The following is a 55,769-nucleotide window of genomic DNA, read 5'->3' on the forward strand; positions in this document are numbered from 1 at the left end:
AACTGACATACTTGGCACATCAGCTTCCTTATTCTCGAGGTAGGAAGAAAGACTTTGTCCTGCCTGGTGTTGAACCGGACTCCCAGGTACTCTAACGACTGGGAGGGCTTGAGGCTGCTCTTGTCCATGTTCAGGACCCAACCAAGTTCCTGAAGCAGGGACATAACTCTACTGGTCACCTGGAGGCTCTCTTTCAATGACTTTGCCCAGATCAGCCAGTCGTCTAAGTAAGGGTGAACCAGGATTCCTTCTTTCTTCAGTGCTGCTGCCACGACCACCATAATTTTGGAGAATGATCGGGGAGGTTGCCAGGCCGAAGGGCAGCACCTGGAACTGATAATGGCGGCCCAGTACCGCAAAGCATAGGAAACGCTGGTGGTCTTGATGGATTGGAATGTGAAGGTAGGCCTCAGAGAGGTCCAGGGAAGTTGAGAACTCTCCAGGTTGTAAGCCATTATGACGGAGCACAGAGTTTCCATGCGGAAGTGAATTATCTGCAGATGACTATTGATGCTCTTGAGGTCCAGGATGTGGTGAAATGAACCCTCCTTGGGTACGATAAAATAGATGGAATAAAGCCCCATATTTTCCTGGGGTGTAGGTAATGGAGTTATAGCCCTCAGACTGAGGAGCCTTAACACAGATCCCACTGCCAGTTTCTTGTGCTGGGCGTGGCAAGGTGATGATATGAATATGTCCAGAGGGATGCTGTGGAATTCCAGAGCGTATCTTTTTTATATGATGTCCAGTACCCATTTGTCTGATGTGATCTTGACCCACCGTTGATAGGGGGCCCGAATATCCCTCTTCTATCTCCTCGTTCTGTGGATGGGTCAGCCAAACTTCGTTGGGAAATTCGGGCCGAACCTGAGCCTGAACTAGTTCATCGTTTTGGTTGTCTGCTCCGAAAGGACTGAGACCTTCCCGAGGGTCGAGATTGTCTGTAATGACGAGTTTGTGTAGGGCCAAAAGTGCTGGGAGCCCCTGGCTCAACCCCTCATGGGCGAGGGGCTCTAAGACCTCTTTTTCTTATCTTCCGGTTGCTGCGGCACTGGAGATTAACCCCACTTACTGGTCAACCTTTCCAATTCGCTTCCGAATAAGAGGGATCCCTTAAAGGGCATCTTTGTGAGGTTTGCCTTACAGGTCGTGTCCACTGACTAATATTGCAGCCATAGTAGTCTTTTTTTCTGCCACCAAGGCCACCACTCTGGCTGAGGTACAAACTAGGTCACAGTTTGCATCCACTAGAAAGGCAGGGGTGGGCTCCATCGCCTCTATGGAATATGCCCCTGGGCCATCTGCCTCTCTCGAGAGAAGCAAGCACGAACGAGCCACCAGCACGCAAAAGGAAGCGATCTGAAATGCGATTGCTGTCGCGTCAAAGGCTTGCTTAAGGATGGACTCCAACTGCCTATCATGTGCATCCTTCAAGGCCGCTCCTCCTTCCACTGGGTTGGTTATTTGCTTCGAGACGGCGCAGACCAGGGCGTCCACTTTGGGGAAACGCAGGTGTTCTCTGGCCATTGAGTCCAGAGGGTACAGAGCCTCCAATGCCTGACCTCCTTTAAAGCTGGCTTCTGGGGTGTCCCATTCCAGGTCAATCAACTCCTGGATGGCTTCCAGCATCAGAAAATAGCAAGAGGCTTTCCATAGAGACACCAGGATGGGATCCTTCTTTGGTTCCATCATAGGATCCATGCCAGGGACTCCCAGAGTTTTCAGGATCTGGGAAACTAGGTCCAGCAATTCGTCTCTGTGGAAAAACTGACATGGTCCGGTATGGCTCCAAGCTTGGAGGGATTTCCCCACCCTCCAATGAGTCCGCATTGCCTTCATCGTCCATGGGGTCCGGGACCCCATCAGGGATACCCTTAGTAAGACAAAGCATGTCTCGAGGCATGCTGATAGGGCTGGGAGGGCGAAGTCTTCCCGGCTGGGGCTTGTTCCAGGCAGGGGAAGGAGCTGACAGCACCTGTACGAAGGCTTGAAGACCTTGAAAAAAATTCCTCCCAAGAAAAGACCACAAGGTACATGCCTAGTCCAGGAAGAGCTGGGGTGAGTGTCGCAGAATTGCCCTTTCCCAAGGTGGACGCAGCCCCGGGATTATTCAGATCTGAGGTGCTCCGGATAAGATTGTGGCTGACACATCTTCCGGATGGGAGGGACCAGGCTTGGAGAAGTTCTGGTCCAATCCTCCCTGGGCCTCCTCACAATAGACACAGGAAGGATTCCAGGTCAGACTGTGTAGCCCTAATATGGCAGGCAGCACAAAGAGTGTCACTTCTGCTTCATTGCTGCCGGAGCCATGATAAAACGTAACTTGTGCATTCAGCCATCCAGCGCTTGATTCGGGTGCCCTGAAGCACGAACATATGTGTCCAGTTGTGCACGAGCGTATGCGCGCTTTAGGCATACAACAGGGTCGACCCGCACCGTGGGTACCAATGGTCTATGGGAGAAAATGGCGCTGCACAAAACTGCGCGGAAGATGGCACCGCCATGGCCTGCCACATGGTGTGCCCACCGAGCCTGAAGCGGGGCCTAGCCCACCAGGGGTACCCACTCAACCTGCTTGGAAACCCCCTTCCCTTGCCCTAATGGGATCGGAAACATCGTCTGTTCGGCGCGCCAAGCAAGGAGACCGGAGGAAAGACTTACCGAAGCCCTTCCATGTCTCTGAATGGGAACCGGCTACCGGACCAAGGTACACCTCTGAGGGATCTCGGAAATCACCTCAGGAATTCTCAACTGGGGGAGGCCCTTTAGGTATCACCACAGGACAGCGGAGTTCAAGGTTTCTTCAATTTAAAGGTAAATCATCTTCTAATTAGTACTGCAATCCCGCTGAGCCACCAATGCTGGTGTAGGGATAGCACATCCATATCTGCTGGGAGATGGAGAGAAACTGTAGGAGTTTATCTAAGGTGACGTCAGCTTTGAAACCTAACTCCGTCTCCATCTGCTAACAGGAGAGCACATAAACCATTGGTCCTGGGTCCATCTGGCTACATGCCAGGAAAATTGTAATTCTTGGTCTTCCTTGGTACAACTGTGAAGTTTTCTTTCCCAAAATGAGTTACATGCTTATTTATTTGTTTTATGCTTTGTGGTGGGGCTCTGCCTGCTTCCTTCTACTCTTTTGGATTTTCAGCTCAGCTGGAACCAGGAATGGAATCCAGTACCATGAGCCTTCATGCACAATTACCATGGATTCTAGTCTAGACATCACAGGGAGGGCTCAGTCAGGAGTTAAGCAGCAAGGCACATTTCAGAACTCTGCGATCATGGGCCCTACATAAGGCCATTAGTGGTGCCACTGAATGATGACAACAGCTTCCTCTCTCCAGGGGCTGTGACTGTTGCCTCCACAGCAAATATGCCACAAATTATAAAATTACATGGAGCAAAACTGATGAAAACCAGATTTATTATGAAAGGCTAACAATATCGGGATTAAAACAAAATACCCAAGTATATACTCTACAAGTAAACATGTATTGTGCAATTTCATTGTTTCATTAAACTGTTTTCCACCTGAAAAGAAAAGCAATAGGTTTTACAAAAGTTGCAAAATGACTGAGAAAATTAATACAAAAAGAAAAGATGAGTTGCCTAGTATATAAAAGGTTTGAGATTCACTGATTGCAAGTGAGGTGAGGAGTCCCTAACAGGACGACTTACATATGTGACCTTTGCTACACAATTTATCATAAACTTATAATAAAATCTGGTTTTAACTTCAAAATGTGTCCTTGTGCTTTTGATATCATCGACCTCTGTGAAAGCAGTTTCTTTAAGAACGATGGCGCACAGACTGTACTCCTATCATAACCGACAAATTGGAATGGAGCTGGTAGTACAGCCCATCTAGAGTCAGGCTTGCAAATTATAAAAAGAAAGACACTTGGTATCCTATGAATTAATTTAAAATTATTCAAACAAGAGGCTTTATAAGATGGATACTGAGCTCACACAGTATGATTTCTTTACACATAGCGGCTCTCCACACTACTGAGTGGGACACCTGGGTTTGATTCTTGACTTGGGCACCGTACCCAGAGCTGATAAGGATTTGCACTTTTACCAAAAAGTGCTTTGGTAGCTACATAGGCATTGGTCAATTTAATAGATGCACAAACCTATTAATGTCTAAGAAATACTGTCAGTCTTGGTAAGTGGCATAACTGAACTGCCACTTTATTTGTGAGTGGACCATGCTAGGCATGCAAGGAATATGTTAACAGCTTGTCAAGCAAGGCCACAAGTATCAAGTTTCCGAGCATTATACCAATTTATGTAAAATGTAGAGAAGACTGATTTCTTTCAGCATTCCAGCTATGTTCAACAAGTTGCAAAACAGCTGCACATTCTTTATTAGGGAAATCGGTACTTTTTCTGCTCGGGTAATGCAAGCTCCATCATGTCCACCTTCTGGGTAAGCTCTGCATCAATGGAATTCTAGAAAGAAGCAATAAAAATCAATTACAGATCCAGAGACTTAATCTACATCCCGACAACTAATGTACTATCTCAAGCCATGCTAGCAGCCAGACTACATTTTGCAGACGCCTTCGGGAATTCCTGCTACACACAGTTGCTATTTGTATCCTTACGAGGGAAAATAATTAACCGGGGATTGCAGGTGCACGTACTCAGGAGCTCATGAAAAGAGGCCCAATTTCTGAGTCAATGCATGAATAATAATTTTCTATTATTAGGGAAAGTAATCTAAACATGGTATAAAAATGATCACAAGAACTGTATTACTGCAACCCAGCTATGATTTTTCATTATAATTCAAATATTAAAGCTGCTCTGTACATGCAACAAAAGAGGTTGTAAAAATAATAAAATCTCAGTTCAAGTGCATCATCAGAGGTGAAAAGCGACAAGGTACAAGGACAGTAAAAAAAAAAAAAATCTACAATTACAAATAGAAAATGTTTTCAGCGACTGCAATAAAATGTTGGTTTAGAAAATGGAAAGGTCCTTAAATTGTTTCAGTTTTCAGCACCCCTTCCTCCTCTTTTTGTAAACTGCAGACTTGGACTATGTGCCCTAATGGAACATTTACCAGCTCCCTCTTTGCTTCTTCGATCTTCACTTGAGCAAGCGAAGGATTCTTTAAAAAAAAAAAAAAAAGTTACATATTTATTTATTTATTTAGAATTCTTATATACTGACATTCCTGTATGATATACAGATCACACCGGTTTACAGTACAACAGAACAGTCGCAGGTGGGCGTTACATTAAAACATTGAGTCTGAGCGAATACGAACATAAGAACATTCAATGGAAACAATTGGGAGAACCATTAAACATTAGAGCATTAAACATTAGAACATTAAAACTTTAGAGCATTAATCATTAAACCTTAAAAACATTAGCTTAACGGCATAACTACTTTAATGCGCTTGGGAAGACCAAAAGAACCATTGTAGACCAGCAGAAGCTTAAAGTAGGATGATTGTGAATAACAGAGCAGAGTAACTAAAGCGGAAGAAATGTAGACTTCAAAAATGAGTTAAGGAATGAAAACTTTTTCAATGAAAACATTAGATGTGAAACGTGGGGTGAAAACAGGGGGCAGGGGAAAAGGAGGTATTAATAAGAGAGGAATGAAGAGGGGGAGGCATGGGCAGGAGGTCATGAGATAAGGGGTGAAAAGAGCGGGCGGAAGTAACTGAGGAGGAAGAACTCCTTGAGCCTTGGTTATGTCCTTTGAATGGTATCAGAGTGATCTTAGGTTTCAGGGAAGGCTCGTCTGAAGAGCCACGTTTTTAGATGTTTCTTAAAGGTTTGATGGCAGAGTGTTCCAAAGAGTAGGCACTGCTGTCGATAATACTCGCTTTCTTAGAGTGGATTTGGCCGGAGGGGCATACAGGGAACCTTTGTACTTTCTTCTAACTGGTCTGTCTGAAGTCTGTGGACAGAATTGAGAACTAAGTTTAAGTGGGGCGATGTTATGTATATCCTTGTGGATCATCATGAAAACTTTAAAAGAGATCCTAAATTTGACGGGTAGCCAGTGAAGGGAGTGAAGGATGGGAGTAATATGGTCTCTTTTATTTGGGTTGGTAAGTATCCTAGCAGCAGCATCCTGGACCATCTGTAAGGGTTTGATAGTTATCGCAGGGAGACCTAGTAGGAGCGAATTGCAGTAGGAGCTTAGACAGAGGAAATTTACTGAGAAACAAATAGAGAGAGGAAAGGGCAAAGCAAGTTGTAAAACTACATTTGATAGTAATAATTACAGGAGACAGATCAAGGTAAGACTCCAGTTTCTTCTTCAAAGGTACAGCCTGTTCCTTTAATTTGGTCCTTTTCTGTGAATAAAAACATAACAGGTTACATTCTGCAAGTTTTGTAAATGCACTATATGATTCTTTAGTTTTCCATATGGGAAGGAAGGGCACGAGATGTTTGGTGAGGTACCCGCATACTGTATTGCAGTTTAAAAAAAATAAAATAAAATCTAAGTTTACCATTTTTAGCCTTTGTTCTACTAGAAGAGGGGTTTATTAGATCGGACTGATGGCAGCGTGGTGTACATCTCCCCTCGTAATGACTTGGAAACGGCAAGAAGAGATATTGCAACTTTGTGGAGTTGAAGGAACATGGAAGGAGATCATGCTATTCAACTTTCTCAAATTTCAAAGTCAGAGGAGGATAATTCCGGCCTAGAAAGTTATCTGTGGTACATTGAACACTACATAGTAAACTGTGACAGCAATGTTATGACCGAAACAGGGAAGTAGACAGAAGGCTTAGAATGTTGGACCTGCATACTAATACAATTGGTATAAGAGTAATCAACAGATAGGTTGGAGGTTTAGGCCTACCTGAAACAAAATCTTTATGACCTAATGGGAATTGTGTCTGCAGGGTGCGCACTACACTGATGCTCCTATACTCACGGTCCAAGACATAAAACAGGCACTTATCTTGCTCTCTTAGGGTTATACTTGTAAAACAGAGCCAAAGAGCTTAAATGTTTCAAAACAGTCAGCTGACTGTCTTCAACACAAGTTAACACAGGCTTCTAAGTACGGCACACCCACTAATGTAATGTAATTAATCCTGGTTTGCAAAGAAACCTGGGGAACATTTCCAAGTTACACACTAACAGGCCGATGCAACACAGTGCGCTCAGGCTAGCACACAGGTTAACCCATGATTGGACGCACATCCATTACCCCTGATCCAAAACGCACGTCCAAACCAGGGTATAGCTAATAGTGCTCATCACATGTAAATGCCAAGTTGGTGAGGCTATTACACCCCCCCCCCCAGCCGATGTGCACATTTTAACCCTCAAAAATTAATGCCAGGCCCAGAGCTGGCTTTAAGTTTTGAGGAGCCCCAAAAGTTGAACTAAAAAGCAGAAAATACTACTTTTCTGTGGTTCCTCTGATTTAATATTGTGGCGATATTCAGTCTGAGTAACTACAGAAAGCAGCAACGTGGAAATAAAAAATGTCTTGACAGCAATCAGGTTAGGAAAACTGATGCTCAATTTACCAGCATCCATTTTCCTAACCCATGGCTGTGCACGAGTTATGAAAACAGACGCTCATAAAATTGAGTGTCCATTTTCCTAAACTGCGCACAGCCACTTCTGGGCACCCGATGCTGAGGAGGCGCGAGGGACACACAATTTCTCCTAGTACCTCCTTTTAAACACAGCGGCTCATTTGTCTATTGGATCACGCGCCTGGGAGAGGTGGAGGGGTGTGCGTTAGGAAAGTGGGCGCTCAATTACGAACACCTATTTTTCCCGCATGGATATTGCATCAGCCTGTAAGCTTTTTGGGATCCTGCCTGGATGAAGTGTGCTATATAAAAATTCAAGCCAACTGCCTGGCAAGGTTACCTTGATATCTGTTTTAAAGCACTGGACCAAGAGATAAACCATTACTGAGCTAAGCTGTTGAGTCATAATGGCCTTCTGTCCAGTTAGATTCTATTTTAACTCTGACCTTTATTATTTAGGACATAGGGAGCTCTGAAGAAGAGGTGCATGGATCTTCATTTATGGCTGCAAGGGTTTTGTATCCTGTTTGTTTTAAATAGTCACTGCTTCTCTCCTTACCCCCAAATCAACCAAATGTTACATGTGTGACCCCTCTTTTTGAGAGATCAGATGGTTTCCAGTTGAAGCATGGTAGAAAACACACACTCTTAACCACATAGTAGGTTTGCTATAGAGTGAAATCTAGAGCTCCCTCCCTCCAGGGATTTGAGCAATGCACGTTAGCTAAGCCAATCCAGGATCTGCACCAAGGGAAAATGCTTAATCAAAATCGTACACACTCCAAGCTGTTTATATTAAAACCAAGACAATAACAAAACTTGAGGGAGGGGGGAGCTACCTTAAATGTAGCTTTGATTTGGTGGTGTCCTTGAATTTTGATGATATTCTGTAAAGTTGGTTTAAAGCATACCATAACTCGCAGGAAGTTAAATGTGAAAAGCAACAGCCAGGATCCTCAAGCATGTACCCAAAACACTCAAGACTGCACCCAAACAATGCATGGGCTTTTTGCATTTTGTACTGTACATGATACATATCTAAATTAGACTACCACAGCTGATAATAGCTTATGACAAACTACAGCTCAGCCTCATGTGGCTCTTCCAGCCAGGAGGAAAGCATTCCCTAGTGGTTAGAGCAGCAGGTGGCAAACCAGGGTTCAAATCCCACTGCCACTCCTTGTGACCTTGAGAAAGTCTCTTCACCTCCACTGCCTCTTCACCTCAGAATGCAAGCCCTCTGGAGACAGGGAAATATCTATGGCTCCTGAATGTAGCTCATCTTGAGCATGCTGTTTACTACCACTGTCTTGACTTTCTTTCATCTCAAGCCATTCTTGATCTACACCAGTCTGGTTTTCACCTTCTACATTCCAAGGAAATAAAGCCCTTGTGCCAAAATCTCCAGTGTCCTGCTTATGGCTAAAACCAAAGGCCTCTACTCAAGCTTTATCCTCCTTGACCCAATCTGCAACTTTTGACATGGTTGATCACCACCTACTCCTTGATACTCTGTCTTCGCTTGGATTTCGGGACTCTGTCCTGTTGTGGTTCTCTTCTTACCTCTCCCTTCGTACTTTTAGTGTGTCCTCTGGCAGATCCTCCTCTACTGCCATCCTACTATCAATTGGTGTGCCTCAGGGTTCTGTCTTGGGCCCTCTCCTCTTTTCTCTGTATATTAATTCTCTTGCTGCTCTTATCTCTTCTCGTGACTTTCAATACCATATTTGTACTGATAATTCCCAAATGTACCTCTCTGCACCAGAAATTTCATCAGGAACCCAGTTCCAAATCTCAGGCTGCTAGTTTGACATTGCTGCCTGGATATTCCACCGCCACCTTAAACTCAACATGTACCGCAGAGGAATTTACGATCAGCCAATAAAGGACTGTTAACAGTACCAACAATTAGATCGGCAAAACTTTGTCAAGTTCGCGAAAGGGCAATATCGACAGCAGGTCCAAAACTATGGAACTCTCTGCCTGAAGAAATTAGACTGCAAGCCGATATCAAGAAATTTAAGGCAGATCTCAAAACATGGTGTTTTAAATGTGCTTACTTGGAATCATAGTGACAACAGAACATGGCATTACTGCAGCATTTTTCTATTTTGTATCTTATTTTATCTTTCTTTTTTAATTGATTAACTTAAGCCTATTTTAGTATTTATGTTTTACTGATTATTAAGTCTATATGATTTGATTATGTATTGTATTTTCTTACTTTAAATTTATTGTTCACCGTTATGATGGTTCCACTGAAATGACGGTATAAAAATAAATAAACCTTAAACATGGTCAAGATAGAGTTTCTTATATTCCCCCCCGCCCCCCCAAGCCCATTTCTCCTCTTCCCCTTTCTCTATCTCTGTGGATAATAGTGTAATCTTCCCAGTCCCCTCTGTGTCATCTTCGACTCCTCTCTCTCCTTCTCTACATATATTCAAAACTACTAAAATGTTATACAGAAAGAAACAACACGTCATCAAAATCAATCCCTTCCTTTCTGAACACGCTATTGGAACCCTTAGCTCCTCTCACATCACCTACCATTTCTACTACCGCAACCTCTCTCAATGAGCCATCTCTCCAATACAATCTATCCAATACAATCTATCCAACATTCAGCTGGAAAACTTAACTTTCACCAAAATCGGTACACCCATATAATCCCTCTTCAAAAGTCACTACATTGGCTCTCAGTTTCTGTACAGAGTAAGTTCCTATGTCAAGGAAGGTGGCCCTGCCTCAGCCAATGATCTTGGACTTGGACTGGTGGCTAATACCTGAGTCCCTGCAGTCGGGAGCACCTTTCTGGAACCCGGCGCTTCAGGTTGCCCTGACAACGGACACATCCACAAAGGGATGGGGCGCACATATGCTACACTACAAGACACAAAGGGGTAGATTTTCAAAGGGTTACGCACGTAAGATATGCGCGCAACCCCCGAAAACCTACCCCTGCCTCCCCCTGCGTGCGCCAAGCCTATCTTGCATAGGCTCGGCGGCGCACACAAGCCTCGGGACGCGCATAAGTCCCGGGGCTTGAAAAAATGGGCGTTCCGGGGGCGGGACCGAGGTCTCCGGAACAGCCACTGGGCCAGGGGATGGAGAGCCGGCGCGTGCAAGCCACTGCTATTAATTGCATCAGTAGCATGGGATCTTCTTAGTTTTTGGGTACTTGCCAGGTTCTTATGGCCTGGTTTGGCCTCTGTTGGAAACAGGATGCTAGGCTTGATGGACCCTTGGTCTGACCCAGCATGGCAATTTCTTATGTTCTTATGTTCTATAAAATTGAAGCACTGCTCTTGTACCGTCCCCTCACATAATTTAATAAGGAGCATGGTTCTGGATATTCACTCTGGAGGATCGCTGAGCCGAAGTGGGCCGCTTGGCTGTCGTCGCAGTCTCCTGCCATCTGGGGGTGTCAGTGCGAAGTCTGCTGTTTGGGCCGGGGCCTGAGATATCTTCTGATGTTGGGAGAGGCATACTGGCTGCTTCCTCTGTAGTAGATATCCGGGAGGTTACTCCAGCAATGGTTAAGCTTAGTCCGAACGGGAATATCCATCGGTACTTAATATTATTGTTGTGTAGTGTAGTGGTAACGTTCCGAAGATCTCGTCTTCTGCGAATAGTGGTCGGAGCCAGATCTTGGTAAACTTCCACTTTGTGATTCTGCCACTGCATAGGTCCAGACTTGCGGGCTCACATAGCTATGTCCTCTTTTTGAGAGAAGTAGTGAAAGCATGCTATATCATCTCTGGTCCTGTCATTGCGAACTGCTCCCAGTGCTCGGTGAGCCCTCTCAGTTTGATAGTTGACACGTCCACAGCCGTAGACTCTGAGTTCAAAATCTGGGCACATATACTGGCCACCACGTGTTTGCAGTCGATGAATTCAGGGGACTCTGGTAAACCCCAGAACCTCAGATTAGCTTTTCTAGACCTGTTTTCCAGGTCTTCAATTCTGTTCAGGTGGTCTGCATTGGTCTGCACTAGCTTGTTCTGGGCCAGATTGCAACTTATAAGCTTAGAGGCTTGGTCCTCCAGGCAATTCTCTGTGTCCTCTACCCTGCTTCCCAATGCTGCTACCTCTCCCTTTATGCCAGCCCTGCAGTTCATTTTTTTTTTCCATGTCCCCTCAGAGATCCCCGAACCAGTTGACAAAGAGTGGCTCAGAGATGCATCCCCTGTCCCCGTATTGCCGCTGCCGCTCACCTCTTCAGCCACGTGTGCAGCCTGCGTCTCGCTGTCCGGGCCCGCCTCCATCTGTGCCGCGGCGGCAGTGAAAGAGAATTTTTGCAGGTCGGGTTTTTTTTCGTTGAGCTGCCATGGGGTTGTTACAGGCAGCCTTTTGCAGCGTTTTGGAGCGGGACTCTGCGCTGGGGTGAGCCGATGGAGAAGGATTGCTTTTGGTCGGGTCGGGAGCTCCGGGCTTAGGCAGCCATCGCGGAAGGTGAAGTCACTTCCTCCTTACCTGTGCTTTCTAACCAACTGAGGCAATGCAGGCAGCTGCACGGCTTTGAACATTCTAAGAGAAGTTCACGCTTCGGGCTGCCAGGGGACGTCCCAGACAGCATGGCTAATTCATCCTATCTACAGAAAACACCGTTTACTGTAAGCAACCTTGCTTATATAGAAGTGTAATAATATTTTCAGTTTTATTGTGAATACCTTTCCAATTAATTCCAAGCATTCCATAAGGGGGGGGGGGGGGGGAGGTGGGTGAATTTTCACAACACATCAAAACGGTTTAAAATTCATATTAGTTACCGATTCCCCCTCATATTTATGAATTTGACTGTTGCCTCCCTCCGAGCTCGAGATTTCTATGTACTGCCCACAATGACTCCAAGGTCCTTTTCCTGGGTGGTAACTCCTAATAAAGGATCCAGCATGGTGTACATATAACACAACTTTACTCCAGATTTAAAAAGGAGCGCACAAATTAACACTCCTCCTTGCAAATCAAGGTAGAAGGGTGTGCAGATGTGTTTTCTTAAAGCTGGAAATTTAACTCCCATTCAAAGGTAAACAGATTTCTGGGGCCAAATCTGGAGTTCATGATATGGGGATACTGCACTTGGGATTGATGCACATAAAAAAAAAAAAATGACGTGTGTGCAAATCATGTTTTATGCACATAAATCCCAACTACAGAATCCCTAATGCCACGCATTCCAGGTTCTGCCCCAGAGTCTACCACTAGCTCCAAAAACTTTATTCCATCTCTGACTAGCCGTTAAACTTCCAGTGTTATGAAAAAATGCGTTACGCCTGCAGAGACCATGCTTGGAGCACAGCTTGCGTTTTCAGCATGCAAGGGTTTTCTGTGCAGAAAACATGGTTTATACACATAAAAATCACTTTATGTGCACATTTTTAGGCTAGTGCAATTTTTTTTTTTAATGCTCAATGTATTTACCATTAACTTCTGCATTGGGAATTAACCTTTTTTAGGGTACAAGTGAAGAAAATGTGCACTGGAGTTCAGTGCACATTTTATTTTCACTTCTTTAAATCAGAGACTCAATTAGGATTATTTATCCTCTATGTGCATCACTTTGCACTTGTCCACATTCAATTTTATTTACCATTTAGAGGCCCAGGTCCCTAGTTTCTCAAGAACCTCAGTCTGCTTGTGTTTTAACTACTTTGAATAATTATGGCATCTCTTACATTGCTCCATTTTCTGGATCACTAATGAATAAGTTAGTTAAATACCGGTCCCTGTACAGATCTCTGGGGCACTCCACTATTTCTCTCTCTTTAGTGGGAAAACTCACCATTTATTTCTACTCTGTTTCCTATCTTTTAGCCAATCACCAATCCAAAATAGAATATTGCCCACTTTCCCATGCCTCTAGTTTTCTAAGGCAATGCTCATGAGGGACTTGTCAAATGATTTCTGAAAATCCAGATATTACATTCAACCGGCTTACTTTTATCCACATGCTTAATTCTACCTTCTAAAGAATTATATAATAAATTAGTAAGGCACAATTTCCCTTTGCTAAAAATGTTCTAGTTTTCCTCATTTTTCCTATTTATGCGATCGTAATTTTGTTTTTAACAATAGCATCCACCATTTTACCTGGCACCAGCATCAGGCCACTGGTTCTGTATCTCTTCCTGGATCACTCCCTGGGGCCTTTTTCAAAAACTGGGATTACAATAACTACCCTCCAATCCTCAGGTACAGCAGCAAATTTTAAGGCAGCAACGGATTACTAGTAGATTTGTTTTCATATTCAAGCTCCTTTAGAAGTCTGGGGCGAATACCATCAGAGCCTGATAATTTGCTACCATTAAGTTTGTCAATTTCCTTAATTTTTTCCCACTATTTCAAAACACACCAACCTCTGAGAGGGCCACCAATGACTGATGTGATAAAGAAGAATCCATCCCATTTGCAGAAAGCTGTTCCTAGATGAGATTAAGAAAAATAATTGTACAAGTTAACATGCAGCCAACATTCACAGTAAAAAGCAACAATATGTTACCATTTGGGCAAATATAAAAAATTAGATTTAATTCACTTGATACTGAAAAATGGTATTTTAACTTTTTAAAAGCATTTATTGAAATAGAATCTTTGAACCAGACTGATGTGTGTGCTGTAGTAAGTATTTCTTGTAGTCCTTGAAAATGTAATTCTAGAATAAAACTACCCTGGGGCATTATCCCTCATTCTAATATAGTAGATGAGAGTAGAAAAAGACCCATTGGCCCATTCAGTCTGTACAGTTAGCAATTATTCCTGTTAACACTGCAAAAAGATATATATCCCAGCTGCCAGCTACAGAAGCATGACAACTTGTAGGATATCACTCTTTATCCACATAGTGTTTATTTCCTCATTGGTTCTCTAGCATCCTGTATAGATAACTATACCAGATCCCATACTTATTCTATCACTCAGTGCCCCATTTAACCCTCCAAACCATGTCTTATCACCAAGCTACTAAAATTACTGCTGTCCTTTTAACATTTGGCCTCTCAGGGTCCCTGTAACCATGTTGGACAATACCCTGCCAAAACCAACCTGGTAGGCTTCTGATGAGTCACAACCTACTGGAACCAACACTACTACCCATAGCCTGCAATGCAGCAAGTTTACTTATTTGTAACAGGGTTCTCCGTAGGCAGGATGAATTTATCCATTACACGTAGGTGACGACATCCGAAGGTGCCATCGTGAATCCAAATTTCGGAGCTCAGTAAAAATTTTGAGTATGCACAGGAGTTCCCATGCACACTGCCTCATGAGCCCCAAAGTCTCTTTCAGAGCTTAAGCGAAGTAGTTGATTCTCCAGGGAGGCGAGCATATATTAAGCAGGGCCAATTCATCCTGCTGACTATGGAAAACTCTGTTTACAGATAAGCAAATTAGCCATTACTCATGGGGCGTCCCAAACTGAAGGTTGTACAACAGAAGCACTTATACTTAAAGACAATCTGGCCCCCAACAAGTGGAGAATGGACTACTAAGAGAACACATTGCATTCAACTACTTGCCCAGAGTAACTGTCATGTTGGGCTATTCTGTCCAAACAGTAATGGGACATGAAAGTATAAACAGTAAGTAGCTAGAAGTGGCCCTGAGATGAGCCACTGAAGTTGCCACGGCTTTCAATTGATGAGCCTTGATAAAGTCTATAAAGCCAACCAGCACATAGCAGTGCTCTAGACAGTCAGCTAGCCAATTGGTCAGAGTTCATTTGGCAACTGACATTCTCAATCTATTAGGATCAAAGGACATGAGAAGCTCAGTTGAGAGTTTGCATACTCTCTAGGAAATATGCCACAGTTCTCCTATAGACCAAGGAGGGAAGAGCCCATTCTCCTTTGTTCACATGTGGTCTTGGAAAAAATGTAGATAACACAATGGCTTGATTAACACACATATCAGTTTCAGAAGGAACTTGGAATGAGCTCATAGAACTACCATATTGTGAAAAAACTGCAGGTATGGTGAATATCAAAATACAATAAGAGAGGCCTATACCACAAAAATCAAGGGAAACCAGAAATAAGTGGTGTAAAATTAGAATACAGAACAATGCACCTATGACAGTGAAACATCTATATAAATAAGAATAATTGAACAATTATTAAATGTAAAACAAAAATTATAAAATAATATAAATAAAAACAGTAAAAATAAGTAAAATCGGGTAGAGGAGCTGGAGGTGCATGTTGAGGATCAAGTCTCATCTCTGAAGCAGCTGGGAAAAGCTAACAAAGATCTGGCAGATCTGGCAGAGTACTATAAATTAAAAGCCAGAAAAATAGACAAACTAAGAAAATAAAATAAAAAAAATAAAAGATTTAAAAATCTTCATCTGATCAGCTAGAAAAAGACAGACAGGATCTAGTCCTCAAGCATTTTATCAAATAGCCAGGTTTTGATAAACTTTTTAATCTGAAATGATTTTTCTCCATGCGGAGATCTAATGAGAGAAATTTCCAGTGAAATGGGCTTCTCTGGAATGCTCTACTTTTATTTATCAAGAAGACTGAAGTTTAAAAAGCTCTAGTTGTGAAGATCTTAGAACACTAGTCAGAGAATAGGGAGTCAAAAGGTTACTGAGGTAACCAGGAGCCCCTCTATTTGGTGCCCTGTGTATTACACAGAGAATCTTAAAACAATCCTGTCTTTAACAGGTAGCCAGTGAAGAATGTTTTTTGTTTTTAAACAGGGGAGAAATATGCTCATATTTTGAAACTCCAAAGAAAACTCAGGCTGTTGTGTTTTGTAATAGTTGTAGACTCCTTAGTGACCTCAGTGACACCCAAATAGTTACTGTAGTTGAGCTTCAAAAGTGCTAAAGCACATGATATAGTTGAAAGCTCAGGTTTCTCTAAGAAAGGCTTTAGTTTCCTAATCATGTGTAAAGAAAAAGACTGACGATTAATTTCAAGTTCTGGTGGGTCACAGATCAAAGTATTATCCAATATTACTCTTACGATTTTCACTTTATCCAATCGACCAACTATTTGACCGCTGGAAAACCAGAGAGCTTCTGATTTACCTTTAGTCTATGAGTTGACAACCAAATAGTAATCTCTCCCAGACAAGTATTAAACCTAGAAATTTCAATTTTGGGGTCTGAAAGAGACATAACTTGAATATCATATTCATAGAAATAGGCATTAAAACCAAAATCCTGAATCAATGTAGATAGAGGTGCTAAAAAGAAAATTAAAAAGCAGGGGCAGACTGGAGGGAAAAGTACAGAACCTTGGGGAAAAGAAAATTGGTTCTTACCTGCTAATTTTCATTTCTGAAGTACCACAGATCAGTCCAGACAAGTGGGTTTTGCATCCCTACCAGCAGATAGAGGCACAGAACTAAAAACTTTGAGGCATTGCTACATAACCAAGAGTGCCACTTGTATTCCCTCAGTATTGACCTGTACCCAAGCCAACTATAGAGTAACAACTCAACAACCCCCTAAATAAGAGCGAATGCCAAACCCAAAAGTTGGAGCCCCCCCAAACAGAAAAACCACAAATAACCCAAGGGGCTAACCACAACCTGGCAAACTTCTTTAAGTTCTTTCCAGTAAGCATGCCAGAATACGGACTTGCTGTAACGATCTTGAGAACATTAAGGGGCTGGGTCTCTGGACTGATCTGTGGTACTTCAAGAATGAAAATTGGCAGGTAAGAACCAATTTTCCTTTCCTGTTTGTACTCCAGATCAGTCCAGACTAGTGGGATGTACCAAAGCACTGGGCAGGCCTGTAAAAGACTCCCTCTAAACACACTTTCGCCAAAGGTCAGCTCTCCTGGAGCCTGAACATCTAAACCGCAACGGCAAGATAAAGTTTGAAGAGAAGACTACATCACCGCTCTACAAATCTCTGAGACGACACTAATTGAAATTCGGCCCATGATGCTGCCTGCACTCTAGTAGAGTGCACACGCAACCCTTCTTGAAATCTTATCCCCTTACAAAGGCAGGCCGAAACAATCGTGGCCTTCAGCCACCACACTATCGTGCACTTGAAGGCCTTGCATCCATTTCTAGCACCTCCAAACAATACAAACAAATGATCCAACCACCGAAAAATGTGTGACCTTTGCCTACGGCGACTCAGCAGATCAATTTGGGAAGGCAGGAGCTCCACAGTCTGATTCAGGTGAAACGAAGATACCACCTTAGATAGGAATGAAGGTACCATGCGCAAAGACACCCCTTCGTCCAAAATCTTCAAAAATGTTTCCCTACAAGTCAAAGCCTGCAGCTCTGAGATCCTTCTGAACAAAAAAATTGTCACCAAAAGTATCACCTTCAGTGCGAGGCCCTTTAACGAACATGTGAAGCAGCTATCTCCTGCAAATGATGCTCCGCCAGGGCAAAAAGATCCTGGACTCCTTGGGCAGCCACGCGACTCTTCGTTCCCCCTTGCTGATCGATATAAGCCACCACTGTTGCATTGTCCGAAAACACTCTGTTCATTCAACCTTGGATTTGTGGAAGAAATGCCACCAATGCCCTGCACACTTGTCGCTTGTTTCCAAGCGACTAATAGACCAGGATGCTTCCACTGGTGACCACAGTCCTTGTGCCAGCTGTTCTTGACAGACTGCCTCCCAACCCTTGAGGTTGGCATCTGTGATCCCTATAACCAGTCCAGAACCTCCAGGCCCATCCCTTTCTCCAATTTGGGCCGACACTGCCTCCATGAGAGACTGGACCTGGAAGTATCCTTGCAGCAGTAATGCCCGATGAAACTCCTCTGACAATGGATTTCAGTTTGACAGCAATGCCTCCTGTAGAGAGCGCATGTGGGCTAAAGCCCATGGCACCAAATTCAATGTAGATGCCATTGAAACCAGGACCTGAAGATAATCCCAAGCCCTGGGCACTGGCATCTGCAAAATCCGCACCACCTGTGATTATAACTTCCGAATCCTCTCCAAGGTGAAAAACACCCTGCTGAGCATCGAACAAGTATTCCAGCATCTCGGTAGGGCTCAGGTGACTTTACCAAATTTACCAACCAACTCAAGGACTGTAGCATATCCATCACCATGTGCATAGACTATCGGAATACCTCCTCCGCTTTCCCTCAGACAAACCAATCATCTGGATAAGTATGAACTAGGATACCCTCCCTGCGGAGAGCTGCTGCCACCACCACCACCACCATCACCTTTGTAAACATGCGAGGTGCAGTTGCCAAACCATACAGGAGAGCCCAAAACTAGAAAAGTTACCCCAGAACCATAACAGGAAGAAAAAAAACTTTGATGTTCTTCCCGAATGGGTATGTGCAGACAGTCTTCCAGCAAGGCCCGAAAAACTCCACGAGACAAACTACCACTATCACCATCTGCAATGTTTCCATATAGAAAAACGGGGAACTCGCAGTATCACATTTCACTTTTTGAAGACCGAGAATGGGACGAAAGGCTCCTTCTTTTTTTTGGCACAACACAGTAAATCGAGTACTTCCCATGACCGCACTCCCCGGCTGCTACCGATAATATCATGCCAGCAACTGAAGACAACTCAACATGTCCCAAATCGCCGCTTGCATCGGACACTGCAATGACACACCATGAAAGCTTCCATGATGAGGCAAAATAATTCTAAAGCACAGCCACCCATTGGTCTGGGGTAATCCTGGTCCACTCTTTGTAAGACTGTGATAGACAACCTTCCACCACCATCTCGAGAGAGTGGCCCAGCCTGGCTTCATTGTGAAACCATACTGCCACCAACCCCCTGGTCGGAGCCCTCTCAGGGAAGTCTACGGGCACCTCGAAAGGACTGCTGCCTATCGGAACCCTGGTTCTGCCCTGAAGACAGAGCAGAACCCTTATTGGGACAAAAACCGCTGCAACTCCCGAAACCTAGAGCGAGGCGGAAAAGACTTCCTGACTGTCATCTTATCCTCCAGCAGCTTATTCTCTTTAGACTCCCCGAAAACCTTCATCAATTGTTTCAGGTTCTCCCTGAAAAACAATTTTCTTTTTCCTTTAAAGGGAAGATTACAGAACTGAGACTTGGACCACATATTAGCTGACCGATTCTGCAACCACAGCAGATGTCACACCAAGACCACCGTGGCTATATTCCTGGCCAAAGTCCAGTTCAATTCATAAAGCGGGTCAGCCTCATATGTAATCCTGGCCTCCACCTGAGTTGCCTGGCTATTAACACCAGAGTCTGCTGAAAACTTTTCCTGAGACTTCTAGACCCAGCTTAAACAGGTCCTCTGTATCAGACTTCCACAGATCACTGTTCACAGGCTCAGCGCCAAGACTTCAAACATCCTCTCCCGATGAATCTCTAGCTTACAGTCCTTTGCATCCTTTAACGCTGCCATACCTGCAACCAGAATGTTCAACTTGTTAGTGATCGCAGAGACTGAAGAACGCACCTTCAGTAATAGCAGCAGCTGCAGGATATCCTCCGTGAGGGGATACAAATTTTCTTTGGCTCTAGCCACCTTGGGGATCACCTCTGGGAAGTTCCATTCCTGGTTCACCAGCTTCTTGATCCTTTTAGGGAGAAGAAAGGCTTTCGGTGGGCCCCGGAGTCCAAACACCGGATCCACCCCTTCATTGTCAGACCTCCTCCTGGACCACCTTAATATCCAGTTCCTTCCATACATGGGAAATAAGGGGCCTCAACTCCTCCTTAGGGAACAGATGAGCCACCTGCGGGTCATCTCCCTCCATTTTCAGGACCCATTCGAGATCAGCCTGATCGACAACCACCGTGAAATCTGCTGGGTCATCCTGATTCACCCCCGGACCAACCCCATGACCATCTTCCGGGTCATTCAGGTCCGAACCACCCTGAGGGGCCTGGTGGCTCAGATGATTCAGGCCCAGCCAGCAAAGGAGGTTCCCTGACCCCCAGCCAAGGAGCCCCTCCGCCTCTTTGCAGCAGGACGAGACAGCTGACAAAAAATGCCCTTTTATAGCCAGTGCTTTTCCTGGTTAAAAAGGCCTTCTGCATAAGCAAGACAAATTCTGAGGAAGATTCCACATCATCCTCCTCTCCCCTGTCCAGCCGAGCTTGCACACCCCCCCCCCCCCCGGACAGGATCACTGGAGACAATGGGGGAGGGGAGTCCCTGGGCTTCCAGGAGTCTGACACCTTCCGAGCTTTAGCCCTTCTCCTGCCTGACAGGCTGTTTAAGCTCCCAGTATTGCTCCTGACAGGCTGTTTAAGCTCCCAGTATTGCTCCTGACAGGCTGTTTAAGCTCCCAGTATTGCTCCTGACAGGCTGTTTAAGCTCCCAGTATTGCTCCTGACAGAGCCTTGGGAACCTGTGGCTCTCCTACCAGCCTTGTTCCCCCTGGAGGGCCCCCTCCCCCTCCAGAAATGAATCGCGGCATAGCGCCGCTGCATTCATCTGTCCCTGAGCCAGGCTGCCGGCCTGACAGGTTTTCCTGCACTGGGAAATCGCTGTCGGTGCCATCTTGTCTCCATGTGGCCAGGCCTGCTGCAGAGGAACAGAAGCCGAGTGATCATGGCTCACGGGAGAGGAGGGGAACGCTGCCCAACATGGCCTCCAGCTCCCCAAGCAGCCCGAAGCTTTCCCACGCTGGGAAATCACTGTCTGAGCCATCTTGTCTCCATGTGGCCGGGCCTACTGCAGGGGAACAGAAGCTGCGTGATAGTGGCACGCGGGAGAGGAGGGGGAAGGCTGCCCAACACGGCCTCTGGCTCCCCGAGCAGCCCGAAGCTTTCCCACGCTGGGAAAATCGCTGTCTGAGCCATCTTGTCTCCATGTGGCCGGGCCTACTGCAGGGGAACAGAAGCTGCGTGATAGTGGCTCACGGGAGAGGAGGGGAACGCTGCCCAACATGGCCTCCAGCTCCCCAAGCAGCCCGAAGCTTTCCCACGCTGGGAAATCACTGTCTGAGCCATCATGTCTCCATGCGGCCGGGCCTACTGCAGGGGAACAGAAGCTGCGTGATAGTGGCACGCGGGAGAGGAGGGGGAAGGCTGCCCAACACGGCCTCCGGCTCCCCGAGCAGCCTGAAGCTTTCCCACGCTGGGAAAATCACTGTCTGAGCCATCTTGTCTCCATGTGGCCGGGCCTACTGCAGGGGAACAGAAGCTGCGTGATAGTGGCACGCGGGAGAGGAGGGGGGAACGCTGCCCAACACGGCCTCTGGCTCCCCGAGCAGCCTGAAGCCACAAACAGAGGAGCTACACTGCTCCCTTACCCCAGGCCGGGCCTGCTCTTATGATCAAACCAGAAATAGCTGGAGCGTTTGCTGCTGAAAGAAAAATGTAACTTTTTTCTTTCCTTTAAAGAAACAGCAGCAACAGCAAAGGAAGAAATTCAAGCAAAAAAAAAAACAAAAGGAATACTTCCCTGCTGCTAGCAACACCTCTGGGAAGGAGCCTTCAGGGGAAGAGAGGGAGCCAGGACCCCTGGATCTGCTGTGGGCTAAAGCTGATCAGGGATTACCAACTCCCCACTCACCCAGCAAAACCTGAGGGATGGCCCACGAAGGAACCTAACGCCTCAGGGAGGGTCTTCTAACTTCTCTTTTCTGTCCCTCCTTTCTTTCTTTTTTCTTTACTGCAGGATTGCACCTCTACCATCTGCTGGAGACAGAGAAATACTGAGGGACTGCAGGTGGCACTCTCAGTTATATAGCAGTGCCTCAAAGTTTTTAGTTCTCTGCCTCCATCTGCTAGGTAGGGATGCAAAACCCACTTGTCTGGCCTGATCTGTGGTACGAACAGGAACTCCACATGCCATCTGCTTTGGGGGGGCGAATATTGACCATTCCACTTTATTTTAAAACCTTTTTCATGAGCTCTGAGAGCTGGATCTGTGTTGGCTCCACTGGATGATGTCACCCACACATAATGGCTAATGTGTGCCTACTTGCCAATGGAGAATGCCCTTTGCCCTTTGTTTCGTCTTCATCACCTCTCTCCTTGCTTCTGCTCTTGCGTGAGCAAAGGGTAGGTTATTTGCAATACTGCAATCTCCCAATCCTGTTCCTACTACTATCACAGAATAAAAGACTGCAATGTCCATTAGCCCCATCTAATCTACCCAACCTCACTTCCAGTTCAACACCACACATCTTAGTTGATCCTGGATTTACCCTCACTTCTTCGCAACCAGAGTTCCTCCTTGAATTATGTTACTGATTTTGCCTCCATCGCCTCCACTAAGAGTCCATTTTATACATCAATCAAAAAAAAAAAAATCAAACACAAACCCACAAATTTCCCAATGTTGCTCCTGAGTCTACCTCTCTGGAGCATTATACTACGACCTACTGTTTCTCGCCTCTGAAAAAGAAAGCGGAAGAAGAGCTAGGAGGTTGAAGGGCAATCCAGGAGTAGGCTGAGTGACTCAAGTGCTCTGCAGGAGATCTTTTACAGAATGAGGCCAAGTTGTGGCTCTTTAAAAAAAAAAAAACAAAAAAAAAACAGCTACATTTTTATTGTAAGCCATTCACGATTAGCAATGGTATAACAGAGGGCGACTTGCATTTAGTGTAGTTAGAGCACAAGCTAAAATACCCCACTACCTTTCCCTAAATGTGTGAACATCAAGTTCCTTAACCTTCCTGTGCCCTCATTCTCTGGGGCAGGAACCTCAGATACATACTGTATGTATCATATATAAAATATACCCATTTTATCTTGTTCAGTGCTGCATACATACCTATAAATGATCCATTAAAGACAAAATTTAGATAAAAAAGAAACTTAGAAATAGGACTGAAAGGATGAAGATCAAGAACCAGACGAGCATGTATTCGGAGGCTCACATGTGGCATGGCTTTACAAATGCACGAGGATCATTTAGGATTCTGGCCAGGAGAAGCCAACCCACCTCGGCTGCCTTGATTCGGACTCTGAATTCTTCCGATTTGGCCTTAAGAAATTCCATATTCTGCATCCTGCTGTCCACTTTGGCTTTTTCAACAGTACACTGCTCTTCTGCTTTTCTAAGGTCCCTTCCCAAAGTAAACCAGAAAAAAAAGTTCCCTTTATAAATCAAAGTTTCCTCAAGACAGGCTTATTTAAATTATTCACACACACAATTTACTGCACACAAAAACAGATTCCTAATCCTCAGTGGCATCTTACAGACAACCAAACAAAAAACATGTCACTTCAATTACTTGCATCTTTATTGAACATCTTAAATTCTATATAAAAAGTCACAACCCAATTTAACTTAAAACTGTAACACAAAATTCCACCCTACACATGCTAAAAAAAATTGCTGACACAGTACAGGGATTGGGTGTAAAAGAGTTTTAAGTTAAATTGGCTTGTGATTTTCAATAAAGATGCAAGTAATTGTAGTGTGACATGTTTTTTGTTTGGTTGTCTGTATGATATTTATGTCACATCTATTTACCTTCAGTGTTCATATTATCTTATAGACTTAACCAATTAATTAATTGAGGCATGAGCTTTCCAGGAGAGAGTCCACTTCGTCAGATGCATCTTATTTTATTTATTTAAAATATTTCTATGCCACTCTATCCAAAGTCCTATGTGGCTTATGATATTTCAGTACATTTTGTTTTCTTGGGAAAGATTAGAATTTCTTAACATATCACAATTTATCGTTGGCCACTATAATGTCTGTCCATGTTTAATATCCTGTACGGATATATCTTTATTTTTGATGATGTTCTCCATGGAGGCCTAGGCCTAAGTCCTGTAGATGCTCTATGACTGTGTTTCAGTTTCTCTCTTCAATGAAACTGGTATTTTGTGCTATGGGGGGGGTTTCAACACTTTTTTTTTTTTTTTTAAATGTACACACAAGATATACCAAAGAACATATTTAGTACATTAACACAACTCTCATATACGTGGTCTGGGGTAGTAAAAAATGGGACTGGCACAGCTTTACTGCCGCACTACAGATGTAAACCTGCAACAGGTCAAGTTACACGTGTATATTTAATCGACAGAACTCGATCTTCAAAGTCGTGCACGTTGTGTTTGAAAATCAGGTTGGTTTTGACTGTGCTTGAACCCATGGGCAGAACACTCCTGAACACTTCATCCCTTATGCTTCTGTAACAAGGCTCAAGAAGTCACATTTTAGAATATTTCCTGTGAAATACATTTGGTCATCCACTGCAAGCCAGCTGGGGGCTCTGCTCACTGAAAGACCCACAAGAACTTTCGGGACCTGTTCCCCCACCTTTGCTACAGAAAAATGCGTACATACTCTTGTAGAGTTTTCTCCAAGACTAACGCTGCTGTTAGTTTCTTCCTTAGGTTAGTCAACTCCAGCTCCATTTCCTGGTTCTTGGATTCAAGCACAAGAAGCTCAGAGGTCAAATCGATCACAGCAGGTATATAGCTTAAAAAGAAATATAGGATTTTTATAGTCAGCACTGTAGCCCAAGTTCAGATTTAATAAATCTTGAATTTTTGCTTTTAAAAAAAGGGAAGCTTACTTGCATGCTATTCCCTGATCCACTGATGCTGACATAGATATTGGGCTATACAGGTTATATAAAAAAAAAAAAAAAAAAAAAAAGAGCGTGCACGCAGATCCTGAGCGGACCAAGTCATTCAGGTTTTACCCCTGTAGTGCCTAAGCATGCTGCATCTCAAATGAGTTCTTAAACATCCAGGAGCAAGCATGCCACCCCGCACAGAAAGGAGATGCATGCCACAAAATCCAGAGGGTCGTTGCTGGGCTAGCTCCCTCTTCCATGAGGCCTGAAGCTGGAAACGCACCCTATTTTTCTTTCTACACTTCCCAGGCTCTTAAAAATGTTTCTCTTTCCTGCAACTTCTGCAGAGGTGTCTGAGAAAAGGAATTGTAAGGCACCAGAAGCTAGTGTACATCATCTATAGATTAAAACCTTTTGTTGATCCAAGAAACATCAGACCCCCGATAATTATTGTATTCCCACCCCCCCGTCACCACTAAGGCAACAAAGATTGTACCTCTGTTTTTGAAAGGTTTAAAGCCCCTTTCATATATAAGGCAACACTCTTGCAAAAAGAGGTCCGCAAAAGCAACACTACATACGTAGAATTAGTGACAATTTAAAATCTCTCGTTATAAAAATAGCACAGTCTTTACAACAAACTTCTCCTTCTAGAACACCAATGGAATGTCTCTACCTTTTCACCATGATTATGAATAAAGAAAGCAGAGGGAAATGGATGAGAATTACCTTGCCAGCGAAGAGTCCTTCACTTCCAGCACCAGAGTACTGTCTACCAATTCATTTAGATAGCTGCTGCCCATCCGTGAGAGACTTGTGAAGGAGGGCCCCATGCTCTCCAGCAGCAGATCTTGAAGAAAGCTGGCTAAAGGACACACGGAGAGCATAAACAAGTAAATGCATCGCTCAGAATTTTGTTTGTACTATGTGTGTGTTTCTTGACTATGTTATTAGCTCCAAGAAGTGTATCTGTACAGCGCTGACCTTTAAACATTATACTTTCTACTACTACTATTATGTATAAACAATGGTGTTTAAAACCAAAAAAATATCCTTCCCATTAATTCCATGAACAATGTGTACTCTGTCTGTCCTAAACCAGGAAACCCAAGTCTCACTTCTGATAAGACTTGGTCCTCAAGCAGCTCCTCCTTTTTCTGCCCACGGCCCTTCCCAACAATAGGAGTAACTTTTCATGTATTAGAAGCTGCAGAAATATCTGCAAGAACACGAGTTAAAGATTTACCCCAAAAAATGTCCTCTTTGCAATACTTTACATCAGTTGTATTACTTCTTGGTAGCTCCCGTACAGGAACATAACAGAGAAGCAGAATGGTTATCCCGCAGACAGGAAAATATAGAAAGGACAGATATCAAAACTTTTGTAACAACGAAAGAGCTGAAAGCCAGGTTAAAATAAAACTCTAACTGGAAAAGCCCTGGCCCTGATGGGGCTCCAATTTTGGCTACACCAAGATCTGGCAAACTGTAAAAATCAGTTGATAAGACACCCAGAATTAATACCACAATGGTTAACGGGATAAACATTGACTTTTGGTGATGCAATGTACCTGAGAAGTTATGAGGCAGCTGGAGTCTACTACATATATGCATTAAAACACATCTCGGCTAAGGGTTTTTTTTTTGGGTTTTTTTTAATTTAACATAAGGTTCCATGCAAGACTGCCAGCACCAAGATCCAGGCTCTAAGAAATAGCCTTCCAGTGGAGGTGGTAGAGACAAAAACAGTATCTGATTTCAAGAAAACATGGGATAAATATAGGGGATCTCTAAGGGAGTGATGGGAATTGTAAGGCTACAGATGGGCAGATTGGATGGGTCATATGGTCTTTTTTTTGCCATCATATTGCTATGTCTCTAAGGATGACTTGGTGAAGGAAATTTTCAGGAATATTTCTGCTGTGCAAGATAGGCAGTGTAAATGGCAGTCTTCTCTAGATGAGATAAAAGACAAGGTGAAAAAACATTTGGTGAAGATCGCGGATATTGATCATCAGGTGGCGGCACAGGAAACATCAAAACAATTTACCACCCAGTTAGCAGAACTGAACACACAGAACTCCATTCTCATGGATCGCATTGAGGACGAGGACAATCATGCATTGAACAATGTATGCATTATTGGGCTTCCCGAATAAGTCAAGGATATAGGTATAGTTACCAGAACCTTAAGCCTCTCCCTGGTAAGTGAGCCCATTGCGGGTATATCGGTTGGGCCTACTAAAAAATGGCGCTTATAGACCAAGAAACTATTTATATACGCGTGAGGTTTTTTCTCTCATAAAAATGGTCTCAAACATTTATTTATTTATTTAGAAAAGTGGTGTCATAAATCATCATTGTAACTCTCAATGTGAAAATACAGTTCCATTGAACATTTTTCAGGCTTTTTCCCAAGCTGGGTGGGACTCTGGACTGATCCGTGGTACTACAGGAACGAAAATTAGCAGGTAAGAACCAATTTTCCTTTCCCTGTACATACCCGGATCAGTCCAGACTCCTGGGATGTACCAAAGCTTCCCGTACCCAGGGTGGGACCTCGAGAGTCCTACTTGAAGCACACTTTCTCCAAAACCCCCAGAATCTGGGGCCTGGACATCCAAATGATAGTGACAGGCTAAAGTGTGCAAAGACTTCCCAAGTAGCCATTCTACAAATCTCCAGTGGCAAAACTTGCTGACACTCTGCCCATGAGGCCGCTTGCAACCAGGTAGAATGCGCCCAAAGACCGACCAGAACCGGATGACCCTGAGAAACTTATGCAGAGCCAATCGCCTCCTTCAACCAGCATGCGATAGTGGCCCTAGAGGCCTTTTGCCCCCTTCTGGGGCCACTCCACAACACTGTTCGTAAGCTTCCAGGTAATGCAACAGAGCCCATCTCATGTCCAATCTCCATAAGTCTTTAGCCTGAGGAGAGGGGGAATCCGAAGCCGGAAAGGATGAGAGCTCCATTGACTGATTCAAATCAAAGGAGGATACTCTCCAGATGCATTTCCTCCTAGCTGAGCAGCTCCCAGGCTTCTAAGGCTCTCGGTATCACCCTGACAGTTGATGTAAGCCACAGCTGTCGCATTGCCTGACAGGACTCTCACCAATCTCCCTCGCACCATGGGGAGAAGACCCTGAAGAGCAAGACAAACAGCTCTGGTCTCCAACTGGTTGATGGACCACGAGGACTCTTTCGTCGACCAATGACCCTGCTCCAATCTGTTCCAACAGACTGCAGCATCCGTGTTTACCACTGCCCAAGAGGGGACTTCCAGGTCTACCCATCAGCGAAGCTTGACCGGGATGAGCCACCAGGAGAGACTGGACCATGCAGACTCAGTAAGAGAAAGGGATAGCTGAAACTGTTTGGAGATCTGGTCCCATCGGGATAGTAAGGCTGATTGAAGAGGCCTCATATGAGCAAAGGCCCATGGAACCAGCTCCAGGGTGGAAGCTATTGACCCAAGGACTTGCAAGTAATCCCAGACCCTGGGCAGGTGCTTGGTCAACAACAAGCAAACTTGGGATTGCAACTCATGGATCCACTCCAGGATGAGGAAAATCTTGCCCAACCTGGGTCTGGAATGAAATCAGGTGACTTTTGGCCAAATTGACTATCCAATCCAAGGACCGCAAGAGACACAGGACCCAATCCACCACCTCCGAATAGAGAGACTCGGACTTCGCCTGGATCAACCAGTCATCCAGATAAGGATGCACCAGCACTCCCTCCCTCCGGAGGGCTGCCGCCACCACCACCACCTTGGTAAAGGTTCTGGGCGCTGACACTAGGCCAAAAGGCAGGGCACAAAACTGAAAATGTTCTCCTAGAATCATGAACCTCAGGAACTGTCATTGGTCAGGCCAATTCCTATGTGCAAGCAAGCCTCTCCCTTGTGGACGACTGCAATTACTGACTGCAAGGACTCCATGCGGAAACGCAGTACCCTGAGTGCCTTGTTCACTTCCTTCAAATTGAGAATGGGCCGGATGGTGCCCTCCTTCTCTGGCACTACGAAGTAGATGGCATATTGGCCTGCCTTTCGCTCTGCAGGAGGCACCAGCACGATGGCCCCCAACTCGCTGAGGAGATGGACAGTGTCTCACACTGCCCACTTCTTTTGCTTGTAAGAGCACAGGGAGACGGGATCCTGAAGGGCCGAGCAAATTCTAAAAAGTGTAGCCGTGCCTTATGTCTAAGACCCACTGGTCGGACATGATTTGGGCCCATTCCTCGAAAAAAGAACCAGCCGACCCCCTATCAACGGAACAGAGGAGTGGACTGGCCTCGCCTCATTGGGAAGATTTAGCTCCTCCCGTTTCTTGGGACGATTTGTCTCTGCCAGGCTGGCAGCCGCAAAAGGGCTGACCCCCACGACTGCTGTCTGCCCAAAGTTTGCCTTGAAGAAGAACCTGATGAACCGTATTCTCTCCAAGGGATTTGATCATTTCCTCCAAATCCTTGCCAAATAGCAATTTTCCCTTAAAGGGCAAAGAACCCAGCTGCACTTTGGAGGAGACGTCCGCTATCCAATTCCTCAACCAGGAGCCTGCGAGCAGAAACAGAAGACATCATGGTCCTAGCCGAGGTTTGAAGTAGATCGTACAATGCATCTGCACTGTAGGCTACCACAGCTTCCAGCCATTCTGCCTGAAGGGAGTCTGAAGCTGCCAAGGACTTATCCCCTTGCAATTGCTGCACCCAGCGAAGGCCTGCTCTAAACATAAAGCTGATACACATAGCTGCTCCAGCTCCCACAGCAGAAACCTCAAATATCTTCTTGAGATGACACTCAAGCTTCCTATCCTGAAGTTCATGAAGCGCTGCAGCACCAATCACTGGAAGTCTTCCTAGTAAGCACTGAGACTGCAGCATCACCTTAAGGACCCTGAGAAGATCAAGCGCCTCTACCAGGAGAGAGTATAACTTGTCCATCCCTGACGGACCTTGTGCCCTGTGTCTGGAATATCCCGCTCCCTATGGATCTATGGCCCCAACTAAGCGCCCTTCTGGGGAACCTCAATACCCAGGAATGGGGGGGGGGGGGTAATTCCTCCTTGCGGAACAAGCGGACCACTTTGGAGTCATCCACCTTTGACCATTGGCATCTCCATCAATGCCTGTACAGGATCCTGGTCTACATCCGAGTCCACTCCTTGAGGACCCTTGGTGAGTGGGTCATGCTGGGTTGAAGCCGCAGAAGAGGAATCTGCCACGGGCTGGGCTACAGAGGGTCACTGGAGACTTTTCAACTTCGGGACTCCCCCCCCTTGCTCTGAGGCCCTAGGTTTCTTGGCAGCCGAGGCCCCCGCCTTCTCAGGGGCTTTGGGCTTCTTAACCACCCCAAAGGGAGCCCCCTTTTTCCCCATGCATCTTAGTAGATCTTCTGGCCTTAAAGGCCTTGTGCAGCAGGAGAAAAAAATCAGAGGTGAAGGAGGAATAAAAATCCGAAGCCTCCCCGGGTTATCCATCGAAAGAAACATCCTGCTCCCCCGCGATTCGGCCCCCTCCAAAGGCACCAGCCTGCGGAGAGAAAGGAGGAGGGAAATCCCCCAGTCCACGCAGGAGAATCAAAAGTAACCAAAATGGCCTCCATTCTCGTGCAGCAGCCTCCGGAGGGCTGCTGCGCTGAAGACAGCCTCCCAGTGCGATGACAGTTTCCCCCCTAGAGTGCTTCCCAACGTGCCCTCCCCACCAGGAAGGCATCTGGAACACATGCCACCGCACGAAAGCCTTGTGCTCGCATCCCCACAAGCGGAGCAGGCCAAACCACGCAGCATTTGGAGCGGTGAATTTGGCAGAGGGTAGCGAAACCAGCGGGAGAAAGACGCCGGGGGGGGGGGGGGGGGGGGGAAGACAGAGAAAGAGCCTCCACAATGGGCAGAAACAGGACCCCAGCCACTGCTCTGCCTACCTGCTCTTTTCCTTCCTAACTTTTTTTCTTTTAATAAAAAAACAAAACAAACAAACAAAAAAAACAAACCCACAAACTTTACCAGGATAACAGGCTGCAGGTTCAAAGGGTGAGTGAACTGGACTCCCCGGTGTCAGCCCTGACCGGCCACCAAGAGGGTGAGTCTCTGAAGGTCCCTGACTCTCTGCTCAAATGCCTCAACTACCAGGGGGGATGGTCCCACCAGAAACTGACTACCCCCTGGGAGGCTGTAGAATCTTCTGCCTTTAAACTGTTCTTTTTCTTCTTCTTTTTTTTTCCAGTCAGACTGCAGGTTTTGCACCTCCACCATCTGCTGGAGACAGAGAAATACTGACAGACTGCAAGTGGCACTCATGGTAGAGGGAAGTATCAGTCAAAACTTCTCTGTCTCCATCTGTTGGTGGGGAGGCAAAACCCAGGAGTCTGGACTGATCTGGGTACGTACAGGGAACTATATAATCATAGATAAAAGCATGGGAAATAAATATCCGAGAACACCATTTGTAGTCAAATTCAAAAGCATTAATATAGTCTCTTTTTTTGATTGATAAAACTACTACTGATCTTAATGGTCATTTTGTATTAATTGAGGGAGGGGTCTATGTATAAAAAGAAATTTATTGGGGAATATATGCTCCAATATTTTTTTCTCACAATTGGTTATCTTGATTAGTCAGTTCTCACATCATTCAGTTATTCTTGGGGGGGGGGGGAATTTTTATTTGATTATGGATCCTTTCAATGCATATCCAGCATAGCTTTCTGCTTCAACGGCAGGGGGGATGAAGAAAAGATGTTTTATATTCAGACATATACCAACAAGGACTGAATTACATAGTCTGGGAAAAACAAATAAGCATGGATGTAGCTTGCTTGTTATGGCGGTTACTACTTCAAATCAAGCCCGATACTTCACTTAGAATACATATCCAGCACAGCTCACTGCTTCAATGGCAGGGGAATGAAGAAAAGAGGATTTATATTCAAACAACCAACAAAGACTGAATTCACAGACTGGATAAACAAGCGTGGGAGAAGCTGGCTTATCACAGCGGCTACTACCCCAAACCAATTAGCTGGATACTTCTCTCAGATGCAGCTCCAGCACTGCTATCTACAATGGTGGGGGTGGAAGGGAAATAGAACCAAAAAAGTTATTTAAAAGGGACAAGAGTAACAAAAAGTGTGAAAGCTTGCTGGGCAGACTAGATAGACCATTTGGTCTTCCTCTGCTGTCATTTCTATGTTTCTAAGATGGATGCCAAGCCTCTGTAGTGGGTGGAAGGATGAGGGGGTTTTGCCTTGTAGTCTGGATCTCACATGCATACTAAGAAAATGACACCTGACCATGGCTTACATGAAAATATGAAAAGCTATATATTTTCTGTATAATAGTCAGAAAATATATGCACAAAATGGACATTTATAAGAACGCCTGGGTCACAGAACAGGTTATATATTAGCACAATAAGCAAGAGTAAATATTATTCCCCAACTAATAGGGAAAATTATATACAAGGCCTAGCAAAAGCTACCATTTCCTGGATAAATACTCTCTTAACTCTCCAGTCGACAGTCACAAGCGTTATCTCAGGGGAGGGCTGAAACGGTACTGGAGATACTTTTTTTTTTTTGGTCATCAAGATGGGTCTTACTGAAATGATCTGTTCAGCTCTTGGGAGAGAATCTGCCCAGCCTACTAGCTGCTAGGGTATTAAGTCTTTGGGTTGCACATGTGCTGTGCAGTTTTGTGTCCTAACGCTCCTGATATATTGCCAAACTAACTGATAAGGAAAACTACTGCATGTATCAAGACAACTCCGAAATGGCGGATATCTTATGGTTTATTCACTACCTCTAATTGCCATTTTGTACAGACCTTCTCTCTCTCTCACGTGCATAACTATTAACCTTACACATTATGTAAACCTGAACACATTATGCTGGACACTCAGGATAATAACCAAAAATCAGAAGTGTCATCAGTGTCAATGTAAAATAAAAGCAATCACATAGCTATTAATTCAGGTAACATGTAATCACTATTGTGAAACAAATATGCAGGTTATACGGTGCCTGTAATCCATTATGTATTAAAGAAGTTGTACCATAAATTAATTCTAGGCCTATGCCAGGTGCTTTCCAATCTTCAGCACTAGTGAAACTACATGGTCTGCGCTTGACTGAGCACAGTCTGTTAACTCTCTAACTGCCAGCTGGCTGTAAGTGGTATTTTTATTCTTTTAATTAAGTCTTGTCTCCATCTCATACTTTGTAACTCTCTGCTTGTGACCTTGAAGAGTTCAGGCTTCAAGTTAGGAGGAAAGGAGGGGAAGGGAGAGCTGTGAAGCAAGAGCTGCAAGTTTTACAGTGAACTTAAGCACAAAACTGCATGCTTTAACAATCTGACTAAATCAATCGCTTTTTTCTCTCTCGTAAGGGACTAAATTAATCCTTCACATGATACAGCAAAGCGACGTGCGTAAACCTGTCCCTTACTACCTGACACAGCCTCCTAAACCGTTGTCCCGTGGCACACTGGTGTGCAATGGGAAAGTCACCACTACCTGACGCTCAGATCCAGATCTACACTTGGGCTCTGTTAGCAGCACGTCACAGTAACAAGAGTCACCAGCAGTAGCACGTAAACATTTAGGAGCTCTTTTGTCTGAACATGAGTAACTGTGCATCTCTCTCTTCTTCCTAGCTACAGCATAAACCCTGGAATGTGGTAATTAAAAGGCAGCATGGCGGGCATGGATCTTGTTTTCTTCGGTGCGCACGGCACCTCGTCATCTTTCCCCCTTTTGAGCTCCCCCCCTTTGAGTTCTTCCAGCCTCTATCTTGTCCCCAGGACAAGTGAGACGGGGAGAGCAGGCACTGAGCACTACATGCGACTCACTCCGAGCGTCGGGAGCAGCAGCAACGGAGACTTTCTGGCTGCCACATTTGGCAGCCAATGTAACCGAGTCGAGAGCCTGCATCATATAGACTTCTCCTGCATTTGTAAATAGAGAGAAAGAGGCCCCTTCTAACTTTGTTTTAAAATATGCAAAAAAGACTGGTGGGCTTTCAGTACTTTACTAACTCTTCTTTTGACCAGGAGTCCTCTCCATGTCTGCATTGCCTGCACATAGAAGTTGGCAAGCCACACAACTTTTTTGTTAATGTAGGTGGTCCTTGGGCTTGAAAATGTTGGGAAACACTGGGCTAGACAGTTGAAGGTTGAAGCATTGAAGAAAAAAAAAAAAAAGTATGGGACTTCAGTTTTTGATGAAAGTATTAGTTATTAGATGTTTTGCAAATACTGCATCCTGATGAAGTTGATAACTCATTGATTACTCGTTTTTTCCTGCACTCATGACTCATTCTCGTACCAACTACCTGTTTATTTCTCCCTCTTTATTTTCTTCAGTAAAAACAGCCAATAGTGGAGAAATGTCTATCTCTGATCATGCTCCTGTTTCTATGTTGATTCAGGTGGAGAAGAGAGTATCCTAAGCATTTAAGTGGAGTTTTAATGCCTCTTTATATCATAATACAACATTTTGCACTTATTTGAAACATGACAACAATATTTGGATATGAATATTATTCCTGAGATTACTCTGGATATAGTTTGGGCAGATCGAGACAGATACGAGTCCATTTGTAGTTGTTCCAGACAGACTTAATACAGGGATTTATAGATTCAGAGTAGTTTCTAGAAATACTAGATCTGATTTCTTTCTGAAATGTGCTCACTGGCCACTGTGAATTTAAAGAGAAAATGCACAACAATTCTGTTTTGAATTTAATGAGAATGTCCAAATGATTCTTCATATTAAGAGAAATATCCATGAATATGTGTTTGAAGCTCACCTTCAGCTGCTGTCTCTGCTGTCTTCAGTTTAATATCTTCTATAACCAAGGTGATATCCTTGTCCCTGGCTTCGTTACATTCTGCTAACTGGTACAAAATATCTGTGGTCCGTGTGTTCACTTCATAATGCGAAATAGGTTTGTCACCAAATACCTTCTTCAGCCACAAAATTATCTGTCAAATTAAACCATGAAGCCCTTTTATTTTAACTGAAGAGCAATACCAAACCAGCAATCAGCAATTGAAAACAAGAGTACACCTATTAGTGTCCATGAAGAACCAAGAATTGCTATAACTGACATGCAGGTTTATCTTGACATGGTGGATTTATAAAATTCAGAAAGGACATTTTCCAACATTCTGGATTGCTTTAATTAATTTTATCAGGTTTCTGGTTACCAAATGAGTCTGCTTTAATTGATGAATGATATGCAATTATTTTATACTGGCTTCACAGAGTAGCGAGTTGCTGAGAACTCTTACTAGTGTGAGACAGCACCAAATTCAGAGGAAGGAACCTATTTCTTTTAACTTTGTCATGTTAAAATTCTAATAAAGAAGGATATAATATTACAGAAAAACAAACAAACAATCATAGAGGAAGAGGAAGAATAAAGAAAACAAAGGTACAAGCCAAACCAGAATCAGTTATATAAACAGTATACCTAGAATTCTATGGCAAATTTGCATATGCTTATGTATTAAGTGTAATTTTCTTCTAACTCTATAAAATAAAGTCATGTTCTGATATTTCTGTGTCCAATTAATTTCATTTTTTGTAGCATCTGCTTCAGGTTTTAGTATAACTGGTGTCAAGGGAGGTGCAAACAAGTACACGATAAACCCACTGGTCCCCACTATAAAGCTAGTTTGCTTACCGTATACAGATATTTCCAGACAGCAGGATGAATTAGCCATGACACGCAGGGTGACATCATCCGATGGCGCTGAACAGATCTCTCTAGCTCGCAGTTTTACTGCTGAGCATGTATGGAAGTTCCCACCTGCACGCGCTGCCTCGCGAGTCCCTCAGTCAACTGTAGTGCTTAGCTTTAGCTAGGTAGCAAACTCCCCAGGGAGACAGGCAGGTATTAAATATGGATAATTCATCCTGTTTTCTACAGAGAACCCCATTTATAATAAGCAAACTTGCTTTCTCCATCAACAAGTAAGACTGAATTAGCCACATGTGAGGAGTCCCAAGCCCAGGGCTGCGTGGAGGGCACTTGCTGAATAAGCAATATGGATCTCCCATAGAGAGTGGACACCTGCTCTCCCCAGTACCGGTCACCAGCAGCCACTGACCAGACTCACCACCGGTTGACCTTGAACGCCTGAGAGAAGCTGACTCTGACAGGACGTGAGCAGCTTCTTTTTTTTTTAAACTTTATTCCTTCCACAGAAAGGGAAACCTTTCCCACAGGAACAGTGATGTCTGGGAGAGCAGCCACGGAGGGCCGAGGGAACCAGAATCTCTAGCTATCAGGCCCTCCTGGTGGAGCACCTGCAATCCTTCAGTATTACTGAGTACCCAAGCTGATACCGCAACACCTCCAACCAATTTATGAAACAATATCCCCCGAACGAGCAGAGGAAAGAAAATCCAACTTATAACTATAAACAATATTTCAAACTAGGACAAAAAAACCTGTGCTATTCTTCAGACAATAAAGACAGACAAAATACAGACCGAGCAGACTCTCTAAATGCACACACCTCCCTGGGCAGGACTCTGGACTGAACTGTGGTACTACAGGAACAAACATTAGCAGGCAAGAACCATACCCAGATCAGTCCAGACTCCTGGGAAGTACCAAAGCTTCCCTAACCTGGGTGGGACTGTGAGAGTCACACTCGAAGGACGCCCTCTCCGAAAACGGTAGATTCCTGCGCCTGAACATCCAATCTGTAGGGTCTGGCAAAGGTTCGTAAAGACGTCTAAGTTGTCACTCAGCAAAACTCTTGTGGGGACACTAGCTGACACTCAGCCCAGGAGGCCGCGTGGGACAGAGGTGAAAGAGCCCTTAACTTATCTGGGGCAGGACGACCACGACAAATATAAGCGGAAACAATGGCCTTTTTCAACCAACGGGCAATCATGGCTTTTGGAGTCTTTTGACCCTTCTTTGCACCACTCCACAGCACAAAAAGGTGATCCGACACTCAAACTGTTTGTCACCTGCAGGAATCGCAACAAAGCACGCTGAACATCCAAACGTCTTAACTCTTTGGCATGAGGCATACCCGACTCCAGATTTTGGAAAGCCTGAAGTTCTATTGACTGACTCAGATGGAAAGCCGAAACCACCTTAGGCAGAAAAGAAGGGACCGTCCTCAACAAGACCCCTGAATCTGAGATCTGTAGGAAAGGCTCCCTACATGACAAGGCTTGAATCTCTGACACCCGTCTAGCCGAATAAATAGCCACCAAGAAAACCACCTTCAAAGTGAGAACCTTTATGGCAGCCCTTCAAGGAGGTTTAAATGGCACCACACACAAGCCCTTGATAACTAAACTAAGTCTCAAGAGGACAAACATTACAAATAGGAGGGCATAAATGCTTCGCTCCTCTGAAGAAGCGCACCACATCTGGATGCGCTTTAGGGGCTTCCCATGAACTTCGCCTCGAAAACAGCCTAGGGCTGAGACCTGTACTCTCAAGGAGTTGAATGACAAACCTTTAATCAGCCCTTTCTGCAAAAAGGCCAGAGTCTGCGACAATTAGGCTCGCTGAGGGTCAATCCCTTGATGAGCGCACCAAGACTTTAAAAAACTCTCCATACCCTAGCAGACACCAAAGAGGTGGAAGAGTTTCGAGCTTGCAATAAAGTAGTGATAATATCCTCCGGATATCCCTTCTTCCTTAAACGCTGTCTCTCAAAAGCCACTAGACAAAAGCGATCCACCTGATTTAAAAATATGGGTCCCTGACACAGCAGGTTTGGAAGATGTCCCAGCCTCAGTGGGCTGTCCACCGCTAGATTGACCAGATCTGCAAACCAAGGCATGCGAGGCTACTCTGGAGCCACCAGAATTACTCTTACTGGGTGGATTTCTATTCTCCTCACTATCTTGCCCACCACAGGCCAAGGAGGAAATATGTATATCAGAATGTCGCTTGGCCAAGAAAGAACCAGGGCATCGACCCCTTCAGCTCCTTGCTCTCTCCTGTGACTGAAGAATTGAGGAGCTTTGGCATTCCGCTGATTTGCCATTAGATGCACGAGGAAAACCCATCTATGGGTAATGACATTCATTGCTTCTTCCGATAGCTCCCATTCTCCGGGATCTAACTACGGATGGCTGAGAAAGTCTGCATGCATATTGTCAGACTCCACAATGTGGGAGGCTGCTATGAAAGACAGATGCTGCTCTGCCCCAGACAGACATCAGCAATTCCACTTCCTGAGCCACCGCTTGACTCTTGGTCCCCCCCTTGGTGATTGATGTAGGCTACCGTCATCACATTGTCAGACAGGATCCTGACCAGACAGTTGCACAAAAGAGGTAAAAACTCCTGAAGGGTTAACCGCACCGCTCTCGTCTCGAGCCGATTGATGGACCACAATGCTTCCTCTAACTGGAACTGGCACACTGCTCCCCAATCGGAGAGACTGGCATAGGTAGTCACTACCATTCACCGAGGAACCTTCAAGTCCACTTCATAGTCCAAATGGCAGCATGAAAACCACCATGACAGACTGGTCCTTGCTGAGTCTATAAGTGGTAGGGGGAAGATGAAAATGCTCTGAGACACTGGATCCCAGCGGGATAGCAATGCCTGCTGAAGTGGTCTCATATGAGCAAACACACAGGGAATGAGTTCCAAGGTAGATGCTTGAAGCCAAGGACCTGCAAATAATCCCAGACCTTGGGGAGACAGGCCTGCAAGAGACTCCAAACCTGAGACTGCAACTTGAGCATACGCTCCTCTATGAGAAAAACCTTCCCCACTTTGGTATCGAATAGTGCCCCCAGAAAACTCAAGACTTGCAAAGGGAGAAGATGGTTCTTGGATAAGTTCACTATCCAACCCAGCAATTGCAAGCGGTGCATCACTGCCTCCACAGTTTGCCTGCATAGTTCTTGCAACTTTGCCCGAATCAAGCAATCATCCAGATACGGGAGCACCAAAACACCCTTCTGAGGGCCTCCACCACCATTACCATCACCTTGGTGAAGGTCCGCAGAGCTGTTGCTAAACCGAACGGAAGGGCGCAAAATTGAAAATGCTCTCCTAGGATCATGAACCGGAGAAATCTCTGATGGTCTGGAAGGATCCCGATATGCAGATATGCCAGCAATCTCCTCTTCGTACCGCCGCAATGATAGAACGCAAAGTTTCCATCTGAAATCATGGAACTTTGAGAGTTAAATTCACTTTAAGTCCAGAATTGGGCAGAACGCCCTGTCTTTTTTGGGCACCACAAAATAAATGGAATACTGTCCCCTCCCTTGCTCATGCGGAGGACCTATGGCACCTAACAGACGCAGGCGCTCGAGAGTTTGTAGCACGACTCGCTCTTTTTCTGCCAAGACACAGAGAGACACCATAAAGGGGCTCCTGAGCGGTCGAGCAAATTCGAAAGCATACCCTTGTTCTATCACACTTAGAAACCACGAGTCTGGCGTGATTTGGGCCCATTACTCAAAAAATGAGTGAGACAACTTCCTATCACTGGGATGGAGGAGTGGGCCAGCCTTGCTTCATTGTGAAGGCTTAGCCCCACCAGAACCCTGGCCGGTGACCTCTCTGCCCACTCTACGGGCATGAAAGGACTAGTTCCAGGATCGCGACCTCCCCAAGGCCTGTCTCTGCCCAGTAGCTGGGGCTCTGCTCTGCTGAAAATGTGGCTACAATACCGAGCGTGTCTAGAAGAGACCTCCTGGGCTTGTCTCTGGCAATTTGTGAATTCTACTCTCACCCAAAACTTTTATCAGCTGCTCCAGGTCCTCGCCAAAGAGCAGCTTGCCCTTGAACGGCAGTGCTCCAAGCTGAGCCTTCGAGGAGACATCTACCGATCAATTCCACAACCAAAGAAGTCTCCTGGCAGAGACTGCGGACATAATCGTTATGGAAGAAATTTGAATGAGGTCTTGTAAGGCATCCAAGCGATAAGCAACTGCGGCCTCCAGGTGCTCCCCTGCTGAGACTCAGAGGCTGACATATTTCTGTTTTCCTGTAATTTCTGCACCCATCACAGAGATGCTCAAAGCATAAAACTACTTCAGCCAGCCGCCCAGATGTCCAGCACAGACACCTCAAATACCTTCTAAGATGCACTTCTAACTTCTTGTCTTGCACATCCTTCAGAGTCGCGGCCCCCACCACTGGAATAGTCTTTCTCTTTGTAACTGCAGAGACAGAGGCATCCACCTTCGGAACCTGCAGGAGTTCCTGAGTGTCCTTGAGCAACGGATACAACTTATCAATAGCCCAGCTCAACTTAAGGCCAGATTCCGGAGTATCCCACTCCCTGACCACCAACTGTTTCACCAACTTATGAAATGGAAAAAAAGTCTTGGCAGGACCCCGCAAGCCCACCATGACCAGATCCACTTCATCCTGGTCCGATTCCTCATGAGGAGTCGCTATACCTAACTCCGTCAGGACATATGGTATCGAGGGACCCAGCTCCTCCTTCTGAAAAAGGTGAAGCACTTTGGGATCGTCTTTGTCCATCATCAGGACCTTTCCTGGCTCCTCGGCCAGATCCAGCAGACCCCGTTCAGGATCAGTGTCTACAGCGCCATCCTCCTGTGATAATCCAAGATCAGAATCTTCTGAGGATTCCTCAGCGGCCCCAGATGCTGGATGACCATGGACCCGCCGAATCCTCGTGGCCCCCCCGAAGGTCCCTGAAAACTTGGATCTCTTTCTAGGTGGGGATCCAGCTGCCCTGCGCTTGTGAGAGGGCCGCCCCATGGCCTGGCGGGCTAAAAAAGCCCTATGCATCAATACCCCAAATTCAGGCGAATAAGGAGAGAAACTCTCAGAATTCTCCTCTAGAGGGTCAGAGTCCACCTCCAACTACACTCCATGGGCCCCCCGGACCTCCTCGGGACTAAAATCGGGTGGAGAACGCACGGGCGGGAGATTCCCTCCCCCTGCTGTAAGCTGCGACTTAGCCGCAAAGTTTTCCAAAATGGCTGCCGTTCCCGCGCTCAGCGGAAATGGATCGTTAGCCTTGTGCTGCACAGCTTTTGGCTCACCAGACAGACGCTGCACAAGGGATGCCACCACAGTCCCTCCCAACGTGCCCTCCCCTGCAATGAGGCACCGGGTACATCAACTTGCCTGTGACAGGTGCATGAAGTCGCGGCCACAAAGCAAGCATTGGACCTCCTTCAGCATACCTAGGTTCCACGCCAACCATGTGGCAGACATCTGAACCGGGGGGGGGGGGGGGGGAGAGAAACCCATTGGGAAAGCTGAAAAAGTATATCGATCCCCCAAGCTGCCTCCCTGCACCACCGGCACCGGGAAAACTAGAAATAAGGCGATGTGATCCTTGCCTCTAAAATCTTGCTTTTCTATTTTGTTTTGTTTTTTTAAACTTTACAACAAAAAAACAGCAAGACACAGACAAGAGACAAAGAACAGTCTTATATGAAGCTTAGCAAAGGCTTCTCCCCGAACTCCAGGAGGTGAGAGAACTGGACTACCAGCTTTCACCTCTGGCATGGTAGCAAGAGCAATTTAGGGTTTCCAATTACCTCATACAAATTGATTGCTGTGTTAGCAGAGTTGTGGAATGTGGATTTGGTGTCCGACCTTGAAGATAATGATTTTATTTTCTATATAGTTGATTTTGATAAAAATATTCCCTCGATATTGTTAAGGGAATATCATCTCAGGATAGTTCATGGGTTAATAATTTCCCCTCATAGAGCATATCAGATGAAGCTTATAAATACCCCAAGATGTGTAAAGTGCTCTGCAGGTATAGCAACTCTATGTCATGGGTTGTGGGAATGTCCCCCAAGTCATAATTTCTGGGAAAATGTGAAGAATATATCTGAAATATTGGGGATACCGATTCCAGTAGACATCTGTGTGTCTTAGGAATATTCTCTGATGCTGTAATATTTTTTATTTGCAATAATTTCAAAAGCAGGCTTTTTAGTTAAGGGGGACATAAATTGCTAGGAAATGTATATTAAATGGATCCAAAGTGATGTACCAATGTTTGACTGTTGGTTTTCAGAAACTCTAGAACTTGGAATATAAATCTTGGAGTAGGACCCCACGAGGGGGGTGGGGGGGGGGGGCAGAATCAGCTTTCTACAAGACATGGAGTCCGTTCATCAAGAAATTGCCTGTTTCTCCACAGGGGAAGATTGATCTCAACTCTTCTTTGGCTATTTCTACAGTTACTACTAGTTGAAGAAATTAGATGAACCACTGTAAGCAGTCTCTCCTACTCCTATGATCTATGCTGGGGAGGGAGAAGGTGGGGGGGGGGGGAGGTGGGTTATGGAATGGGTTGATAGTATTGTTAATTTGTAGTTGCTTGTGTGTTGATGTTTGTTTGTACATGCATTAAAAACAAATAAAGATTTATTTAAAAAAAACAAAAAAAACAACCTTTCAGCTGGGAAAGCATTTTTGGGCACATAAATCTTATTTCTATGCATAAAGCCCCAAACTATAAGCCCGACACTGGAACTCCAGCTTCTGCCCGTAGACTGACACTAGCACTAGAAACTTTCCTCCCACTCTGCCCGAGTTAAATTTCCAGTGCTCAGACAACACGAGGTAACCAGTGCACTTCTCTGCATTAAGGGAGCAATACCTAATACTATCATTAGCATAAAATTACCATGCGCGGGCACTAAATTTAACTCACAATATTGTATGCACAACTCCTTGCTGTGTTACTAGTAGAGTTTGTGCATAAAAAATATGCACACAATTGAGGGTTAAACTGTGCACGGTGCTGTACACGTTTTTGCAATGGCCCCAAAAGAAATGGATCTGCACACAGGAAACAGTAAACACTTCCTCAAAGCTATCAGACTAAGCAATTCATAGGTTCTAGACACCAATCCCAAATACATTTAGCAAAGGATCGGGGCTTCCCTCACCTTATTTATTTATTTTTATATTCCGCTTTTCGCACTTTTTTCAGCACTTCAAAGCAGATTACATTCAGGTACTGTAGGTATTTCCCTATCCCCAGAGGGCTTACAATCTAAGGGGCTGATGTAATAAGACCCACAGCAAAATACGTGTTCATTTTGAGCGCGGGTTTTGATCACCGCGAGCGGCTGAAGCTGCCGCTTCCACGGAATGTAAAGAAAAAAAAAATTATGCAAATGACTTGTGCGCGGAAACATGCACATTCCTAAGCGTGTACAGGGCCTATGTAATAAGCGGCCGATAATCCGCGCATAAAAGCGAGTGAGCGAGGAAATGGGTCTCCCTATTAAGTGAAAATATGACCCTGGAAAGTATTTTAATATTTCAATTAACTGTGCTACAGAAAACAGGGCAAATATTTTCATGGATCCTAATTCACAACAATCTTGCCACTCTTCTGGCAGTGTATCTGTCCGCCCAGGGAAGTGCCTTCCTCGGACACCGTGAAAAGCTAGCCACTCGGAAGCCTAGATAAGCACTTAGCCAGGCGCTTATCAGGCCGCTCGTGCTCTGTTTGTGGCAGAAAAATCTGCACGATCAGGCACCCAGAAAGGCACCTAGCTACCATTCCCACTCGGGCATGACCAAGTAAGCGCCTAGCTCAGCGCCCGAACGGCAATAGTAGCTAGGCACCTTTCTGGGTGCCCGAAGGTATACATTCGCAACCCAGTAAAGTGCCTAGCCTTTCTGGGCGCCTAGCTACCGTTGCCGCTCGGGCGCTGAGCTAGGCGCTTACTTGGTCGCGAATGTATACGTTCCGACGACCAGAAAAGCACCTAGTTAAGCTGGCCACTCGGACACTCAGCTAGGTGGTTTTCAGGACGCTCAAACGCCGACATAGGAGTCGGCGCGGACACTTAACTCGTGCCCTGACTGTGGCGGTAAAAAACCCACATTAAAAATCCCGCACTAGCGTGGCTCCCTGCATTGCCTATGAGTACCTAATCGCCTGCTTTGCATGCCGTTAGCATGCATTCACACAGGACAAACTGTGGTCTGTAAGCGCATGCGTATGCACTTTTTTCCCCGCGCACAAAACCCTTATTATATCCCCGTGAGTACAGGCTTGCACAAACCCGCGGCAGCTTCAGCGCACCTTATTACATCGGCCCCTAAGTTTGTACCTGAGGCAATGGAGGGTAAACTAACTTGCCCGAGATCACAAGGAGCGACAGTGGGACAGGTCTGAACTCAAACAATACCATAGCACCTAAAGCCTATCCACTAGGCATGGTATGAGCAGTTAGGGAAGAAATACCAAATCCCTCTTCAGTACTCTGCCAAGACTAGCTCTTCTCCAAATGGCAGTCGTCATTATGCAGGGTGCTGGGCATGTGGCAAATCAGTTTTCAGAGTTGTCATAAGCAACTTTCTGACCTATTTGAACATGTCACCAATTAGGTCACAGCACTGACAGAATAATGTTCATATCTCATTTATGAGACATGCTAATAGCTAGGAGCATAAGGCCTCTTACAATTGTAATTTGCGTTCATCTAGTCACTTCTGGAAACCTCAAACTATCATTGCAGATACAGGGCGTATGTAATAAGGGGAAGAATAACCTAAAATGTATGCCAATTTTACTAGAATCAGCATTTAACACATACACTATTTGATTTCCGAGTTAGAAATTAATAGGTTACTGGTTTGAGAGTAAAATGTTCTAAGAATCTGAGTTTCTGAGCTTTCATGTTATCAAAAAGGAATACTGAGGAAAGGAGATTTGAATTTGAACAAAAAGGCCAAAAAAAAACCCCATGACCACAAACTTCATTTACAATCTAGACAATTACCAGAGAGTGAAATTTACTGCAAACTGTTATCAGATTGCAAATTTAAAAAAAAAAAAAATTTTACATTTGGGAAAAAGAAAAAAAAATGGAACAATGAAAGTTATTGTGGCCGGTTTTGAACTTAACAGTACTCCACAATATTTTTTCATAAGTTTTCATGCCAGGAAAAAAAAAAAAAAGTCTTCCACCAGACATGGTTGCGAGAGATATCGCTGGTCTTGGAAGACCTCCTCCACTTCAGTCCATAGGACTTTCTGGTGGAAGACTTTCTAGAAGCTATGAGGACATGAGACATCCTCAGAGGTCGAGAGTAACATGCACGGTTGTGGCCTAGTGGCCCAACAGCCTCAACATATGCCAAGCTCTCTGTTGGCTCACTAAGATCTCTGCCAGAATGGCCATCAGGGTGATAGCCCTAGCAGAACTCTGATGGATTCCAATGGAGGTGACAGGCTGAGATGGAACTTGGGGTAGTTGATAACGAACCCTAGTGACTTCAGAACCTGGATGGTTGAGCACATGGACTCCTTGCCCAAGAGGAGATGTTAATCAGCCAATCTTCAGATAAGGAAACACGTGCACTTGCAGTCTGCAAAGATGCACTGTCACCATGGCCAAGCATTTTGTGAAGACCTGCAGGGCAGATGCTAGCCCAAACAGCAGAACGCGGTATTGAAAGTGCTGGCTTTCCACCACAAATCTGAGATACTTCCAGTGACTGGGCAGTTTTTTAAAATAAGTCTCCACCGCAATAAATATTTGAAAAAGACTTTTGGCATCCAAATCCTCTTTGGAACAGAAAAGGATCGGTGGCTGACATTTGGACTGATGGAGGCTGTGGCAAAGCCCTGGGAACCGTGGAGGATGAACCGCCCTCACCATGGGGTCATTTGGGTGGCTTCTCAGCAAGAGTCTGGGCATCTCCGTGCCTAGCACCATGAATCAACAGGACAGATGCTGATGCTCAGCATGGTCCTTCCCCGGTGCAGAGGTCAAGGAAGTGGAACCCGATCAAGTCTTTGACATGGAGAAACCAGGCAAAGGCCCATCTCCAGAGTCTCTGATGACTATTGATGCTGACGAAGCTGATGGCCTCATCAGTGTCGATGGCTCAATGGCCATTGGTGAAGCTCCAAGGTCCCTTAATGTCGATGCCTTCGATGCTAATGGATTGGTCTTCCGGTGCCTGAAGAGTTGTTCCATCTTCTCCAGATGTCCTTTAGGGGTCATCTGGGTGCATCTCCAGCATCCCTGGACTTCATTTGAATACTGTATATAGGGAACAGCTATTTAATTATGGTGTTATGTTGTAAACCATTTCAGACACTCCTTGTGGTTCAAAAAGGTGGTGTATGAATTGTATTAAATAAATGTTACCCTTGCAAATTGTGCTAGCATAAAGGGATGTTCCGTGAAAGTAGAAGATTTAAAACAAATTGGAAAAAGTATTTTCTTCAGCCAGTGCACAATTAAGCTGTGAAATATGATGCCAAAAGATGTGCATGGCATCTAGCATAACTGGGTTTAAAAGGAGTTTGAATAAATTCCTGGAAGAATCCATAAAACTATTAGTCACTGGAGAAAGATATTACTTACCCCTGGGAAATGGATCTACTCTTTGGAACCTGTCCAGTACTTCCTAATGACCTGGGTTGGCCATTCTAAGAGACGGGATAACTGGCTCGATGGATCTTTGGTTTGATCAGCATAGCACATCTTATATTCTTAAGTTGCATAGTATGTTTTTATTTTAAGCAACCAAGAATGTAAGATCATGCAGGTTAGAATTTTGTTATAAAATGGCATTCAGTTTTATTTAAACTTTAGGCATCATAATATTCCATATATCCAAATATGAAAATATTTGTCACAGCTTCAGAAATCAAAAACTATAACAAAGTAAAAATTTCTGGAAATCATAAACTTCTTACACTCCTGTTTTCTGGCAGGATTTTTTTCCCCAAAAATTATTCATAAACGTTAACTGAAGGCCAGCACATTTGTATGCCTAAAAAAGCCCCTTAATAGCAATAAACTAACAGTTCACCTAGGGAGCAGGAGAAGTGAAGATCTAGTGTCACTCACGCCTTTAAAAGGCAGCTCGTGCACCCCTCTGATCAGGAAAGGGTAAGGAAGAGAGGATAACGGGATAAGAACAAGTTGAAGAACACAAAACTCTTGGAACAGACAAGGGAAAGTTTGTCATTTTTGCAACCTGTTCTCTTCTCAGCGCCTAAAGGCGTGCACATCAAGTAATTCATTTTTCACACCCATCCAAACCAGCATAAGGGAACCCCTCAACAACATCCCTTCTCATGCACCACCTTCGTACTCTTCTCGTCCATCTCCGATCCCACAGCAGTGCAAACACCTCTTCCTCTCCTTCTTCGTCTTAGGCGCCACAACGTATAACGTCATCAGATTGCGTCATTACGTCAGTTGTTGCCGTGACAGCCGCCGCTCTGACTCTCTTCTAGCTGAATAACAAAATGACCGCAGTCCCCTACCCCGTTAGGGGAGGTTATCGACTACGTAACTTCCGCCGGAAATGCGGTAGCCTGCGTAGAGAAAGTAGGGGAAGCTCTTTACAAAGTGTTTGAGATTCTCAGTTCATTCCTTCGCTGGCTGCCTGTAAACGCCAAGGAGAAGAAAGTGGTGGCGGGCTATCGTCCGGAAAGCTAGGGGGATCTAGGAAGCCAGATGTGTGAGACATGGCCGCACTGGTGTTAGGATTATTGCAAGATTTTATGGTTACACAGAGAAGAGGGCTGGGTGCTGAGTATGGAGTGGACTAAATATGGAATCTTGAATGTTCAGCTGTAAGGTGACAAAATCGTTCTAGGATAAGGAATGATATCTTCCAGACAGTCGCCTGTTTTGATCAAAATTATTAGATGCTTTAGAACCCACAAAAAAGCACTCGGCAAAGACCTAGGTTTCTTTCACATTGTGACCCACACAGTTATGCTGCCTGTCACCTTCTTAATTCCCATGAAACCTCTCCTCCTTATTTATTTATTTATTTATTTTTGGTTTTTATATACCGATCTTCCTGCATTAAATACAAATCAAACCGGTTTACAAGGAACAAGAAAACTGCCTGTACGGCGATACATAGAACTAAGAACATACATTGTAAACAGGGCAAACACAGTTAAAATTTAAAATTTAACTGAACAGAGAAAAAAATATTTACAATGCATAGTCATAAATGTCCTAAAGCATTCAAAGAGAAAAATGTGATTAGTTAAAATGCAGATTCTGGAAAAGCAAGGTTGAATAACCATGTTTTTAATTTTTTTTTGAAGGATATTGGGCAAGGATCTTGTCTAAGGTCCGATGGGAGATTGTTCCATTGAGTGGGTCCTGAGGTAGAGAAGGCTCTGATCTTTAGTGATGTTTTTGCTTGAGATACGAAGAGAGTGCCTTGATAAGCTCTTCTCATTGGCCTAGTGGGATTATTAGGGCGAACTTGGTGAGTTAAATCGATTGGGGCAAGATTGTGAACAGATTTGTGCATGATGGTCAGCATTTTGTATCGGATTCTATATTTGATGAGGAGCCAGTGAAGGTTGTAGAGAATGGGAGTGATATGGTCCCTCTTTTTGGAATTGGTTAGAATCCTGGCGGCTGAATTCTGTAACATCTGAAGAGGCTTAGTGGTAATAGCCAGGAGCCCAAGTAATAATGAGTTACAGTAATCGATTTTTGTGAGTATGCCGTGACGTCACGACGTTTGGCGTCACGGCTTGAGCGGCCCAATTGCACGCACAGGGGCCGCTTTCGCCCGTGCAGGCATCCGTCTTCACCGGCAGCTGGAGGCAGGGGAGCCGCAGTTCGTTTCTGCCGATGTCCATCTCCGAGAGTAGGAAGGGAGGAGGGGAGAGAAGACTGGCAATCCCGAGCGTAGGAGAACCGTCCACTTCGTTGCTACTTTTTTTTTTTCGCTTTTTCCCACTTTCGTTGCTTCGGGAGGAGGGGAGAGGACTGGGGCTGCCCCGGATACCACCCATGGACGCGGCCAGGGCAGGTGAGCGGGGGCTGGGGGAAAGTTTGCCGCCTACCCTTACCCCTGCCTCTAACGCAGGGGTAAGGGTAGGCGGTAAGTTAGCAGGTTAAACGCATGGCAAAACGGCAGGTTAAAAAAGCGATAGTCGGGGCGCGCGTTACTGTATGGGAGGGAATAGCTAATTCAATCGTTTACATCTAATATACATGCCGCGGGTGGAAGGGGTTACCCGGTGATTTAAAGAGGCGGTAAGAATGGGGTAAAGGGGATAGTGTATTGCGGATTGGACTAACGCGGCCGAAAAGTGAGTAGAAAGCGGGTTAGGAGTAGGGTAACCGCGGCCGCGCTTTACTGTATTGACCCCTTTGTGAGCGACATTGCAGACGGGATAGAAGGTAAGGTTTGTCTTTTTGCGGATGATACTAAGATCTGCAACAGAGTGGATATGCCGGAAGGAGTGGAGAGAATGAGACTGGATTTAAGAAAGCTGGAAGAGTGGTCGAAGATATGGCAGCTGAGATTCAATGCAAAGAAGTGCAGAGTAATGCATATGGAGTGCGGAAATCCAAAAGAACTGTATTTGATGGGGGATAAAGGGCTGATATGCACGGAGCAGGAGAGAGACCTTGGGGTGATAGTGTCTAATGATCTAAAGTCGACGAAACAATGTGACAAAGCAATAGCTAAAGCCAGAAGAATGCTGGGCTGCATAGAGAGAGGAATATCTAGTAAGAGAAAGAAAATGATGATCCCTTTGTACAGGGCCTTGATGAGGCCTCATCTGGAGTACTGTGTTCAGTTCTGGAGAATGTATCTCCAAAGGGACAGAGACAGGATGGAGGCGGTCCACAGAAGGGCAACCAAAAAGTTGGATGGTCTTCATGAAATGATTTATGAGGAGAGATTGAAGAATCTAAATATGTATACCCTGGAGGAGAGGAGAAGCAGGGGCGATATGATACAGACTTTCAGATACTTGAAAGGTTTTAATGATCCATGGTCAACAACAAACCTTTTACGTTGGAAAAAAATCAGTAGAACTAGGGGTCACAATTTGAAACTCCAGGGAGGAAGACTCAGAACCAATGTCAGGAAGTATTTCTTCACGGAGATAGTGGTGGATGCCTGGAATGCCCTTCCGGAGGAAGTGGTGAAGACTAAAACTGTGAAGGATTTCAAAGGGGCATGGGATAAACACTGTGGATCCATAAAGGCTAGAGGATGGGAATGAAGAGAAGAGCCATGGGGGTGGCTTACTGGAATGGAGGCTACTACCTGGTGATTACTACCCTTACTCAATAAGCCTTCGCATGGTTAATGCAACTCCAACATTGCTCTCTGCTTCAACAGCAAGGGGAAATGTGTCTAATAATTTTAACTGAAAAGGATGACTGGACAATATCACTCCTTATCCTAGACTAAACATAAGAAATTGACATACTGGGTCAGACCAAGGGTCCATCAAGCCCAACATCCTTCTTCCAACAGTGGCCAATCCAGGTTTCAAGTACCTTGCAAGTACCCAAACAGTAAATAAATCCCATGCTATTAATGTTGGTAATAAGTAGTGGCTTTTCCCTAAGTCAGCTTGATTAATAGCATTTTATAGACTTCTCCCCTAAGAACCTGTTCAAACCTTTATTAAATCCATCTACGCTATCTGCCTTAACCACATCCTCTGGCAATGAATTCCAGAGTTTAATTGTGTGTTGAGTGAAAAATAATTTTGTCCAATTTGTTTTAAATGTGCTACTTGCTAACTTCATGGAGTGCCCCTTAGTCCTTGTATTATTTAAAAGAGTAAATAACTAATTCACCTTTACCTATTCTAATCCTCTTATGATTTTATAGATCTCTATTATTTCTCCCTCAGTTGTCTTTTCTCCATGCTGAACAGCCCTAACCTCTTTAGCCATTTTTCACAGGGGAGCCATACCATCCTCTTCATCATTTTGGTCACCCTTCTCTGTACCTTTTTCAGTGAAACTATATCTTTGTTGAGATGCAGCGACCAGAATTGCACATACGGTAGTACTCAAAGTGTGGTCTCACCATGAAGCAATAAAGAGATATTAATTTTATTCACTGTTCCCTTTTTAATAATTCCTAACATTCTGTTTGCTTTTCTTGACTGCTGCAGCACACTGAGCCAATGATTTCAATGTATTGTCCACTATGATGACTAGATCTTTTTCCTGGGCGGTAACTCCTAACATAGAACTGGAAACTACAGGCCAGTTAGCCTCACCTCAGTGGTGGGAAAATGAATGGAGACTCTGCTGAAGGAAAGGATAGTGAACTGTCTAAAATCCGGTGGGTTGCTCGATCTGAGGCAGCATGAATTCACCAGGGGAAGGTCCTGTCAGACAAATCTGATTGATTTTTTTGATTGGGTGACTAGAGAATTGGACCAGGGAAGAACACTCGATGTGGATTTTAGTAAAGCTTTTGAAACGGGCCCGCGTAGAAGACTCATGAATAAAATGAGAAGCTTGGGAGTGAGCGTCAAGGTGGTGGTGCGGATTACAAACTGGTTGATGGATAGAAGACAGTGTATGGTGGTAAATGGAACCTACTCTGAAGAGAAAATAATGTTAAGTAGAATGTCACAGGGATCGGTGTTAGTACCGGTTCTGTTCAATATTTTTGTAAGCGACATTACAGAAGGGATAGAAGGTAAACACTAATGGATGGTCCACGGTCTGTACAGCCTGTTTTCCGTCAATCCTGTTATTTGTAATTAATTCTAATTAATACTTATTAATAATGTCAATTGTAAAGCCTGTTGCTAAGTTATTGTTAAATGTAAACCGCGGTGATGTATATCCTTACGTACTGCGGTATATAAAAATCTCTAAATAAATAAATAAAGTTTGCTATTTGCGGATAAAACTAAGATCTGCAACAGAGTGGACACACAGGAAGGAGTAGAGAGAATGAGTTATGATTTAAGGAAGCTTGAACGTTGGTCAAAGATATGGCAGCTGGGATTCAATGCCAAGAAGTGCAGAGTCATGCATCTGGGGTGTGGTAATCCAAAAGAGCTGTATGTGATAGGGGTGAAGGGCTGTTGTGCGTGGAGCAATTGAGGGACCTTGGGTTGAAGGTATCTAGCGATCAGAAGACGGCAAAGCAATGTGTCAAGGTGATAGCTAAAACCATAAGAATGCTGGGCTGCATAGAGAGAGGAATTACCAGTAAGAAAAAGGAGGTGGTAATCCCCCTGTACAGGTCCTTGGTGAGGCCTCACCTGGAGTACTGTGTTCAGTTCTGGAGACCGTATCTCCAAAGGGACAGAGACAGGATGGAGGTGGTTCAGAGAAGGGCGACCAAAATGGTGGGAGGTCCCATCAAATGACTTATGAGGAGAGGTTGAAGGACCCAAATATGTATACCCTGGAGGAGAGGAGTTGCAGGGGGAGGTATGATAAGACCTTCAGATATCTGAAAGGTTTTAATGATGCACAATCAACGACAAACCTTTTCCATTAGAAAGAAATTGGAAAGAATTTGGAAATTTCCAAATTTGGAATTTGGAAAGAAATTGGAAAGAAAGCGTTTCAATCCTTACCCTGCAATAACTTTAATTGCCACTTAATCACTTTACTTCCAACGTACCCCCTTTGCAGTTTCCCTTCCCATACTAGCCCCCTAGTTTAACAACTACACTTAATATATCTCTGCCTCTATTGTACTTTTGTCTTCTTACTGATTGTACATATTGCCATTTAATAATTTTACATAATAGTTTCGCTCCTCCAATGATGTACATAAATTTCAGTCTGTAATACTATCTATACCCTATTCCCCCTCCACTTCCCTTCCCCTCTCCCCCTCCTTCAATAATTGTACATAAATTTCAATCTGTAATACTATCTATACCCTAATTTTCCCATTCCCCTCCACTCCCCTTCCCCTGTTTTAACATCAGTTACACTGTAAAGCCCTGTTGCCTGCATTATTGTTTTATGGAAACCGATGTGATGTTTCTAACGAATGTCGGTATATAAAAAACATTAAATAAAATAAAGAAATAAAAATAAAGAAATCAATAGAACTAGGGGTCACGAAATGAAACTCCAGGAGGGACAACTCAGAATCAATGTCAGCAAATATTTCTTCACGGAGAGGGTGATGGATGCCTGGAATGCCCTTCCAATGGTGGTGGTGAATACAAAAACAGAAAAAGATTTCAAAGGGGCATAGGATAAACACTGTGGATCCCTAAAGGCTAGGGGATGGGAATGAAGAAAAGTGCATAGACTGCGTGGGGGTAATTTGCTGGTGTGGCGGTTACTTCCTTATCCAATAAGCCTTCATACAGTTGATGCAACTCCATCATTGCTCTCTGCTTCAACGGCAGAGGGAAAAGGGGAATTGGATTCAGACAGTAACCAACAAGGACATTGAATTGTACATTCTGGGAAAACAAATAAGCATGGGGGTAACTTGCTGATGTGGGTGGTTACTACCCTTAATAAGCCTGATACTTTTGATGCAAACTCCAACATTGCTCTCTGCTTCAATGGCAAGAGGTAATGGAGAATTGGACTCAAACAGCAACCAACAAGGGCCCTTTGACATGGTGACTTGTATGGCGCAGTAGATACTACCATAAGCTTGCTGGACAGACTGGATGGACTGTTTGGTCCTTTTCTGCTGTCATTTCTATGTTAACATCATGTAACTACAGTGTGGGTTACTGTTCCCTATGTGCATCACTTTGCACTTGTCCACATTAAATTTCTTCTGCCATTTGAATGTCCAGTCGTGCAATGTCTTCCTGTAATTTTGTGTCATCTGCAAATTTGATCACCTCGCTCAACATTTCCCTTTCCAGATCATTTATAAATATATTAAAAAGTACTGGTCCTTTTTCTTGTTGTTAACTTGGAATGCATTAAAAATGAAAATTAAAAAAAAAACAAAAACACCGGTCCCAGACCTATTAGGATTAATTTAGATTTTCTTCCGGGCATGCATGTCTTCTTGTTTTCTCATTGGGAGACGCAAGGAGTGGTCTCCTTATTGCAGGTGGTGGACTCGGGGTGACATGCTGTCCTATCAAGATCTATCAACGCAATTTGCTCTCTCTCCTAAGTCCTTTTTTGCCTATCTTCAACTGCTTCATTATGTCTTTTCTCTGCAAAAATCTCATCTCCGCAATGTCTTAGTGGATCAGCTTGAGGAGTTTTTTTCAATTAGACAGTCAGGGTTGGATGGGGATTTCATGTATTTGTAAGTCTTTTATTAGTTTAAAGCCTGAAGTTACATGTGCAGAGTTACATAATAAGTGGAAGGCAGAAATACTCTCCTTAGCTGATTTCCCTTTCCTTCACGCCATCAGGCACATACCTGAGTTGATGGAGAATGCAACTTTGCGGGAGATGCAATATAAATTATGCAGGGGGTATTTGTCTCCCGCCTGGCTGCATTGAATGGGTTATTTGGACTCCGAGCTGTGCAGTAAATGCCAGTCGGACAGAGCACCTTAGGACACTGCTTTTGGGTCCGCACAGTTATTCAAACTTTTTGGGGTAAAGTTTGACAGTATCTGTCTATTTTGGTGGGCCAACCCGTGGTTTTTACTCCCGAGGGTGTTTTGATGTGGCTTCCTTTTTTTCAGATTCGGGGGAGGGGTAAGTGTCTTTTGATTCAGAAGATGTCTGGTTGCAAAGAGAGTCGTTCTCCTGCAGTGGCAGGAACCAGACCCTCCAAGTTTTTGACTTTGGAGGAATAAATTACATGCTTTAATGCAAATTGAAAATCAAACTACCACATAAGCTTTTAAAAGTAAATGTACGTTTATTAGTGTTTGGCATCCTTGCAAAGATTATCCCCTAGGGCTAGAAGTGAGCTAATCCACTTCCCCGAATGTGTATGTTTTTGCTGAAAAGACTCTTATCATGCACCCTATGTTTCGTTTGGGTTAATTTAAGAGAATGGGGAATGTGGTGGTATCCTTTGGGGGGAGGGAGAGGAATATCTAGTAAGAGAAAGGAAGTGATGATCCCTTTGTGAGGCTTCACCTGGACTACTATGTTCAGTTCTGGAGACTGCATCTCCAAAGGGACAGAGACAGGATGGAGGCGGTCCAGAGAAGGGCAACCAAAAAAAGTGGATGGTCTTCATAAAATGACTTAGGAGAGATTGAAGAACCTAAATATGTACACCTTGGAGAAGAGGAGCAGGGGTGATATGATACAGACTTTCAGATACTTGAAAGGTTTTAATGATCCATGGTCAACAACAAACCTTTTATGTTGGAAAAAAATCTGCAGAACTAGGGGCCACGATTTGAAGCTCCAGGGAGGAAGACTCAGAACCAATGTCAGGAAGTATGTCTTCTCAGAGAGGGTGGTGGATGCCTGGAATGTCCTTCCGGAGGAAGTGGTGAAGACTAAAACTGTGAAGGATTTCAAGGGGCCATGGGATAAACACTGTGGATCCATAAAGGCTGAGGATGGGAATGACTAGAAGAGCCATGTGGGTGGATTCTGAAGTGGAGGCTGGTACCTGGTGATTACTACTGTTCCCCAATAAGCCTTCGCACGGTTAATGCAACTCCAACATTGCTCTCTGCTTCAACGGCAAGGGGAAATGTGGAAAAGAGGATTTGCATTCAGATAACTACCAAGGACTGAACTTCACAATCTGGTTAAACAAATAAGCGTGGGGGTAGCTTGCTTATTACAGCGGTTACTATCCTAAACCAATTAAGCCTGATCCATCACATTGAATGCATATACGGCGTTGCTCTCTACTTCAATGGCAGGGGGACATGTGGAAAACAGGATTTACATTCAGACTACATCCAACAAGGCATTGATCTGTGCAGTCGGGGTAAATAAGCATCGGGGTAACTTGCTTGATGCGGCGGTTACTACCCTTAACCATTAAGCCTTATGCTCACCTTTGATGCAACTCCAACATTACTTTCTGCATCAATGGCAGGGGAGGGCAGGAAATTTGAATCAAACAGTTACCAACAAGGGCCCTGAACTTGGTGGTTGATGAAACAGATAAGTATGGGAA

General features: G+C 44.6%; 1 protein-coding gene across 2 annotated transcripts; it reads right to left on the bottom strand.

The window, feature by feature from the left end:
* Positions 1-3,419: 3,419 nt before the first annotated feature.
* HAUS1 (HAUS augmin like complex subunit 1) lies at positions 3,420-47,210 on the bottom strand. 2 transcript variants are annotated; one of them, XM_029580809.1, is made up of 9 exons: positions 47,050-47,201; positions 34,785-34,959; positions 25,706-25,841; positions 24,742-24,876; positions 23,380-23,503; positions 13,898-13,963; positions 6,260-6,331; positions 5,078-5,125; positions 3,420-4,461 (listed from the first exon to the last, which is right to left on the bottom strand). In XM_029580809.1, exons 1-9 carry the CDS (start codon positions 47,068-47,070, stop codon positions 4,378-4,380), a joined length of 861 nt encoding a protein of 286 aa, XP_029436669.1. In that variant the 5' UTR covers positions 47,071-47,201; the 3' UTR covers positions 3,420-4,377. The 2 variants fall into 2 exon arrangements, with proteins under 2 accessions (XP_029436669.1, XP_029436677.1); XM_029580817.1 differs by lacking the exon at positions 34,785-34,959 and having other exon boundaries at positions 47,050-47,210.
* Positions 47,211-55,769: the final 8,559 nt, after the last annotated feature.

The sequence above is a fragment of the Rhinatrema bivittatum genome, chromosome 1 (assembly GCF_901001135.1).
Source record: "Rhinatrema bivittatum chromosome 1, aRhiBiv1.1, whole genome shotgun sequence".
NCBI lineage: Eukaryota > Metazoa > Chordata > Amphibia > Gymnophiona > Rhinatrematidae > Rhinatrema > Rhinatrema bivittatum.

What these genes read in the sequence shown, in the direction of transcription:
- HAUS1 (XM_029580809.1), bottom strand. Translation starts at nt 47,070, where the DNA reads ATGGACGAGAAGAGTACGAAG. An exon ending in AAGGACTCTTCGCTGGCAAG is followed by an intron (nt 24,877 to 25,705) that starts GTAATTCTCATC and finishes TTTCTTTTTAAG; the next exon opens with CTATATACCTGCTGTGATCG. An exon ending in TTGGAGAAAACTCTACAAGA is followed by an intron (nt 23,504 to 24,741) that starts GTATGTACGCAT and finishes TACTTTGGGAAG; the next exon opens with GGACCTTAGAAAAGCAGAAG.